Source organism: Malania oleifera, chromosome 1 (assembly GCF_029873635.1).
Source record: "Malania oleifera isolate guangnan ecotype guangnan chromosome 1, ASM2987363v1, whole genome shotgun sequence".
NCBI lineage: Eukaryota > Viridiplantae > Streptophyta > Magnoliopsida > Santalales > Ximeniaceae > Malania > Malania oleifera.
The window spans coordinates 40,929,873-41,001,961 of NC_080417.1; the positions used below are offsets into that span (position 1 = coordinate 40,929,873).

Sequence of the window (72,089 nt, forward strand, 5' to 3'; positions counted from 1 at the left end):
CATGTCAGTGCGTGGCCCACACAGGCACCTACGTACTTCTTATCTACACGTGGCCCACACAGGCACCACTACCCACACAGGGTATATAACATGGCCCACACGGGCACCATTATCCACATAGGATATAACGTGGCCTACAAAGGCACCACTACCTACACAGGGTATATAACATGGTCCACACAGGTACCACTATTCACCAGTATCCAATTCCCATGACCTACCCATCGTACATCAGTAGAACAAGCTCCTCAACCTGCCAACGTCATATCATGATTTATATCTAGGCAATATAACAACCTCCTCATGCCAACGTTATATTGAGATGCATACAAATAACCACACCAATTAATTCACACAGACACATCAATGCATTTCCACACAGGAATCCAACAGATCAATTCATTTCCCACACAGTATCCCAACAAATCAATACATTTCCACACAGGAGTCAAACATGACAATTCATTCATCATGTCATAATTATTCCAAACACCCCCACATGCAAACCCAAATACCACAGCAATTCATATTCAATTTATTAGGAAAAATTACTCCCATGTCACACGAATTTAATATCATAAACAATTATCCCAAATATAACCTTAAACCAAAATCATCATTTTCCCAGTAATCAGGCTATTCTGAAAATCATATAGATAAATAATAAATTTCATACGCTCGTAAATAACCGGTTCACCTTAATAAAATACTGATATAATTTTATTCCCCCTTACCTGATTTCCTGAACCACGCCTGCAAGGTTCCCAAAATTATACCCGCAGTGCTCACCCGAACCCTGATTCAATCAAATCAATCCCAATAAAATATTATTTTAACATTTCCTAATCTACAATAATTAAATAACAATTAATTTCTAAATATTTTATTTATCTTAGTTTTGGAGCTATTCCTACAACGACCCCATGAAAAATTCGTTCCGCTAGACTTGTAGAGAATCATCCCTAAATTCTCGTGGTGGTATTTGATTACCCTTTTGACTTAAAATTTAAGAAAAATTGAGACAAAAATGAGAATTTGGCTTACGCCAGGAGATATGCCCACGTTACTCCTACAACAAATCAATTTCGGTAGATATGCCGATGGTGGAGAATGGAGTTCGGTGGTATTCTCAGATTTCCAATTGGACAAGAATCGGCCGCGAAATCATAGAAAGAAGAGGAGTGGAGAGCATGAGAGTATATATATATTTTCCTTTCTCTTTCCTTCCTTACTGACGCGTGAAACTTCTTTCTTTTTTTTTTCTCTCTCTACTTTCTTCCTTATACCGCGTGAAGCTTCCTTTTCTTTCTTTTATTCTTTCCTTTCCTGCTAACTTAACCACTAAGTTTCCTTTTCCCTTTTTTTTTTTTTTTTTCATCCTTTACTTTAAACTTTATTATATACTTATATATATCCAAAATCCTCAAATATCTTAATTTAATTAACTTTCTTAATATTAATTAATTAATTAATAATATATATATATTTTGGGTCGTTACATAAATGATAAATAAAACTTGACTAAATAAATAAACTAAACCCAACAATAGATAAACTCAAAAAATTCCTAAATAAAAATGACTAAATTTAGACTAATAAAAAAAACTCTATCAAGATATTTAACATGACATTGGCTAGAGTAAAATAATTAAACAACAACAAAGGAAGGAGGGATTGAGAGATTTCTAATCAAATACTTAACTTCAATATAATAATAGCAAGGTAAACACAAGAATAAAAATGTCCAACAAGTATTAACTCCTACAATGACTTTGAAATAAAATAGATAAAGTGAACTTAATAATATAAATAATCCAACAGAATTTAAATTCAACAACTACAAAAAAAAATAAACTGAATTTAACCACTTAAATAATCTAAACAAGTATTTAAATTGAAGAGAGAGAGAGAGAGAGAGAGAGAGAGAGAGAGGGAGAGAGAGAGAGAGAGAGAGTGGCTGTAAGGGAGCTCCTGTGCCCACAGAGTGTGCTTTGTAGCATGAGACCCTAGGAGGGAAGACCCCAACCGTTGCCCAAGTCTCCTGCCTTTCTAAAAAGCCTCCTCTCCTTTTATGAAAACCCTAGCTACCTACTACTTTTTTAGTTGCCCTACTTCCCCATTTTCTCCTAGCCGGCCTGCTGCCTTTTATTGCAACCCAGCGCCCTCTCCTTCTCTTGCATAGCCGAGTCACATCATGACCGGCCTTCCTTCTTTCTTTCTTTTTTCACTTCCATTCCAATGCATACACAAGCCATGACAAGGCCCAACTGACCCGCTTAGATACTCCAACATGTATGCGCACATGGGCTTGCTCCTCTCACTCTTGCATGGTCAGGTCACATCATGGCCTGGCCTCTTTTCTTCTTTTTTTTTTTTTTCTTTTCTTCCCAACGCACACACAGGCTCAATATATGTAGCCTAGAACTCACGAACGCATGCCCTACAAAGCCCAACTCTCATGGTGTATGTACACGGCCCACATTCCAATTCTCATGCCCTTCTCCATGTTCACATGCATTCTCATGAGACTCTCTTCAATTCAGTTGCTCCAAGTGCATGGGCTCCAGTTGCATAATCACGTCAAGGCTTTATGAAGCCCAACTCATTTAGCTCTCCACACGGCCAAGCTCCAAGCTTATGACATGGCTTCGTTTGTGGCTCATGTATACGGCCTACGCACGGACCATTTTAATTTCGGATTTGATTTCCAAAAATTTTCCTACAATAATAGGATACAAAAAATCCGTAAATTATCAAATAAAAACCCAAACATTATAAATTGAGCTTGATGTTAAAATATTGAACCTAATCAAACATTTAAATATAATTGTAATCTTTAATGCACGAATTTAAATGCCTAATTATGCAATTTTGACGTGTAATCAGGGATCACTAGGTACTATACAGTTCCACATGGGCCACAGCAAAATGGGGTGGCTGAAAGGATGAACAGAACATTACTAGAGAGGGCAAGGTATATGAGGATTAAGGCTAATCTTCCTAAGTCATTCTGGGCAGAAGCAGTGAGTATGGCATGCTATCTGGTAAATAGGTCTCCTTCTGCAGCTATTGATGCAAAGGTTCCTGAGGAGGTATGGACAGGTAAGCCAGTAGATTACTCTATGTTGAGAATATTTTGTTGTCCATCGTATATGCATGTCCAAGAAGGAGTGAAGGGATACCGATTGTGGGACCCTATAGCATGGAAGGTGGTCATTAGTAGGGATGTGGTCTTCGATGAGGAAGCCATGTTGAAGGAGAATGTTGATAAGAAGGTGGAGTCTGATTCAGTGGGAGTACCTATTTAGGTGGAGCTGGACAGTATTCAAAATTCAGGTATGGACAATACTCAGATTATTGTTGTTGATTCTGTTGCACAGGATACAGTAAGATAGGCTACAGTTCCTCAAGAAATTCCCTAGATAAGTGATAGACATGAGCCTAGAGGGCTAGCCACTGGAAAAGAAAGGAGAAATATTTAACCTCCGGTCAGGTATGGGTTTAAGGACTTAGTTGCATTTGCTCTGATTACTAGTAGTGGAGATCCTTCTGATTTTCAGGATGCAGTTTAGAGTTCTGAATGAGATAGTTGTCTTGGAGCTTTGGTTTAGGAGATGGAGTCTTTTCATAAGAATGGCACTTGGGTGTTGGTTCAGAAACGCAAGGATAGGAAGTTGATTGGTTGTAAGTGGGTTTTCAGAAAGAAAGAACCTACTTCAGGATCAGAAGGAATAAAATATAAGATCATGTTAGTAGCAAAATGATACAAACATGAAGAAGGTATAGATTATAATGAAATCTTTTCTCTTGTTGTTAAGCATGCTTCTATTAGATCCTTATTAGCATTGATTGTCATGCATGATTTAGATATGGAATAGATGGATGTAAAGACAGCTTTCCTTCATGGTGAGTTGGAGGAATATATCTTTATGGAGCAACCGTAGGGGTTTTTGGAACAAGGTAAAGAGCACCTGGTATGTAAGTTGAATGGGCCTCTTTATGGTTTAAAGCAATCCCTTAGGCAATGGTAGGTTTGATTCTTATATGTTGAGGTTTGGGTATGTTAGAAGCAATTATGACAGTTGTGTTTACTTCAGATTGCTTAACAATGGTGTATATGTGATCCTTATGCTATATGTGGATGACATGTTGATTGCCTATAACAGTACTGATGAGTTGAATGTGTTGAAATCCAAGTTATAAGATGAGTTTGAGATGAAGGATCTTAGTGCAGTTAAAAAGATCCTTGGTGTGAAAATCAGGAGGGATAGACAACAGAAGAAGTTGTGGTTGTCACAGGGTAAGTATATTGAGAAGCTGTTGGAAAGGTTTAGCATGGATAAGGCTAAATCGATAAGTACACCTCTAGCTGCTCATTTTCACTTGTCTACTCAACTATGTCCTTCTACCGATGAGGATAAGTTGGATATGGTTAGTGTGTCTTATACCAGTACAATACGAAGTCTGATGTATGTTATGGTATGTAGTAGACCAGACTTGTCATATGCAGTTATTTTGGTAAGCAAATATATGGCTAATCCAGGTAGAATGCATTAGAATGTGGTGAAATGGATTTTCAGATATTTGTGTGGCACTTCTGATTATGGTATCCTGTTTGGAAGTCTTGATGATTCTAATGTTCAGGGTTATGTGAACTCTAATTATGCAGGTGATTTGGATAAGAGGAGGTCTACTTCTGGCTTCATTTTTACCATGGCTGGTGGTTCCATTAGTTGGAAGGTCATGTTACAACCTACTACAACTTTGTCTACTACAGAAACTGAATACATAGCTTTGGTAGAGGCAGGTAAGGGGGTTTTGTGGTTAACTTAACTAATTCAAGAACTTGGTGTTATGTAGGATAGGTTACACGTATTTTGTGATAGTCAGAGTGCAATCCACTTGGCAAGGAATCAGGTCTACCACTCTCGCACGAAGCATATTAATGTACGACCATGCAGTTAGAGGTTGGGTTGAACGTGGTAAGTTCCAGTTATTGAAGATCCACGCAGATGGAAATGCTACAAATATGCTCACGAAGCCTATTACATTAGCTAAGTTCAAGTGCTGTCTGGACTTAGTTAATGTAGTCTCTTGTTGATTGTTGATAGAGCATCCTAGAGTGTGGGGATGGAATGTTGTGATTGGTTGTGATTAAAAACCAAGGTGGAGATTGTTAAAAACATATGTTTATTTTTATTTATTTATTGTGGCTTTTATCACAGCCATTGGATCGTCTCTAAATCCAATGGTTGTGTGGTATCATATATATGTTTGTAAGCCATGGGAAAATATAGTGATTGCTTGTCATTTTGTGCAAGGAGAGCTAGAGGGGGGGGTTCTCTCTAGGAAGAACTTTTCTTCAACGAGTTGAAGGTGAAGGGGTGTACATGGGATCTGGGATCAGGGAGAGACTGATTAGATCTTGTACTGCCATCGTTTCATAGTGGATTTTTCTCTAGGTGCAGGCTCCGTGGACGTAGGCAACCTTACCAAACCATTTAAAATCTCTCATCTCCATTTTTCTATGAATGTTCTTTGTGTGATTTATTTTTTTGATCAAAAGATTAAAATCATTGCGCGTCAACATATTCCATTGAAAGAAAGTTGTAGGGAACTTAAAATCAATCTTCTGAAATTATAAATTGATATTATCATTGTTCATTATTGAAAATAAATTCTGAGTCTGAAATTTGTTTATCCATTGAAGTATTGAAATAGGGATTGGTTTGTTATCTTCATACATAGGATTGTTGGTTGATTTAAGTAAGGTGGTTGATAAGAAATCTTGTGATTGTGTAATTGTATCAAATTAAATTGAAAGGGATTATAAAAAAATAGAAAGTTTTTGCAAAGAAAATTTTAAAACCCAATTCATCCCCTCCCCCTCTTAGGAGTACACCTTTATGCTCAAGTATAAACATTACTTGAAGTGGTATAAGACTTTGATTCCTTTACGAAGTAGCCCATGTAAAGATTTTTCTTTTTACTATTTTCTTTATCATTATAACTAATACCTTCTTTATCTAAGGTCGTTTTGTGAGAACCCACTCACTTTTCAAAATTTTCTTTTCCACTCATAAATTTATAAATTATTTTAGAGTAGTCTTCAACTTCTCTCTAAACTAGTAATTTTCAAATCCTTTTCATTTTCAAGGATAGCATGAGATTTTAAATTTTCTAATTCTTTTGTCAATCTTTCAATCTCATTTTCCAAGCTAGCAATGTTTAAATCCTTTTCCTTTTCAACAATATCTTGAGATTCTAATTCTTTTGCCAAAATTTCATTCTCATTTTTCAACGTGATGTTTCTTTTAGACATCTTAACAAGACTCTTATGTACCATAAACAATTCATTTTGCAATTCATTATAGGATGGCATGCTATCACAAAGATTAATCACATGAGTCATCACAAGATTCCATAAATGAGTTTGGAGAAGAAATTTGTACCTCATCATTGTTTGGTAACATAAAGCAAAAGTTAGCAACCTCTTGATCGCTTGAGTCACTTTCCGAACTACTTGAGCTTGAGTCATCCCGAGTGGTACAGCCTTCATAAACTTCTTCTTCTTCTCTTCTTCTTCTTCTTGGAGTCCTTTTTGAGTAGAGGACATTCTAGTTTGATATGGCCAACCTCCTTGCAATTGTAGCAAGTAGGAAGTTCTATTTTTGGTTCTTTCTTACTTGAATCTCCTTTATCCATCCCAGAGCCCTAGAACATTCTAGTGAATTTCTTGTTCTTCTAGAAGAACTTTCCAAGCCTTTTGGCAATGAAGGCTATATCATCTTCATCAATCTCTTCGTTATCCTCATCACTAGAGCTTTCCTTGGAAACCTTGAGAGCAATGGATTTCTTGGCTTTATTGTGTTCATTTGCTCGTTTGTTGATTGTCATCTCATATGTGAGGAGTGACCCGATGAGCTCATATAGGGACATCACCTTCAAGCTCCTTCCTTTAGCAATGGTTGTTGCCTTTGGTTCCCAAATGGATGGGAGTCCTCTAAGTACCTTCCTAATCATATCATAAGTAGGATAAGTCTTTCCAAGAGTGTTAAGAGAATTAATAATGTGTGTGAATCTAGTGTACATGTTAGAAATAGATTCATCAAAAGTCATTATAAAAGCTTCATACTCACTAGTAAGCATGTCAATGCGACTATCCTTAACGTCTTTGGTTCTTTCATATGTAATTTCTAATTTTTCCAAATCTCCTTAACACTTTTACATGTCATGATCCTATTGAATTCATTGGATCTAGTGCACAGCATAAAACATTCATAGCACTAGAATTACTTTGCATTAACTTCATATCATTTTCATTCATCTCATTTTCAACTTTAGGAACTTCCTTTTTATCAATAATTTTCATAGGCACATCGTGTCCATGAACAATCACTCTCCAAGCCCTCCAATACATTGTTTGAATGAAGATCCTCATTCTTTGCTAACAAAAGGTGTAATTTACACCACAAAAAATTGGAGGCCTTGTAGAGGATTGACCCTCACTAAAAACGAATACACCTAGGTTTGCCATATGATCTTTATGCAGATACTGTTAGGTTTATTGCAACTGTACTCTGATACCAATTGTGAGTTGAGGTGTAATCCCAAGAGGGGGGGATGAATTGGATATTTAAAAAATTTATGCAAGTACAACAATTTTTACTACGATTTTAAGCAAGTGATCTAACTACCCAAATGATAACAATATTCAGAACAAATATATATATATATATATATATATATATATATATATATGAATGTAGATATGCTCAAATCTAAAAGAGTTAAAGGAAAAGAGAATGAAACCATATTTTATAAGGTTCAGCGATTCGTGCCTACGTCCTTGCCTCAAGAAACCCACTTGAGGATTCCACTATATGCTCCTTCAGTAGGTGGAGAAATCTCTCTCCTTCAGTAGGCAGAGATGCCTCTCTCCTTCAATAGACGGAGATACCTTTACAAATCCTTAAGCGAAAATCCCCTTTCGCTTGACAACGATTCACTCCAGAATCATCGAAATACAATGAAAGATCGAAGTAGAGTTTGTACAAAGAACACTATTTGAATAGAGAAGATGAGTGCACCTATAAATCACTCACTAATACACTCCCAATTGAATATGAACGAAGCTCAATGGAGTAACTAGGGTTTTCTGGGTTTTTGAAAGAAATATGCTTTGACTAATAAACTTAAAAATGCTATCATCAATAATCTGCATTAATCTCGTTTAATCTCTATTCTAAACACGTTTAGAGGCTAGGTATTTATATGAAAATTTGGATTCTAGTCATTGGGCATATTTAATAGCTTAATTAATGAAAATCTTATCTATTTTATGGTCGTTGTGATAATTATCGCGCAGGCTTCGGTCGTCTAAACCAACTAGATCTAGAATTTCAAAAGTTAGTAGCCACTTGGTCAACTGATTTCTGAGGTTCGATCGCATAAACTAACTGGGTCTAGAAATTTCGAAAGTTAGTAGCCACTCACTCGACAAAATTCTGAGGTTCGGTCACCCAAACTAACTAGAGCTGGAATTTTCAAAAGTTAGTAGCCACTCGATCGACTGAACTCATAGGTTCGGTCACCTGAACTACCTGGAGCTAGACCAGTATTTAGACAGTATCAATTCAGTCAATTGAGCTCTTTGCCTCAGGTGCCTGAACATCCTGAAGCTACAAAATCTTTTTTTTTTTTTTCATTTCAAAAATGATTTTAGCATTTTGAAATACGTTTTGCACTTGTATAAAATATTTTCCATGAATTTTAAAATACCTAGAGTCCAACTAAGTCACCTATGAGCTTCATCACAATGTTCAAATTTAGTGTACTTACATAAGTCCTAATTGCAAATATACATTAAAAAAATTCTTCATATCTTCAAGCTTGGTCTTTTACAAGCTCCATGATCTTAGCCAAATAGCATCGTCTTGTATGCTCCATGGCTTCCATTTTGTATCTGTTATTGTACTTTAATACCTTAATACCAATGTATAAACTAAATAGGACAATTGGATGCCTTGGTTTGTTATTATTAAAATGGGATGAAGCCTAGATAAGCAAACAACTTTAACAAAAACCTAAAATTTGTACTCTATATTCGGAGAGGTAGGGTTAAAATATTTTTTAAACCTGAGGAACGAGATTCCGATAAAAATTATCCACATGAGAGTATAGAAAACCCTTATGTTTGTCCTCCATTCACATGAAATTTGATATTACTGATGCATATTATCTTCTCATTTCAAAAACAAACTCGAAAGAGATGCTAAGGTTATGGACATTCAAAAATTTTGAAATAGGAATAGAAACAGAAGACAGCAACATATTGAAATAAAATTTACCCATCCATCAATAACACACCGAAATAAACATGAAATCAAATAAAAGCCCTAACAGCAAATTTGCTTCATTATCAGCAAATTTAAAGTGCAATGCAACAATTTTAAGTTCCAGCTATCAAAAATTTCAACTCAAATTTGTAACGTAGGAGGAATTTAGAGTTTCAAACAATACAATGTAGAGAGAAAATACCTCATCTTTGTTACTTAATAGAAAATTTCTCAACGTTCCTCAACATTCATTGACCATTTGTAGATGGTAGGCTTATGGCCATGGTCATCTGCTCTGAAAAGCCTCTTGCCTCGACTGTTGTACCTTTATACTATTGCTACTCCTTTGCTCCTTCTGCTGCTCATTCATGCATCTATAGGGAGGGAAGGAGACCACTTTTTAATCCGACCAAAATCCGTTGGATGAACCAACGTGTTTTATTAAGAACATCACGTGACCAAAAATTGCTAGATCATCCAATGTCTTTTAAACGACCACATACTGTAAAAGGCGCTGGATGAACCAAGGAGCTTTAACTAAATTAAATTGCCACCTAACTGCCTCATCAAAATGCATGAGAGGGCATTAAAAAACGCTATTTAATCCAACAAATTTTCCTGAAAACACGCTATCTGGTTCACGCGCAACAATTTGGGAAAAAAATATCAACCCATTTTTAATAAAGTAATATTAGAATTGAAAAATAAAAAATAAAGAATAAAAACTCCTCTCTAGCCTTACTTAGGTATACAACCTTTTATGGAAAATCTTGGAAGTCTGAGAGCATCCCAAACTTAAAATTCAATCAAACTGGACAAAATTCAACACAAGCCATCTCATCAGTCTTCTCAATGAACACGCCTCCTCCATCCGATTGACCGCGTCCCTGTGCCTGTCAATTAATTTATCCTTAATAAAGCCAAAATGTCCCATTGGATTATAAACCAGCACCAAATTGTCAAACACTGAACAAGTCCAATTTGTCCCCCCCCCCCTACTCCCGAGGCCAAGGGAACACCAGCCCTACTTTTCACATGGGACAGGCACCTCAAGTTCAGCCCCCGCACATGGGGTCTCATATTCAAACCACTGGAATAGAGGAAACTGGAGCATGAGGGGGGAAGAGAGATTGATTAACCCCGCTCGTGATGCCTTAAGCCAATGAGCCTCCTTAATTAACCGGAACCAGAAAAAGGGACAACTAAGTTTTGACCCCCTGCATGCAATTAAACGTACCTGCGGGCCTAACCAGCAAATTGAATTCTACATTCAACTTGACCAAATATAAAAGTTCACAATTTTGAAATGGGGAGCCGTTCTCTAATAAATGATAACACAAGTTACATTACATAACTCGGCTGAATTCGTCCAATAAAGCACTGTTTTATTCAGAGAAAGCACCACCCACTCAAATGGCAACAAGACAAATGTTGGAGTTCCAACTTTTAACCACCAATAAATGCAGTTTGGCAGGAATTTATGAAATCTCAAAAATAAAAATTTTATTAGGATTACTCCATTGCTTTTCACAGGATATCGGAGAAAGCACATGGTTCTCGACATAAGAATAAGAAATTATCCTTCATGTGACAGTCATAATAAGGAATGGACAAGATTAAATACAGAAGCTTACAATAATACAATTATGGTAACTGCCAGGCTATCCAAGAAGAATTTGTATTATGTTGCTAAACTGATAGATTTTGGGCCTAGCAACTTAAAATCTTCCTAACGTGAAATTCTATGGAAAACTAATTTCACTCAGTTGCAGAGTAAACCTATGTGATCATGGGTGCAGATAGTCACAACGTGCACCTTTCTTGCATCGCCCGCTCTCATTAAATTTACAGACTCGCTGCCCTTTGGGAAGAGGTCTGGATGAACCTCCGCCTCCACCAAATGAGGATTGCCTGTTCCATGATGGCCTACCCTTATCAAAACTCGAATCCCCACCATGAAAACCCCTGTCCCTAGTAACAGAAAATCTCTCCTCGCCATATTTTGGTTCGCTTGGCCATATGCCTATATTTCCAGCAGATATGCTCCAATTCATGTTTTCATTTTCCCGTGCTGCCTCCGCAACAGCTCCCCAACCCATGTTGCTATTTCCTTGAGTTGATCCACCACAAACCAAGTTTGCATTTCCATTTACTGGTCCCCGGCCAGTGTCTGTAGTTTCAGGACCTGCTCTCCAGGCAGCACCTGGAGCAGATATGTCCCAACTAGTGGTGGACGACACGGGAGGCTCAACAACTGGATGTGTTTCCCATTGATTTACTGAAACATCACTAGGCTTTGTTTCTCCTTCCACTTCGGCACTTGTAGAGGACTGCCCACCTGACCTCTTTTGGGAATCAAGAACATCATGAGATACCCCCCGGGGTTCATCCCTAATAGTAGATTGAAAAGGTATTTGTAAATCTCCAGTGGAGCTCAAGGCATCACTTTTTCCTGGATCGAGTGGGCTCAACTCCTCGATGGAACTAAAACAATCATTTTTAGAACCCTGTGCAAATTCTCCACCACAGTTCATTATTGAAGTAGGAGAAGATAAACCATTTAGAGACTCCATTGCATCGACTTCAGCTAAGAGATCTGAAACTGATTCTTCGGCTAAAGAGCTGAATTCTTCAGGTCCAGTAACAATTGCCTGCCAGCTCGATGTGTTCGGTGGAGGATTGGTCGTGGAAGAATGAGTCAGTATGCCAGTATTTGAAGTCGGAGTAGCAGCATGATCACCAGCTGCCTCAGATGGTTTAAGCAAAGATACTGACACAAGACTGGAGTCCCATTCCTCGACCGAAGGTTTTGCCGGAGTAGGGGAATATCCACTCCATTCGCCAGCTACTTCAGGTAGTTGCACCCCACCACCCACTAAGCTAGAAGCACTACTCCAGCTGGGGCCCGAATCTTGAACAAATACATTTGAAGCCACAGAGAGCTTGTTTTCTGTAACCTGACCATTTGAATCCACATTGCTTGGCTTTGGTGTGGGACTAGGAAAATTTGGAAAATCAGTGTCATGATTCTGCTCTGATTTATCAGATGATTTGGCCACAGTGGATTTTGAGTCCCAGCCATTTGAAGAATCACTTACTAGTGGAGGTTTCCAATTCTGTCCAGAAGACTGACCAGAATAACCACCACTGCTAGATTGTTTTTCATTATCATGTCCATTACTAGTTTGAATCACCGTACTGCTGTGTGAATTTTGATTTCCATGGTAGTGATCAGAGCTCTGCCCTTTGGCCTCATGACCTTCCCTCTCCTGCTCTAACAGAGTTTCAGATGCCTTCCCTGCCAATGTCAGTGAAGGAAGTGAACCTACCTGGGCCTGTGCCTGTGCCTGGGCCTGGGCCTGGGCCTGGTCAGACCAAGAGTTGTTACCATCCGATGAATCCCAGACATGAGATAAACTTCCTGCCTGTTCCTCCTTGGAATTGACATCGGCATGCGTACTCCAACTAGAAGAACAGGAGCGATGCTCATCACACCTCACAAGCTCACTGTTATCATTAGAAGGGGCACTACCAGTATTAAAGTTTGCTACATCATCTTGTTTACCATCTATCGAAGTCGCATTCATCCCCCGATTCCCCTCCCAATTATTTTCTCGATCATCAGAGCGAGCCCTAAGTTGCTGTGATTGTAAATAGCTGTTGTATAGAAAAGGCTGTCCTCTATTGTACTGCCCATCCAATAGAACCAATACATCAGTCAAGAGTACAGAGTCATCTTGTGTTTCCGTAATCCTCCATATTTTCAGATCAGGTGGGAAATATCCAGTTGTACTCCACTTACGCAACTGCACCATCGAAAATGGTCCTTGTATATTTCCATTTGGATCTTCATAGTGCCATATTTTGTCAATCTCAATATTGTATGCTGATGACTCTGTTCCTGTAGAGAGAGATGATGCTAATGCTGCCAAAGAGAGCACAGAAATATCAACCTGGTTATTTAGTTTCTCCCAGTTATTTGATTTATATGCATCTCTATTTTGATTCAGTGAGGATTCATTCAATCTCCCATCAGCTCCAGAAGCAACTTCTTTATGCAGGTTAAAAGGTGTACGCATGTTTTCACTTGGCTCAGTAATGTCTAAATTTTTATGCATCCCACTCCCAGTATCATTTGATATATCATTGCCTCCCAATAGAGAGAGCTCCCTTCCATTGCTGATGATGCCAGAATATATTGGCCTTGTGAAGTCATCTGCATGTGTCAACAGTGAAGTTACAGCAGAGTAGAATGTCAAGATGGAACATAAAGAGAAAGGAAAATAACTCCATTACACGGCCGACAGTGGTTTTTTATGTGTGTTGGTGCAGGGGGTGGAAGGAGGGACAAGTTACCCTGTTTCTTTTTGTCTGATTCTCTAGCATCTTCTTCAGAATCATAACTAGGATTCATTTTTGGATCAGCATGCACCACTGGAATTTCATGCAGCCTGCGGTGACGTTCATCAGGAGTGTTCAAGAGCTGTAGTTTCTCTATGCACCCTCTAAGCTTGAAAGATGGTCAAGGAATAGCCACTGAAGCCCATACCAGTTTTCCCTTCTTATGCAACGAAAATGGGAACATATACAACAATGTAAACTACCCAGATCATTCCATTGGAGTGATCGAAGTGTTTCATCTAATGCTCTATTTTATTGCAAAGAAGAATGAAGACAACGAAAACAAGGAAATAGGGGTTGGATCGGTTGCTATAGAATGGGTTGTCTTAATCAAGCTAAAGACAATATAATATTCATACACTGTATAATGAAATGAGCAATAACAGATTAATTCCTTCTATACGCGGCAATTGATTCCATAACTATCAATAAGCAATAATGGTCTTCCTCACATTCCTTGTGAACCGTGTGCCCTAATCATTTATGATCCTTCATTTATTAGCAAACATGATCCTCCTTTATTAGCAACTTTATTGCTGATGAATACATTTACTGTTGCTGTGTTCAACTGAACAAAGTGCTTATTCATATATCAATAAGAAATCATCTAGAACACTTACAGACATTTAGATATGTGCAGCGAGTGGGTAGATCTTTTCTCCAAGTAATAAGCCCCAATTTTGAGATTTGTTTTTTCCATTTTTCATATGAAAGGTATTTTTACCAATTTAATTTTATAAAGAAAAGGATCATATTATTAATATTTTTAGCTGAAATTAATACTTTTTCTACACATTGTGGTCCGCCCCTTCACCGGACCCCGCATACATGGGAGCTTTGTGCACCAGGCTGCCTTTTTTATTAATACTTTTTCTAAATCATTTATCCTTCACGTAGCTATAGCACCAAGCACGAAGAAAGGAGAATCAAATTAGGCCACAGACAGAGCAAAAAGACTTTAACAGACAACTTAAGTTGACATTTTAATATTGATGTTAAGTATCTATGCCTATGCATAGATATCATATATATATCAATATAAATCAATACAAACAAGGCACCAATATCTAAAAACCGTTCAAGGCATTTAGCCCAACTCTAAACTTATCTTAAATCACCATAAGTGCCACATCTGAATTGTGAAAAATGTTCAACATTCAATCCGCCCACCCATGACATTCTCACCCCAACCATGTCCATTTTGTGAGGGAGGAAAAAAATTTTAATATATTTTTCAGTGCATAAGTCAGACGTTTCATTTTTGGCCAGGAATGCATATCCAGAAAAGTTCATGGTATTGCATACATAATTCGATAAAAGACTACCAACGCTAACACCTTCTGGGTCTCTAAGATCATATAAACTCCAACATTTACAAACTGCAAAACCTTCCACTCACTTTAAAAAAAACACGTACTCCACAACTCCAAGTGAAGTTGGAAGGGGAAAGCAAAGTCTCTCAAACCCAGTCCATGCATTTTCAGCCATCAAAAATTAGGCATTGTCAGATCAGATAACATAATGTCTTATGCAAGCAATCAGGAAGTTGAAATGTATGTCATGGCAAGCAAGCAATCAGAAAACACTAAAACAGCAAAGGATATTCCTTTCTATGCCCCTTTTCACTTGCTCGGTCACGAAGATGACTAAGCCTCAATACTTCAGATTCAAGCCACTACAAGGAAAAAAGCAAGCATCATGCACAGCCAAAAAGCAAGTTCAGAAAGTTTGGAATTTAAGACAGTAACAATCATAAAACCATGCACCGTGTAAAGTGGACAGGACTGACCAAGATCTATTTTATACATATATATATATATATATATATATATATAACTTTTCAGCTCCAAATAAAAATGCATATTAGCATAACGTATGCATCATTTTTATACATCACAATTATCATTTTTATGCATTGCAATTAATAGTAAAGAAACTCACATCATTCAATTTCACTGCCCGGAGTGCCATTGCTTTATCCTGAATCTCTCCCTGCAGTCAAGTACCCTTTCTTAAGACGAATGCACAAATACCTAATAAGCCAAAAAATATGCACACTCACCACGGTCAACCGCTTAACTCGCCCACATTTAATACTCTGATGTAAACGTTTGCATTCATCCTAGAAAGAAAACAAATATATCAAGCCAAAGAAAAACAGGAGGAAAAAAAAAATGCTTGACGCAAATATATTTTCAAATTTAATGGATCAAATTTTATGTGTAGCTATACAAGGCTCCATATTACAGAACCCAATAGTGTTCATATCCATCAAGAAAATTTTTGAAACTGGTTTGCTCCAATTGAGGCATGTTTCATCTAACACTAGAATCATATCATAATTAGAATTATAGAAAATACGCATGCAATTGTCAAGTCAACAATTCATGTAGAAGACTAGAAGTAATGAATGCACAACCATCCTTCGTATCTGTAACCCACAAGGCATTACATGCTTTGCAACCATAATCCACAAGGTAATGCTAGGAGGATAAGCATAAACTGCAGCAAGAGTTCAAAGCATACTCAAATTTCATTTCCATTAATAGTTTTAAATAGGATATTCTGAAGTATCTTTAAAGCTACAAGTTTTCCAAAACATGCACTAAAAGCGACCAACTCTGCAAGCATACATGAATATAGCTAATATTAATCAGACCCAACATAACTGATTTTCAATGCAGGCAATAAAAGGATACAAAAACAAGTGCAAAGGTTTTTCACTTTCTTTTTTCTGCTTTTTTTTAAAATTTCTTTTATTTATTATTTTTTATTTTTTGTTTCTGGAGCAACAGATCTTAGGGCATAATCATAATCTTATACATGTCAGGGTAGAGTTGTAATATTTTAAATTTATTTTGCAGGTTACTTGCAGGGTAATAGGCTAATAGCTTGGAAGTTGAGTCGAGGGATGGTTTTAGAAGTTTATTGCCTGAAGCAAGTTAAAACCATAGGATTGGTTACAGAATCTATATAATAGACTGTACTATTTTGATTTTTAATAGATGAATGGATGATTTCCAACAGTGTGCTTTTTCATAGCCATGTCAACTCCAGGTGGGGCTGTGATTGGATTTCTCAGAAACTAAGGTAGTGTTTGGAAGTACGGATTTTGGACCTTGGATTTGGATTTGGGTCGCATTGGACAAATTTCAATGTAATTTTATATTACATCTTATTCAAATCCAATACAACTCCAAATCCAAGGCCTCTCCAAACATAGGGTAAGTGAATTCCTGAGTTCTATCCTTTTCTTCTCATTCTTTTCTGATTCAAGACTATTTCCACAGTTTCCTAAATAACAAAATCACAGTTTAAAGTTCATAATTTCCCAAATCCATATCCACATCCCTAGAACCTAAAACTTGCTAAAACCAAACTCAGAAGCCTAATCAAAACCAGTAAATTCACGATCAAAACCAACACTTTTTCTGAGAACCTTAAATCTATTTTCACCCTTACAAGACCACTAAGACCCTTTCGAAAACTCTGATTTCCAGATCTGCTTCATTCTGCTGATTGTTCTACTTCAATTTTACAGTAAATGATTTGCATCCACTTACTAGATTTTAAAATAATGATTATCTTAATAATTAAAAAAAAATTTATAAATGAAATGACAGTGACAAAGATCCAGACCCTCTGTCAAAAAGTTGGAAATGGGCCACTAAGAAAATAATAATGCACCCTAAAAGTTCAGGCACCATACAAGCACCAAACATGATATTTTAAAACCACAGTAAATGAAAGACTAGCCAACCAAGAATGAGTGTGTGTGTGTGTGTGTGTGTGTGTGTGTGTGTGTGTGAGAGAGAGAGAGAGAGAGAGAGAGAGAACAACAGTAAAGAGAAATAAGGTATTTTTTTCCACTAATTATGCATTCACATTTTCACTGGAAAATAATTGGAAATGCTTTCTTGATATCAATGCATATATATATATATATATATATATAAAATGTTCATCAATCAAATTCAAGCATGCAATTCAACATGATGTTCATCACTGAAACACATGAACACAAATTCAGAGAAAGAATAAAAAGAAAAGAGGGGTGGGGGTATAGTCTAGAAGAATGCAAAGCAACGGGTACAATCTTTCTTTCTCTTTCTTCTGTGTTATTCCTCAGCTTTACAATCATAGTAAATTTATAGAATAGAAAACAGAGATAACGAGATGATTTATCAGTACACCTGTTGTTCAAGGGCTAACCATATGCATGAACATATATATACATGCAAATATTTGAATCTTAAAATACACATGCACACACACACACAAATACATATATAATCTTTGGAATATATGCATGCGTGTGTGTGTGTGTGTGTGCGTCTATAATATATACAAACATACTTCTACAGCTATAGTTAACAAAAATTTAGGGGAAAAAATTACAAATGGAGGCTCAAACACCATTAACGACAATTCAAACCCTATAATTTATTATAATTTTGCGGAGTATATAGGTGGCCTCCCAACAATCTTCAAATTCTTGAATAACCAATTTGAATTAGAAGACACTCATCTTAAAATGTTGTCAACACTGAGACTTCATTTGTCACTTGCTTGAAACTTAAATTAAGTGTTTGAGGCATTTTGATGATAGTCACATTATGTCTGTGACAGCATATATACTCATTCACATGTTATCCACAAAAACCTCAAAACATTTTATAAAAAAAAAAAAAAAAAGTCCCTTAAAGTAACAGTAGAGTTCTGAAAAAACAAAAACAACATAAAATGAAAAATAAAACCATGTTGAATTAGGAAAAGAAAATGCGCCTACAGCCATATGTATAATCACCTCAGAGAACTCCTGATTTGAGATCGCATCAATTGATATAGCCTCTTTCTTGTCTAAATTTAAAATTTCAAGCATGACATCCACTGTCCTCTGGCCAACTTTATATGGAACTGCCACCTTACTTGTACCTGTATGCTTTTCATCATCATTGTCACAATTTTTAAAAAGTATGATTCACAGTAAGTGGTTGAGAAAGAAATAAAATATATTTGGTAATGCTTATAACAATAAGTACCTACAACTTGGACAAGCCTATACATATCTTGCTTTTGGTCGCCACAGGAAATTCTTATTCGCACAACTGCACCAACAACCTTCTCACCAAACTTCTCAGCATCTTCAAGGAGATTCTCCATCAAATTACGTCTTAAGTAAATCAAGTTAATATTGTGAACATCAATTGCTGCATACTCATCTAAATTAGTTTGCAGTCCTCTGTTATTGCCTTTTTTACGCGTTCTGTGTCTCTTATCTTCACCTGTTATAAGTTGGTTATCCTTGTTCCCGTCAGCCTCCATTGGGCTAGCAATAGCATCAACAACTCCCCCCTTCCTACCATCTAAAAGAGGATCATCCCTTATCTGAAAATGAAATTCTAAAAGTTTCAACATTTCAAAGTGACCCACCCTTGCTTTTCCAAACAGCTTACCAAGCCTCAGATCACAAATAATTTGACTTTTACGACAAGGATCGCGAAGATTGTTTTTCTTTATATACTCCAACAAAAGGGCCTGGACATCAAACTGGGATAGAATAGACGTATCACCACTTTTCATGTGGGCAACAAACTCCAGGAGCTCTTTCGATGCCCATTCAGGGCCTTCAGGAAATGACATCTCCTTGTCACCGCCTGATTTTAACCCATCTTGAGCATCCTCCTTAATGATCTTCAGTTGTTTCTGCATCTTTTTTCTTTTAGAACTGTTTCCTACCTGGTTTCCAGAAGAACCATCTGATGCAGAACTCTTGTCATCATTAGCATGGTATGGTTCACCCAAAGATTCCCTCTTGCAGGAAATAACATTAGCTTCTTTCCAAGGATTTTTAGCTTTAGTGAGTTCGTCTAAAGTTAAAGATAATTTCCCCTTCAAGTAAATCCAGTACACCTTGAAGAGATACTCCCAGCTACTTTTGTCATCAAAATCTACTTGAACCTACACAACTCAGACACAAAAGGAAAAATATAATTATTGAATAAAGTACAAATTAAACAGGGTAATTGTCTCTCCTAACATGATCCAAGTGTCATGAACTAACACCGCTTTGACAACTTCCAAACATCCATAGATGAACTCTACTTTAATGGCATTATCAAACGTATTTGAGCACATATACGCTTGTGCCAAACACCTGGATACAAATTTCGACAAGAAAAACATAGAACTCAAAGTAGACTAAAATAAAATGCAAGATATGAAAGAGTTCAAGCAATTAGAATATTAGATTATTTACATATGCTCCTTCTAGACAAAATTAAGGAAGCAATATTTAATAATGATGTAAATCAATGTTTTAGAGGGCTCAATTGAGTCTTGCCTCAAGGCAAGGCATGCCTAAAATGCCTTGAGGTTCAGTCTAAAATACCAAATTCCAAAAAAGTTAACACATTACATGCTGAGGCTTACGCATTTGTACAAAAGGCGTGCCTTTTGCACCTTTTTCGTTGAGGCTTATGCATTTTGAGTGTGTGATTGTCAAGTTAGATTAGGTTAGAAAATTGTAACTACCTGTTTATATAAAAGGAATGTCATAATATAAGTTGATTTCTTAACTCTTGAAGCTCAACTTTTCCAAAATAAGAGTTGTATCTTAGATCATGAAAATAATTTGAACTTTGTAATAGTATAGCTATTTCTTGTTATGATTCACGTCATGAATTCAAGTTAGCAGTTTTTGAATGCGCAATAGGTACTTTGCAAAGTATATTTATTTTTTTAAATGATATTTGTGATTTTCTTAATTTTTTATTTATTTTAAAAATATTTGTAATCTATTTACATATTTTTATCTAAAAATAAAATTCTCAAAAGCGTTGCGCCCCAACACCTTAAGGCTTACGCCTCGACTCTTAAGGGCTAAAAGGCCTCACCTTACACCTTCGCCTTTTAGAACATTGATGCACAGCCATTCATGGAAAAAGAATAACTCTGTACTCGAAAAGGAAACATCAAAAAAGTTGAAAAAATCATTGGCATGCATAAATCATTTAGCATTATCTAATCCAAATAGTTACTCCCCTCTAAACTAAGACTGATTTAATAGTCACAACATGGTTTTAAATAACGGTCGTGACGCGGTTTTTTGGGTTCCCGATACCGTTACACCGCAAAATCAGTGGGGAGAAAAATCACAGCTGTAATAGCTGTTACGAACCGTGACCGTTACGTAAAGGCCGCTACGACCATTACATAATGGTGCTATAGGATTGTTACGCCCAAAAAAATTATTTTATTTTTTACTTTTTCTTCTCACTTTTGTTCCCCCCCCTTTTCATAAATCAATTTCTATATACTATGTGGCGAGAGGGGGAAAAGATTATATTGAGGATGATAATGATGCAAAATTTACTATTCTTTTAAATACTCACAAAAGATGCATTAATTAATAATTTGAAAAATACTAACTTGTTAGGAAAATATTATTTTGATAATATTAGAAATTTTACATTTATGTTATTTTTCAACTTCAACCTTCTTTCTTTTCCAGTTATTGTATATTTGTATTATTCAGATGCCTTATGTTTCTAATAGATTAATGGAGTGCATAATGTACTTTCGTTTTATTAATTTAGCATACATAAGATTTATCACGTATAAGAACAATGAGAATAAATACACACACACACACATAATTTTTGTCAATGGTCATTTAAAGCAAATGTAAACTTCTTGCCCTTACCAAACAACTTAGTCAGGTTGAACTAAAGGATCCAAAATATACTAAAGCTCTTTCTAAGAAGTATTAAAATCTTTAAACATGCAAATGCACAAATATGCACAAAGTTGTGCATGCTTGAAAAAAATTCACGGTCGTTGCACCTGCTTCCTGTTATGTAACATCCGCTATCCCACTTCCTGTTACCATTACGCTACGCTACCCGCAACCATGATTTAAAACCATGAGTCAAAATGCACAATTACAAGAATTATTTTGACTCGAAAGTGTTAAATAATTCCAAGAAATTGCTTGTTTTGAAGTGTTTTTGAACCCAAAAAAAAAAAAAAAAAACAAAACAAAGAACTCAGAAATTAATGCAAAGCCAAATCATGCAATTTTAAGTAGCACCAACAAATTGAAATTGAAATTGAAATTGCTGCAAGTTAAAACACTCATGAGAAACATCCACAGGCCTCCCCCCTAAGGACGTCACCAGGATCTTCAAGTTCCCATGATTTCTCAGTGCACGTTCTGCAGAAAGCCCAGGTACCTATGGATTTAGGAAATTAAGTCCAACAACCACTATCAGTAGCCAGTTCTAAAATATACTAGTGTCAATTGCTTTGATCAAGTCCCACCTAGGCTTGAACAACTTACAGTCTTGAATCCTACAACCCATACAAGTTGACAGTTCCATGGTTTGACCATCTAACGCACTACAAATCTTAGAAAATGAGAACACCAGTGACAAATGATCCATGCAAGTCAAATCTGGAATAATCAAAACTAAAAGCAAACTCAAAAAATTAAAGGACCTAAATCAATTTTGTTTCATGCTTTCAACAGATTTTTCCTGAGATCATCCCAACTATATAAATCCGGGTAAAACTGCATGAACAATTGTCTTTTCTTTTTTTTTTGGATAGGTATTGAGTGGCCTGGGGGTTTCAATGCACCTAACAGAAAATGCAGCATACCATTTCCTTATCTTGTTGCTCATTATTTTCAATCAGCATAACAGTTCTCATGCATGTTGTGCAAAAGCCTTTGTTCCCCCTTACGCACAAAATTTCAGCTTCTTTAATGCATACTTTGCACAATGAAAATGTACAAGTATAGCACATATAATGGGCTGCCTTCTCACAACTGCTACATATGTGCCAACCTGAAATGCATGACAAACACAAGACTGAAAAATTACTAAATGTCTAAAACCTAAAGATCAGAGCTGGCATAAATAGTAAGGATTACAGTGTAAATTAACTGATATACATACATATGTTATATATATATATATATATATAATGTATTGCAGCTTATTAACGATCTCAAACACTAAGCAGTATTGATGCGACCAAAAGCAAAGTAAATACTAAGGGCATCCTTAGCTGTGGAAAACAGTTCTCATTTTCCATTTCCAGATTTCCAAATAATTACAAAAATGTCACCTTGTTCTACAAATTTTCAAGATTTATGTAGGAACTCTAAAAAACAATAAAAACATGTTTTCCAAATTCCCCATACAAGGTTGGAAAACTGGATAACAAGGCAACATTTTAGTAACTATTTGGAAAATCAGAAACGAAAAATAGAATTAATTTCTACAAGCGAATGGGGCCAAATTTCTCTTTAATTCCCATCAAGAAATATTTCAAAAGCTAAACAAAATATCTCAGAAAACAACACAACTGGCCCCACACATTAAACAATTAGAAGTGGAAATATCAGTAGTGAAAGCACCCAGGGGAACTGGAAGCCTAACTTGTTAAAATGATGAGAAGGGTAATGACAAGAATGTCCCTATTAATGGAAACTAACTCATACACTGCTTACAAACTAGCCATGAATGCAAACTTAATTGCCAAACAAGAATCTAACAGTGGCTCAGACTACCAAGCTCTTCACTCCAACATTTAGTATGATGTCAACAAGAAGAATTCAGTGGAAGTCAAGCAAGATTATAGTACAGAACTGATTAAGTATGGTGAGATATCAATTTAAATCCAAAGGATGAAAATAATTCTGCCAGTTGAGTTCTATGTGCCCAAAAAAGAGCAGCAGGACATCACCACTTCTGATCTTGCCAAGTAAATCCCAGGATGGATGAGTTGGACACAGTTCGACACTAAAGCATTTTTGCTTGAAGCGGCCACTCTCAAAACTTGACCTGCATTCATACTTGACAGGCACCAAACAAGGTGCCCCTACCCAAGTTTGAAGGTAATTATGAATAAGGGGTAAAATGTCCAGTTCAAATTTGAGATAAATTGATATATGAATTGAGTTTAATTATAGGCTGAAAGCGCATAAAGTGATATTTGATTAAGAATTGATATTGCCCTCATAAGTATATGCATAGGTGCGCGCTATCATATGAAATACAAGCTAATGTATTTGACCATCAATTAGATACAAACTACCTAATTCAAAATTTAACTCAATGATAAATAATCCTCACAAGTAAAGTAATTTAATCTTGACCCATTTCAATAGAGATAGCAACTCATGTCAACGCAAATGGCTGTACCGGTTTGAAAAATTATTGATTGAAGTAAAGATTTGGAAAGTTCCCATGCATTGCATTGATCACTAAAGTTGTTGCTTTAAAGATTCTTATGTAAAAATGAACAAAAACTAGTGAATTAACACTTTACCTAAATTCGCAATAAGAAGTTCTGTTTGTAAAAAATTAACGACCAGTTTACTCGTGGTAAACATTTTTTCATTTCCATTTTTAGTTTTCCAATGAATTACCAAAAAAGTTAGCTAATTTTTTTAGTTTTACAATTTTTGAATTAAAAAAAAAATTCGGCAAAATTCACTTGTGAAAACAACTTCGTTCTTCACCATAATTTTTCATATAATTACAAAAAATGTCTCCTTATTTTCCAATTCTCAAACTTTATATGAAAAATTTAGAGAACATCTTTTTATTGTTTTCTAGAAATTTGATTTCTTACCCTGCATTTTGGGAGAGTGGAATTAAAATCTTTGATTTGGATTTGTGTGCATTTAGAGAAAATATAGAATAAAATTAAATTTTCTTCCAAATCCACCCTAGAATCCGTGCTCCCAAGCACCACCTTATATAATAATTAAAATATGAAAATATTTTTGTAATTATTTTGAATTCTAAAAATAAATAAAGCACTTTTTTGCACAACTAAACCATTTATTTTCTATCTTTCTAATACAAATCTTGAAAAACTAAAACATAACCTGGAATTTTAAAATGGGAACTAGCTTCCACAACTAAACGGACCCTAGAAGATAATAATTTAAAAAGAAAAATGGACTGTCACTGCAGAATTAATGGTTAAGCTAGACGGGTATATTTGCATCAAGGTGTTGTAAATTAAAAGAAAAAAAAAAAGTAGCATAACCTAGAAATTCAACGCTCCGTGTCCATGCCTTAACTGCGCATGGCTTTAATTTACTATTAACTTCATAACTGTATTAATGGTTCACTATATACTTCATGTTTATTCTGCAGTAGTGTTCAATCACTCCACGTGGCAATTTGCTTTTTTTTTTTTTTTAAATATTGCCTTCACAGAACAGCATTTAAAAAATTACTCTTCTCCACTATCATGGAGAACAGCAACGGACAAGTGAAATGCAGATGCATTAACCTACTAAATGAACACTCTACAACTGGCATTACAGGTCCCTATTATTGAACATAACAAGACAATTAACAAGATAATATTACTTCCAAATATGTACACTTTTGTATTAGTAACGAGTTAAAAACAAAAAAAAAAAAACAAACCATATATATATATATGTGTGTGTGTGTGTGTGTATCAGTATCAGTGACTCAGTGTTCAAATCACATCAACAAGTCTACCTGTTTAAATCTATGAAAGGAGAGGGAAGGGACAAAAGCAGCATGACCTGAGCAGTTGTGACTCTGCTCGATACTTTATTGTGTTATTTTAATACTAAAATTTAATTGAATAATGGGTGAACAGGCATTTAAAAGCCAACCATCTTTTGCGTTGTGCGTATAAAAACCAGAGATTAAGCTTATCTTCATGTATGATCCTATGCTGTTAAAAAGAAAAGATGAGCAGAAAATCACAATCCAGTAGGATAATCCATGATGCCATATTAAATATATATATATATATATATATATTTTATAAATAATAATATAAAAACAAAAAGGCCAATGAGCGCAAGAAATAAGGAACTACTTGCAAGTAAAAATATGAAAGCATACCACAATTCCATCGAGCCTTCGATCGGAAGAATGCCTCATCCCGCTTAATGCAAGCTGGATGGTATGCCTTAGGGCAGCCCCTGCCGTGCAAAGTGAATAACGCTTAAGAAACACAAGGCGATAAGCAGGCAAACTAAAACGCGGCTTAAACCCTTGCAAGCGCACATATTTTAATTTATCCAAAAAAAAAAAAAAAAAGAGGAGAAAAATAAACAAAGCATACGCTCACCGGCGGTCGCACATGACGAGCGTCCCACCATCGAAGCAGATGAAGCAGACGTCCTCCTCGTCCCTCTTCCTCTTCGTCGGGTTCGATTTCGCCTGGCCGCTCGGCGGCCGCCCTCGCTTCCGCTTCCCCACACTCTTCTCCTCGACTTTGACCTCCGCCACCAGCGGCACCGCAGCCACGGGCGCCAGCGGAGCAGCCTCGTTTCCCTCATCCACCGCGGGGACCGCCTCCGGAGCCCCGACTAGCATCGAATCGTCCACATCACGAATCGCATCGCATTGGCTGAGGTCCCGCGGCTCGAAATTCTCAACGCTAGGGTTCTGAACCTCCATAGAAGGCCTGTAAGGAGCCAAAGCGACTGCCGATTCGCCCTCCTCCATGGCCGCAAACTCAATCGAAGCACCCGAGCAGAAGAAAAAACCCTAGATTCTGTGGCCGGGTCCTGGGTCGTGGACTGGCCGGTCGGTACATGGATAGAAATGGAGGGTGCGAGTATTTTTAACTTTTCGGACACCTTTTCCAGGTGTAGAAAGAGAACTCCAGAGCGGGACGACACCGAAAGACGGTCACGTCATCCTCAACGAGTGGGAATTCGAAGCTCTCACTCTCTCTCTCTCTCTCTCTCTCTCTCTCTCCCTACCTTACCGAGACGACTTTGAACCAACGCCTTCTTGCGTTGTTGTGGCACAACAATAATTAATTAATTAGTTTTTTTTTTTAAATAATAATAACAACAAATTATTTTCAAATTGGGAAGTAGAAATGACAATGGGCGTGGAAAAAAAAAAAACAGTGAACCCCAGCGTCAAACCCGGGGCGATTGGATTCGCAAAATCCAGGCACCGGTGCGCCCGCCCCGCGTGGCTGTCCTGAAAAGGTGGGTAGATACATTAATGGTGGGGCCCGCCCCGAGAATTCGTTGCTCGCTGGAAAATTATTTTGCTCTTCGTTTTTGCGCTTTGAACGAGTTAGGCTTTCCGCCCCATTTTATTTTTCTATGAAACCACTACAGTCCACATCCTTTTTGAAACCCCTCAACGTGAGACCATGCGTCGGCATTTTATTCACTGCGCAGTACATTATTCTATCATCTTCTGTTCACTTACATATTAATAAATTAAATCATTAATAAATTAATCGCACAGACTGATTGACCATTCATGAATTTACTCATTAGTGAATTGACTAATTTACCGTCCATGGGCTAATCTTTGCTTTGCCATTACATTAAATCTAGTTGATTCAATTTAAATGAGTTAGCCTTTTGAGTTGGAAAAGAAAACTATGAGGCCCTCTGCAACTTTTTATGAAAATGGTAAACTTGAAATCGTGCGTTGACGTTATGGTTGGTATTCTGTCAATTGTTCACGGTAATATTTTATTTAAAATATTCTTAAAATAATAGCTATTAATAAAGTATCGTATAAGTGAATTGCTAGTAAATTAATTGATTTTTCACTCATGAGTATACTGTGTTTGGTGGTCAGATTAATTCTACTCAAATTAATTTAGATACACATGTCCTAGTCATGTCATATATATGCTACGAGTAATTCAATTATGTCACTCTGCATATATGTGATTTTAATGGATAAAAAATATATATAAGAGTAGACATATATTTTCTGATTTTGTGTTTAATGTCACTTTCAAAATAAAACCATTTGGTGAGTATATTGACCTACGTAATGCATTGGCCCGATTCACTGGCCAAGCCTTAACTAATTAAAAAAATTAGTTGAAAACATTTATGGGTTTGTTGGTATTAATTCTCAAGTAATTACACTGCATGTATATCTAAAAAAATATTCAATATGTTTTTAATGGGTACAAATACACTGAAATATATCTCTTTTATCATTTTATGTGCTGATTTATGTTAATAGTATTTTAAAATAAAATTGATCGGCAAAATGGCAGTAAGTTAATTGATTGATTTGTTGTGCATAAGTTTAAAAAAAAAAATGTTGAATTTGTTGAATACTTGTTCTTGGATGCATCAAATATGATTAAATCAGTTTATTTTCTAACCCAATTGATCGTGATAGATGAATATATATATATATATATATATATATATATATATTACAAATAATTGTCTTACATGTACGTAAAACATAGAATATACAAGTATTAAATATAATTTTGTCAACTCCAAAATTTCATGACCTAATTTTGATGAAAACAAACTTTTCAAGAACTAATTATTTTTTGCTTAAGTGTGATATATAGGAGGCCGTTGATGAATTCATGAAATGAACAAAATTTGAAGGAAATTTTTAAGACTTAAAAATGGGTATAGCTTCAAAAAAATTCAAGACTTGATTATAGATTCCAAGTAGAAATGAATATATTAGATTGTATATTTTATATAAAAAAATGTGTAAAATCTCTGAGAAAATGAATGTTCATGGCATAAAAGTAACAAAACCAAGAAAAAGAAGAGAAATGCAGTATATTCTAGGCTAGTGTCAGGTCAACCGAACTAATCAGAAATTAGACCCCCAACGAGCAAAAATGACTAGTTTGACCAAATTTAGACATATATATATATGACCTTTAAACCCCAATGAACAACACCTAAAAAGCTATTCACATTGATATTTGAGAGACTCTAAAGCTTTCTTCTCTTAAAAATTCATTTATGCTAAAGTTTGCTTACTTTTTAAAAACGTTTTAAGAACTCTTGTGTCATAATCTCATTCATTCTTTGAGAGTTTGTTTTTGTACTTACATTTGTATATTCTTCCTAAGTGAGAAATTCTCATCTATCAAAATCAAATTTGGTGCAATTGGTGTCCTTACCACCTTGAAAAAAGATGATTATAAGAAGTTTGGAATTAGTGGAACCTCAAGGTGAATTGTTCCTTAAGAGAGTGGATATAGGTTTGAGGAAGTCGAACCACTTTAAAGAGTTTTCACATTTCTTCTCCCCTATCTCATTTATTTTTGTGTACTTGTTGTCGTCATTGGGTTTTGGTGGTCCATTTTGGTTCCAACATATTTGGTAATAGTGAAAAAATCAAACAAGTATAGGCAGCTAAATAATTATTTTTCTAACTTGCCTATTTATTTTAGAAATTGGAGTTGCCACTTTATTTTAGTTTTAAAAATGAAAAATAAAGAACAATCTTTTTGAAAAGAGATCTAGGTTTACGAGTATCATTGTGAATAGGGAAGACAATTCCTTCAAAATTTTTTGATGAAATTCAAAGAAGTCGGCCACTTTATTCTTGTGTATTTCAGTGTTTGTTGCCGTTTCTATTTAGTGGTCGCATTGCATTTCAAATTCAAATTCAATCCCTATTTTTCAAATCTAGCTGGATTTTGATTAGAGTTGGTCATCACTGTGCTACAATTGGTGACTCGCATGGCAATTTACTCAATAAAAGTTGTTGTTTTGTTGGTTTGTTGTTGGAGAGTTTCGGTGGTCCATTGTTCAAGTTCAAAAGTTGGTGTTGTTTTCAAATTGCTAACTTAAAGGGGAAGAAAAATGGAAAGAAAGTGGGCAAAAAATTTGGGCAAAATTGGTTGACTTACTAATAGAAATTGGTGTCGCTGATGTAGCGCAGGAAATTGGCACCACTGATGCCACTCCTCCAACGCTCCTCAAGCCTATAAAGGAGAAGAAAAAAATTGAGAAGAGGAAGAGAGTTGAGCATTATCAAGACTGGATTGCACTTCTTCTTTTTTTCTTAATATCCGTGTGACGACCTGATTTTTATACCATTATTATTTTATTTTATAAAATCAATACTCAATTATCTAACAAACAACTCTGATACCATATATCTTCCATAACCCGACCCAAAATGGAATACCGGGTAATCAGTCCATCCAGAATCACAATAATCATGCAACATAATACATATCATAATTGAGCCCAATATACAATATGTTGACTTTTTGAGTCTAATACCTGTTTTGATGCTGACAAAGTACAAGTTTCTTATGTGTGTATTTAGTGATTGAACATGTTATAATTCAACACATACATAAGGATACTGACAATGGAAGCCTTGAAGGACGTAAAGACTATACACTCAAGCGCATTCTAGGATGTCAGAAAAGCAAAGAAGAAGACATATTTGTTTTAATTTGTATATGCATTTAATTTTTATATTTTGGTATGTAATAACTGCATACATCTTGCATGATATGACTTAAAGCTCAACATGTAAATTGACCATAGGGAAACAAATGACCATAGACGGTCGACCGACGCTAGGTTTTTTAGGCTTAATTGAAAAGCCTAGACCGTAAACTGACCCTAGGTCCTTGAACAAGCCCTTAGGAAAGTTCCCACTATCAACTATGCAATCAAGGGTAACTCATGATTTGAAAAATATGACTTAGGCTTTAAAATTGGAAGGGCTTTGGGCGACCGAGCTTGTACATTCAAAATGCCTCGATCGACCGAATGTATGAAAAGTCAAAATTGTTGACCGAGCTCGGGCGACTGAACCAAAATGAACTAAACGTTCTCGGTCGACCGAATGTTTAATGCTAACTTTTTCACCTTCCTAAGCGCCCGAATTTCACGTTCATTTTTACCTTAAGCGACTGAAATGGCAAGTTCGGCAGACCAAACTTAGAACCGAGCGACCGAACCTCAAACACTTTGAAAATCGCCTTGGTTCAGCCACCCAAACTATTCACCGCACACCCGAATGCATAAAATGCACTTTTCCATCTGTGTCTGTTTGGGCGACCGACCCTATGGATTGGGGGACCGAAACTCTCAGGTTGCTAATTTTTTATCGGAGCAATTAGGGTTAAAACTCAATTAAAACATTTCCAAAATTCCTAATTGTAGAATAACAACACCAAAATCTTTTTTGAAGAAACGATTGAAAAGATAACACAAAGTTTTATTACAACAATTTGTCCAACCATGCACTCACTAAATGAGTTTCAATAGCTAAAGGAAAAAAAAATAGAAAAATAGAAGAGGACACAATCTTGCAGTCGAGATGTGTGTGGTGCTCCAGTGGGGGGGGGATCTTATTTATAGCCTCTGGTCCATGGAAGAAGCACATGGGTGGCTCACCTACCATTGCCGAATTTGATAGTAGTGGTCGACTTTGACATTAGTGGTCGTCTTTGACATATCGTGCCCACCGTTCACACTAGATAGACCATACCGTCTCGGGGGGCGTTGTGCCCCATACCTCCCACTAGGGGCGCTTGCCCCGGACCCTCATGTCTTGGAGGGGAACGACTTCTGTTTTCGTAGTACCATTGCGGTATACCGCTTCGACCTCATCTGAACCATACGTCAGGTAAGTGTGCCAATTAACTCGTGGGAGATGGGCATTGCACACATATACACCAACACCCCTCTCAATGTCCACCTATGCTCTTAGACCAATACCAATAGCATCTCGATGCTTATTGAAGTCGAAACTACCCAATGCTTTGGTGAAGATATCTACATGATTATCTTTTGTTGGGCAATACTCCATCTCAACAATCTCATCCTCAATGAGTTCTCGTATGTAGTAATACTGAATCTCAATGTGTTTGGTTCTTGCATGGAACATCCGATTCTTACTGATAGCTATGCAACTTTGATTGTCACGGTGAATCAGAGTTACGACATTTATCGTTATCCTAATATCACTAAGAAATCTTCTTATCTAGACAGCTTCACATGAGGTGAGACAAGTTGACTTGTACTCGGCTTATATGGATGATAGCGGCATTGTTGGCTACTTTTTGCTTGTCCATGAGATGATTCTATTCCCAAGGAGAAAACAATATCCAGAAATTGACTTTCTGGAATCAATATCTCTTGCCCAATCGGAGTCACAATATCCAATTAAGGAGTTCCCTGATGTATAAGAGATGTCAAAATGAGGAGTCCCTTTTATTTGCTCGAGGACCCTCATTCTAGCATTCCAATGAATTTTTTGTGGCTTATTTGCAAATCTACTCAGAATACCAACTGCAAAACTGATTTCGGGCCTTGTGTTGCACAGGTGCACTAAACTCCCAATTAGGCTTATGTACCTTTTAGTATCAACAAGTGGAGAGGGATCTTCAATGGAGAGCTTAATGTTTACTTCCATTAGAGTAACCACTGTAGTGTATTCTGCCATCCCAAATGCCTTCAATAACTCTTGAGCATATCGTTGCTGAGAAATAAAGGTTTCGCTTGGATGCTACCACACTCCAATGCCTAAGAAGAAGTGGAGTAGCCCCAAGTCTGTCATCTCAAGTTATGAGCATAGGCCTTCACGGATGTTGTTGATCTTCTCCTCGTGGTCACCTGTAAGCACAAGATCATCTACATATAGTACAATTATTACATACATCTCATTCTCCTTCAGTACATATAAATTTGCATCAGAAGTACTTCTACAAAATCCATAATTGATGAAGAAAGAATCAATCCTCTGGTACCAAGCTCAGGGGGCTTGTTTCAGCCCATACAACGCTTTCTTAAACCTGCACACTTTGTTGTCTAAATTTGGAAATTCAAATCCAGGAGGTTGCCTCACATAAACCTCCCCTTTAAGATGACCATTGAAGAATGCAGACCTCACGTCCATTTGAAATAGAACCCTACTTTTGCGTGCAATAGTAACCAAAACCAGACAGATTGTTTCCATGTGAGCTGTTGGTGCAAAGGTTTCAGTAACATCAAAACCTTCCACCTAAGAAAATCCTTATGCGACAAAGCGTGCTTTATACTTCTCTAAAGTACCATCAGCTTTATATTTTACCTTCCATATCCACTTCGTGCTGATTACCTTCCTATGAGGGGGACGATCCACAATCTCCCAAGTATCATTTTTCATGATACTTTCATATTCAGCTTCCATAGTTGTTCTCCACTTCGGATCAGCTAGCGCTTCATCTAGGCTACTTGGTTCCTTAACTATACTAATTATATCAGCCATTAAGGCCATATTTACCGAGTGTTCTGCTGATCGTTATTGTTCCTTTATTCTCTTCGACCTTCGAGGTCCATCAGGTTGTGAACTTTGATTCATAGGTTCTGGATTGCCTTCATCAAAGAACTGTTGTACCCACCTAGGGTGTGGCTTCTGAACAGGTGCTACTGGTACAACAGGCTAGTTTTGAATTTTTTCTTCATTCACCTCAATCTACTGCTTTGAGTAAGGCACATGGTGGGTTACTTTATCGGTTGATGATAAAGTGGGTCGATCTCTATCTCTCACTAAGTGTGGTCCTTTATCAAATACCACATCTCGGCTTGTGATGATCTTCTTTGCCTCTACATCATACAGACGATATGCCTTTGATTCTGTACTGTATCTTAAAAAGTTGCACTTTCAACTCTTGTCATCTAACTTCCTTCGATTGTCATCTAATATGTGCACAAAACATCTGCAACCAAATGTTCTAAGATAAATAACAGAGGGTTTCTTACCATAGTAAGCCTCGTGACGTGTTTTGTTCCCCAAAGCTTTAATGAAGCATCAATTGAGGATATACACAGCTGTATTAACAGCTTCTCCCCAAAATGATTTTGGAAGGTCTTGTGCCCTCATCATTGCTCTGGCCATCTCCATCACAGTGCGATTTAGCCGTTCCACAACGCCATTTTGTTGTGAAGTTTTTGGTGCCAACAATTGGCGCTTAATGCCAAATGCACTGTAATAATTGTTGAACTCCCCTAATGTGACGCCTCCTCGATCTGTTCGAAGTTTCTTTAAATGCAAACCTATCTCATTTTCAACAAGTTTATGCCACAGTTTAAATTTTACAAAAGCCTTAGCCTTATCACGAAGAAAGTACACCCACATCTTTCTATTATAATCATCGACTAACAGCATAAAATAGAAAGATCCTCTTAGTGCAGGAATAGTCATTTTACCACAGAGATTTGCATGTACCAACTTTAGAGGAAGCTTTGATTTGTTGTTGCTATCTTGTGGAAATGACATATGATGTTGCTTGCCCAGCATGCAAGCTTCACAAGGCTCTGAAGTATCAACTACTACAAGCAGATCAACCACCATAAAAGAAAAACAGAAAAAAAAAATTTGAGTTTTGAAAAATGGCTGCATCTGCACCACACACGATAATGGATTTTTTGCAGTTTGAATATGCCACTACATCCTCTTCCATTGTTTTGCCTTATGACGAGCTTAATTTCAAGATGCAGCGCGGGAGGACATCATTGCTACCCGAGTTTTACGGGACGGAATCTAAGTGCCCTTATCAGCACCTAGCAGAGTTTGAGTTAACCTGCAACATGTTTTTCTCTCATGCTAGAGCTAACGAATCTACTAGACTGAATTTATTTCTTGCTACTTTGCAGGATAGGGCACTGATTTGGTTTCATTCTATGAGACCTTATTCTATCACTAATTGGTCTGATATGGAGCGTGAATTCCTGCATATTTTTTGTCCCTCACAGAGAACTCAATTTTTGCAGGAACAGATTCTTAATTTTGTGCAGCAGGATGACGAGACATTTGGGGCTTGCTGGAAACGATTCAAGGATCTGCTAAGTACTTGCCCACATCACGGGTTTGACTTATGGAGGTTAGCTGATTATTTTTATACTGCTCTTACCCCTGATTGCAAGTGTTCGGTCCAGACTATGTTTAATGGAGAGCCCGTCAGCGAGGATCCACATCAGGTATTATCATTCTTTGATTACTTAGCTGACAATGTCCCACAGTGGAACACATGATGCACTCAGGCACCCATAACTGCACACCCTATCAGCACAATTAGTGGTGGTGATGCATATGAACCACCAAAATACCTAGATATTCCTCCGCCTCATTACCAGCCACAACAGATCCCTCAGAGCTGTACGCCGTCGGAATTTCTGGAGGATAGCATAACTCAGATGGCGAACATGCTCCAGCAGTTCATGCAAACTCAAGTCGATCATAATAATGAATTGCGGGACACCATTAATGCAATAAGCACATAGTTGGATATCTTAGAAAATGAAGAATTGCTCGCAGAACCTCAGCCTAGTCCTCAAGAGTACCAGCAACCACAACAACAAATGCATGATGATCTCTTTGAGGTAGCAGAGGCCACCACTACTTCGAGAAGCGAGAAAGAATTTCCCTAACCTGAGATGCTCATCGTCAGACAACCAGTTGTCCCAGCACTAGAAGTAATGGCTGAACCAGAAGAGGTCAAAGAAAAATCAGAGGAAACGGGGCCACAAGCGAAGCAGTTAGTTGATGAGGAGACTGATACTCATACGGAGTACCAACCTGTGGTACCTCATACTCCGAGCTCAAAAATTGTGAAATCGTCACTCCTGCCTGAATCAGATGTTAAGGAGCCTAATGTGGAGGCAGACTCTTATAGTGGTATGATGATAGGTACACCCGATAAAGAGGGTGATCAGTCTGGTAAGCATATAATTTTCAAAGAACCAGGTAAAACTTTTAATGTTAATGCTTTTGAAGAACTACAGGTAATTGCTCCAATAATTTCTCATCACACGTTAGTTCGTAAAGAAGCACATTTCCTGGACACAATGTTGAATAAAGACCCTTTCTTATCCACACACGAGGGTCGACCTGGACACAAATTGTTTGGTATTTTGACACGCATTTATTCATTTGAGGCTAATTTTCGTGCAGGTATGAAAACTGATCCACTGTGGCGGCTGAAATTTGGAGAACCTCCGGTGCAATTTATAGACTTGCGCCCACCAGACGAAATTCCTCCTAAGCCTTCGCCAGACAATTGTGATGTTTTTCTTTCCCTTATTTTCCTTTTATTTTATCTTATTTTATTTTTAGTTAGTTTTCAGGACCATTTTCTCGTAGTTCGATTTTTGTTATTTCGCCACTCAAGTACGCTTTACTTTTCCCGTGTACAGTCCTTTCTATTTCCCCTATGCTTTCACATTGAGGACAATGTTCCATTTTAGTTGGGGGGGGATGAGCATTTACGTATGTGACACTGTGCACGTACACGTACTGAGTTTCATATTATTAAAAAAAAAATCAAAAATCACAAAAAAAAAAATCAAAAAAAAGAAGAAGAGAGAAATAAAGAAGGAGCACTAAAGGATTACATTGCATTATGCCATGCTTAACACTGATTCATACCCTTTTACATACGCATGTATAACTTCAGAATGACACACTTGAGTCAATCATGCGTAGTTTCTCTTTATATGACTTTATGACTCTATGAAGAACTGATTGGTAGTACACTCATGTTAATTTGGCTGTATAATTTCCTGTATCTACATGCATCTCACGAGGCTAAATAAACACATTCACGTGATTCATTGCACTTAGGGTTTCCTTGTGAGCATTGAGAGAACACCCGTGGCGACTATGACACCTTTGTGATATCCTTGAGCTATTTATTGTCCTTTTGAGCGTTAATATCAAATCAGAATTCACAGAACTCAATTCTCTTTTTCTGGATGATTCCTTGTACACTAGTCTTTATTTTTGATTTGCTAGCCTAGAGGTGACACCTAGTGGGGAGATAGAAACCTAGGTCTTGTAGCCTACTCAAAATGTGAAGGCTGAGCCACCCCTAGAGATAGACTTAATTCATGAACTCCTATTCGAGCTCAATTCCCATTGATTGTTTGAAGATTACAAAAGAAGTGTTATGATTGTCCTAATTGATCAAGAAAAGACAGAAAATGAAGAATGAGCAAAAGAAGGAATAATAAGCAATACACATGCGCATGAAATGAAATGTCAGTGCCGATCCACGTACATATCACAAAGAATCAAGGACATGACACATATTTTCCACGTATGAAGATGCTTCAACCGGTTAATGCCTCAGATGTATTCACGACAAGTTTGTGAGTGAGTTGATCTAGGGTGGTCTCGGTTAGATATGGCGAGTAGGTGAGAAGATGCTAGGGTGAAGGACCCGACACCTCATAGATAGGCTAGATCCTTTCCAGACTAGTCCACTCCATATACTTAGCGTTGTTCCTTTTAATACGTGGGATGTTTGATTGCGACACTCCTCCTTATATATGATGAGTGAACTCATTTTCTTTGAGTGTTCTTGAGGGTGTACCAGTTAGGCCGAGTCAAAGCGACCGTTCTATAGGTGTCCACTGGCGTCCTAGGTGTACTAAGTCACACACATCACACACACCTCGAGAGTTTACCTGTTTATACTCGAACTTATATGATTGCATTAACCCTGAATGTGCCACTAATTAACTTCATGTGAGTATACAGCTCTTAAATGACATATAAACAATGAAACTTGCATGAGTGACGTGCTTTGGAGTCGTGTGCATTGAATATGAACAAACTTGTGTGAAATTTAGTTATGTTCTTGTATGTGAAGTGGTATAATTATATCGCATGTGCATTGATTTCATGATTACTGGAGTATGTAGTTGTAGACACCACCCTGAAATTCATTCACGTCATTTGCTAGAGGCTAGCAAAACGTTAGTTGGGAGGTGTGATTACGCATCAAAACTGCGTAATTTGGCATCTTAACCCAGGCTTTACGGTTTATATTTTTAATTAAATGTCTAAAATTATCCAATATTTTAATAAAGTGACAAAATCATCATTCTTGAACTTTATTGCACTATTTATGAAGTTTTGGTAATTTTTTGTCGCAGGAAAATTCCCGGGAACCAAAACCGACACCTGTTTGTATTTTATGTATAACTTTTCCGTCCGAGCTCCAATCGAGACGATTCAAATTTATAAAGAAAGAGGAAAGGATTATCTACAACTTTTGTGTTTTGATTTTTATGAGACAAGGGCTTCAGAAGAGTCATATTTGTGATGAACTGAGAATGAAGAAAATGAAAAAAAATATAACAATACGGGTCAACCCTTTCCAAACGGGTCGGGTTGTTCCACGCCGGATCCTAGGGCACCCAATTTCCCCTTTTATTCCTCTGCTTCCTCCCCCTGCGCAGGCAGCCCCCGGGGCTCCCCATTCTCCTCTTCTCCTTCTTCTTCTTCTTCTTCTTCTTCTTCTTCTTTAGTTTGTTTTTTGTTCTTTTCAATTCTGCCTTGCTCCTTCTCTCATCCTTCTTCCCTCTCCATCTCTTCTGTCTACTATTTTTTTTTTCTGCCTCACTCTCTAACTCTCTGCCTCACCCTTCTCGTGTCTCCTTTTCTCTTTTCTTATCCTCGTTCACTCTCCCCCTCTTTCTCTTTTCTTTTCCCCTCTCTGCTGCTCCCTCTCCGTCCTCCACTGCTGCTGCCCGTGAACATCCCAACAAAGACCCGAACCAGCATTGCTGCTGGCCCTTTTTCCCTTTGCTATTCTGCCATTAACTGAGGCCCTGCTGATTGTTAGCTGCTGCTGAAGTGCTGCCCAAACCCGAAGCTGTGCTGTTAATGCCCAGACCCGAACCACCACTGCTGCTAATGCTTCAATACTCACAGCCTCCATGGCTGGACTTTTCTTTCTCTCTCTCTCTCTCTCTCTCTCTTCTTTCCTCTGCTCTTTTCTTTCTTTTATTTTAAATTACAGCAGGATATTGTTTTTTTTTCCTTCTTTATTTGGTTATTATTTAGAGTTTTGAAAAGATTATATGAATGAGTGTTAAGTGATGTTAATTTATTTTAGTGAAGTTTAATTTTTACTTATCTATTTGGCTTTTAATTGATGTTATTGTTAAATTTGAAGAATTTAGATTAGTTTTGGTTAGAGCTCTTATTCAGTTAAAGATTCGATTTTTATTACGCGTGTGTGTGTTGGGTTTAGTTTCCATTGGGTGTTTTTAATTCCATGTTTTAGGTGACCATCTTTAAACTAACGCGTGTTAAGTTTCCTTGAGTAAATTAGGATTTCCATTAGTGTTCTTTAGTTCAATGCATGTTAGTTTTAGGAATTTAATTTACATGTCATTTAATTCATAAAAAGTGAAATGAACGATCTTGAAATCTTGAATCTGAACTGAGTTCAGTAACTTTTATTTTTCGATTGGGCGAACGTAAAATCTGATATTAAAACGCATTCCCTGAGGAGACGATCTAACCCTTGGGCTTAATATTACACGACGTAACTCCTATACTTGGGATAGCTTCCAAGCTGCTCATTTTTCGAGTGAGTCAAAGCACAATTGCTTTCATTTTCTCTGGTTCTCAGCCTCATCTCCTCCTCTAACAATAAAGCACATAATTCCACAAAGGTTAGTGCAAGAGTTCTAATCTGCGTGTTAAGAGCAGTTACCAGACTATCATATTTTGATGGCAGCACTTGAATACATCTTCAAGCTAACTCCTCACTAGTCTGATCACATAGATTTTTTATTCTGGTGATGAATACTTCTGCCAATTCTCCGTCATGTAGCTTTTCTGTAGCAAGTTGATTCTCCAAGTTTTGAATGCGTGTCTGGTTCCTTGTTTCATATTGATTCTTCAGACCATTCCAAGCATCTGCAGCCTTAGATGTATTGTAGTGACCCGAAGAATAATATTATTTTAATAATAAAGAGGGAGGAAAATGGAAACAGGAACAGAAGGAATTTTCAAGACTCATCGATGAGTGCATAAGGAAATTCATCGACGAATACAAGGTTTCGTTGATGAAGGTCTTCAGGACCTCATCAATGAAGGCAAGATTTCGTCGATGAGAAAATACCGGGCGCAGGATTTAGGCTACTCTAAATTTCGTCGAAGAAGGGTAAGGTTCGTCGAAGAATTTACTAAAGGACTCGTCGACGAAGTGACATGGCTCATTGACAAATCCTGTAGTATAAATAGTGCTAAAACCCATTTTTCACATAATTTCAGCGCCATTTTTCTTCTCTCTCTCTCTCTCTCTCTCTCTCTCTCTCTCTCTCTCTCTCTCTCTCTCTCTCTCTCTCTCTTACGGCCCCTCCCTCTTCTCTCTTCGATTTCAGCCCCACCAGTCGCCGGATCGACGATCTGAAGTCACCACGACGCTCCTAGCAAAGTTCTCTGCAAGTCTGCCGAAGTGGATCGTTGGTGAAACAAAGTTGGATTTCATCCAAATTTCAGGGTAAGACCTTTTAGTCCATTTTTTGCCTTATGACAGTTATAGGAAATGATGTAGGCGAAGAAATACTGATATTTTGTTCTAAAAAATGTTTTTTTCAGGGTGTTATATAGGAGGCCCTTCGGGTGTTAGGCTAGTATACCATAGGGGCTTTTCAATAAACAGGTAAGGGAAATATGTTATGCTAAGAAATTTTGAAATATTATACAGTTTATTAAATTATGAAAATTCTATATTAAAGTATGGTGTGGCTTGAGAATATGAATATAGTACGGAGATATGTTTTACGAACTTCAGTATCATGATTTAATGAATTTCAGTACCATGATTATACGAATTATAGTACCATGATTATACAAATCTTGGTACCATGATTATACGAATTTCAGTATTATGATTATGCAATTCTCAGTGTTATAAATATACAGTTCTCAGTACTATGACATATGGATTACAGTTACTATTTATTCACTATTATGGTAATTACGGTTATTTCAGAATCATGGTAAATTAGATAGCTGTATATAGAAATATATTATATAGTATCAGACTCTGTTGGACTATGTAGTTACAGAGCACGGTGCCGTTGCTACAGATATTATGTTATGTTATAAGTGCAACCACCTATTTAGATAATACGTGGTAGTAGATCGATCACCTAAGCCCTTGATGTGGACAGGCTCTCCATCGGATATGGGTTGAGGTGGGCAGATCAGACCGATGGAGTATAGTGATTTACCCTAGTCGGCCAGGCAGTGTAGATCTCGCCTATGGGCCGCACAATCCTGTCATGAGGGGTTAAATAATAACATACAATTATCCACAGGGAAAGTTTTCAGTTACTATTACGTATGTACAATTTTACAGAAATTGGAAACATATTTATGTATACTAAAAGTATTTTGAATAGTAACCTACAATACTGTTATGTTAAGCAACATGTAAAGGGTGGTGTATTTTATTACTTGTCATGTACTTACGTATCCAGTTATACATAATCGAAAACAGATTTTCATAATACTGTAGCTCATTTGTCACACACTAGTGATAGCATATTTCGTCTTACTGAGCGTTGGCTCATCCCAGTGTTGAATCATTTTTCAAGTGATTCAGGTAGGCGAGCAAACCAGGCTCGCAGATAAAGGGGCTTTAGTAGTGCCTTGTCAGTGAAGTGAGTATTGTTGAGGATTTTTGTATATCCCAGTATAGTTGAGGGTATTTTGGGAAACAAATATATGTGTATATTTTGGGGAAACATGTTAGTACTCTAGAATTGGTATTGTATATATATTTTCATATGGTTATGTATATGTGATTTCTATTTCTCGGTGCTTAGGCTAATGATTGGGTTTACTCCCAGAATAGTATCAGAGCATGTTATATGTCATAGTATAAAAATAAAAAAAATAATATGGAAATTAAGTAGGTCGTTACATGTATGCTGGATCAACATAAGTACATAATTGGATACACTTGTGACAATAGCACAAAGTGCCTCTGCATTTCACCTCTTCCATGCTTTGACGAGGGCAACATATGGAGGGATGATAACCTTAGGATTGGTGGGATCAGCAGTTCCAATTGGTTATGGATCCATACCTTGAGTTTTATAAAGTAGTTCATATGAATCCAAAATAGCACTCATCTTGAACTTCCACAAAGAGTAGTTCGTGTCGTCTAGATTTCCTTCTGTGAATGCTGGTGGACGTATCCGAAGTGCTGATGGAGATGCAGTAGCCAAAGATGAAGTTCCTGCCATTGCAAAGTCTTAACAATTATAGTTGTAACGACCTCTTTATTTATTTATTTATTTTATTTTATATATATATATATATTAACTATTTAGATACCCCCTGCTATGGAACTCGAGCCTCGGAAGGCACCGGGGTGAATCTGAATATAAAATCATACCTATGCAACGAAAACGTAATCCATATATCCATACACATCATACAATACCAGAAATCCGTATTTCAATACCATAACTATATAATACATCTCTCTCCAAAATACCTGTCCCAAAATACAAAACCCTACACAAACTTACCCTATAAACTAGGGTAATCAATATACTCTCTATCCATGAGCCTGATCTGCTCGCCTAGCTGACTCACCTGAAAAATGTTAAAGTCATAGGGTGAGTCGACGCTCAGTAAGCGGAAATATACTATTACTTGTGTGTGGCAACTAAGTTAAAAATACTATTTAAATAACAACTGAACTGTAGTATAATAATAAATCTGTAAAAAATATCTTTCTTTTCACAATTTAAAATATAACTGTATCATCAGTGTTTTCTACTTTTCATACTGCTAATATTATAATATACTCATCATATACTATAAAGTTGTATACATATACATAATTGTGTTTTATCCCTAAAACTCTGTATGTTATGATTTGACCCCTCATGATAGGGTTGTGCGGCCCGTAGGCGGGACTTAATCTGGTCGGCCCTCCAGATAAGTCAATATACTCTACACTACTCGAGCCCAGCCAAACTGCATCCACTCCTAGGCTCGAGACTGGCTGCTACCTCGTCAAACCGACCCTCTCCACCTAGTGAACTGGGGAGCAGCATACTCTTCGAGCATGGACGACGGTACCCACATACTATCTAAGATATGTGGTTGCACTCTATCTGTATATAGCAAGGGTACCGTGCTCTGTATTCTTTATCTGTATCTGTCTGTATTCTTTTCTCAGGGATATGATACTATATATATACTCTTTTACAGTTTTCATCATGTTTCCAAAATTACCATAACGCTATCTTTTTGTACTGTAAATACTGTAATCTCTGTATACTATATCTGTAGCATCTTGATGTTATCTCTGTATATCTGTCTGTGTACTCTGTCTATATATTCTGTCTGTATTCTCTGTATATTATGGTAATAGGAAACATGGCATACTATAAACACTGTATATACTGTTCTGTATAAAGCTGTAATATATACCGATTTGAGTAAAGCTGTAGTATACTAATTTGGATAAATATCTATGATATACTAATCTGTATAAAACTATAACATACTGATCTGAGTAAAACTATAATATACTGTTCTGGATAAAATATATGTAATATACTATCTATATCTGTGTAATCGGTATAGTATGATATAATGTAAAAACTATATAAGTTCTTCATCACATAAATATCTTCTCAAACCACACAAGTATTTAAAACTCATATTCTATAAAATTAGGTAATAAACTAGTATGCACATATGTGTAAAATCTTTGATAACATTATAAAAATTTCTAGCATAGCATATTTCCCTTACCTTAGTTCTAAAAAGCCCCTACTAAATTCTGGCCCAATACCGGCAGAGTTCTCCACTCAACACCCTGAAAATCAAATCCCCCAGAACAAAACATCAGTATTTCTTCGTGTATTGTATTTCTTATAACTGAGGGAAATACAAATACTGAATAAAATGCCTTACCCTGAGATTGGGATGAAATCCAAACCAACTCCATCAACGATCAGCTCCAGTAGACTTGCATAGAACTTCACCGGGAGCGTCGTGGTGGCTTCAGATCTTTGATCTAGTGTAAAATGGACTTAGAATCGAAGAGAGAAGGAGAGAGGGACGTAGAGAGAGAGATAGAGAGGAGAGGGTTTCTTGCGCTAATTTTCATCAAAAATTCGGGTTCTCACTATTTATAGAGTTAGATTTGTCGATGAGACATGTCACCTCGTTGATGAGTTCTTCAATAATTTCATCGATGAACTTCCTCCCTCATCGACGAATTTTAGTCTATCCTAAAAACCCTTCTCAGTATCTTCTTGTCGACGAGTCGTAGCTTCATCGACGAGGTCCCCTTGTGCACTCGTCAACGAATTCCCTATGTTCGTCAACGAGGCCCTATGTAAGAATTTCGGGTTATTATCTCCAAAGTGCAATGTCGTCAACGAACGCTTCGCGTTCATTGACGAAGCCTACTGCCTCCTTCTGTTCGTGTTTCCATTTCTCTCTCTCTTATTATTTAAATACCATTATTTTTCGGGTCGTTACATTCTCCCCTCCTTATAAAATTTCGTCCTCGAAATTTATTATCTGTATCTCCATCTATCATCCCATAAAGGCAAATGGTCTTATTTTATTACCTGCCCTCACTTGTGGCGAAGGAATACCGTGGTTACATTTATGTTCTGGGAAATTACACATATAAAACTAAAAACTATCTATTAGCTAAAATCAATACATGTACCTGCAAAAGAAACTTATCTAACTATTATACTTTACCTGAGTACTTCTATACCTCTTGGAACAACTGCGGGCATCTCTGTCTGATCTGCTCCTCGAGTTCCCAAGAAGCTTCCTCTATAGCATGATTCTTCCACAAAACTTTTACTAATTGAATTTCTTTGGTGCGCAATACTTGTGTCTTTCTATCTAAAATCTGTACTAGTGTTTCTTCATAAACTAATGAATCCTTCAACTCTATCTCTGCATAACTGATTATGTGGGACGGGTTTGGGACGTATTTCCTTAACATGGCAACATGAAACATGTCATGAATTCGAGCCAAAGCTGGCAGCAAAACTAGCCTATAGGCAACTGACCCCATTTTCTTAAGTATCTCAAAAGGGCCAATATACCTAGGGCTCAACTTGCCCTTCTTTCCAAACCTCATAACTCCTTTTAGAGGAGCTATCTTCAAAAGTACTCGATCTCCCACATCAAATTCTAGCTTCCGGCGGCGAGTGTCTGCGTAGGTTTTCTGCCGACTTTGTGCTGGACTAATTCTTTCTTTAATTAGTCGGATCTTGTCACAAGCCTGCTATACTATCTCTGGACCCAAAATTCATCTTTCACCTACTTCGTCTTGGAAGAGAGGAGAATGACATCTCCTACCATACAATGCCTTGTATGGAGCCATGCCGATACTAGCCTGATAGCTATTATTGTAAGCAAACTCAACTAACGGCATAAACTGAATCCAACTGCCTCCGAAATCAAACACACAAGCACGAAGCATATCCTCTGGTTTATGAATCGTCCTCTCGATCTAACCATTTGTTTGGGGATGAAAAGTAGTGCTAAAAGCTAACTACGTACCCATAGCCTCTTGAAAACTTTTCCAGAATCGTGAAGTAAATCGAGGATCTCAGTCGGAGACTATGGATACCGGCAAACCATGGATGCGAACTATCTCCTGAACATATATCTCTGCCAATCTGTCCATGGAATAGCCGATTCTAATAGGGACGAAATGAGCGATTTTCATCAAACGATCTACAATCACCCAAATCGCATTCAATCCCTATCGTATTGGTGGTAACCCCGTGATGAAGTCCATCGTAACGTGGTCCCATTTCCATTCTAGAATGAACAGTGGTTGCAACTGTCCTTCCGGTCTCTGGTGCTCAGCTTTAACTTGCTAACATGTCAAGCATTGCTGAACAAATTCGGCTATCTCCCTCTTCATTCCACTCCACCTTAAATACTCTCGCAAGTCCCTATACATTTTAGTACTGCCGGGATGGACCATGTATAGGGATCTGTGAGCCTCCTCCAGTATAGTTCTCCTGATCTTAGTATCTGCAAGGAACACATAGCCTAGTACGGAATCGCAGAGTTCTGTCATCTGATATGCTTAACTCCTCTCCCTGACCATCCCGTACTCTAGCCATCACTTCTGAAACTCTGCATCGTCGCCCTGAGCTGCTTTAATCCTTTCGTACAGTGTAGGCTGAACACTAGACTGGCAATAACTGCCTGAGGACTCTTCTCTTCCAACTCTATACTGAGCCTCTCCAAATCCATCAGAATTGCATGCTGAATCTCCATAGCTGCCAGTGCTGATCCCCCTGACTTCTTACTCAGAGCATCTGCCACCACATTTTCTTTTCCTTGATGATAACTAATTGTGTAATCAGTCTTTAATGAGTTCTAGCCATCTTCTTTGTCTCATATTTAGCTCTTTCTGGGTAAAGAAATATTTCAAACTCTTATGATCCATGAAAACCTCGTACTTTCCACCATATAAATAATGCCTCAAGATCTTGAGAGCATACACCACTGCAGTAAGCTCTAAATCATGGATAGGATAATTCTTCTCATATTCTTTAAGCTGTCTGGACGCATATGCAATGACCCCGCCGTAGCGCATCAACATGCATCCAAGATCCTTCAAAGAGGCATCACTGTATATTACGAACCCATCCTCCCCTGAAGGAATAGCTAGTATTGGAGCTGAAACTAACCGCTGCTTTAACTCTTGAAAACTCTGCTCACAGTCATTAGTCCATTCAAATTTTACATTTTAGCTCGTAAGTTGTGTTAGTGGGCCTGATAGCCTAGAGAAACCATCCACAAAGCGTCGGTAATAACTTGCTAATCCCAAAAAGCTCCTGACTTCTTGAACACTTCCCGGCCTTTCCCAACTCACCATAGCCCCTATCTTACTCCTGCTTCTGAGATCACATGGCCGAGAAAAGTAATCTGCCTTAACCAAAACTCATATTTCTTGAATTTTGCATATAATTTCCTTTCCCTTAATACCTGCAACACCAGTCTCAAATGATGCTCGTGGTCCTCAAAACTTCTTAAATAGACCAGTATATCATCGATGAACACAACCACAAACTGATCTAAGTATTGATGGAATACCCGATTCATCAAATCCATGAACACCGCTGGTGCACTAGTCAACCCAAATGGCATCACTAAAAACTCATAATGCCCATACCTGGTACGAAATGCGGTCTTCGAAATATCTTCTGCTTTAACTTTCACCTGATGGTAGCCTTACCGTAGATCAATTTTAGAGTAAACCTGGGTCCCCTGGAGCGGATCAACTAAATCATCGATCCTAGGGAGAGAATATTTATTCTTGACTGTCAGTTTGTTTATCTCCCTATAATCGATGCATAATCTCATGGTTCCATCTTTTTTTTTTTTCACGAACAGAACTGGCGCACCCCAAGGCGACACACAGGGCCCGATGAAACCTTTATCCAGCAATTCTTGTAAATGTTCTTTCCATTCTTTTAACTCTACTGGGGCCATACGGTATGGTGCTTTCGATATTTGTGTAGATCCTAGCAACAAGTCTATAGTGAACTCAATCACATGATCTGGTGGCAAACCAGGCAATTCTTCTGGAATTACATTTGGGAATTCCCTCACTACTGGTATGTCAGCTTGTCCCAATTCTTCTTTTGGCAATTCTTTTATGTATGCGACATACCCCTGGCAACCATCCTGTAGCAATCTCCTCACCTGAATAGCCGACACTAGTTGTGGCGAGGCACGCACGCGTGAACCCGTAAATCTAAATTTTGGCTCACCCGGGGGTTTGAAAATTACTTCTTTCTAATGGCAATCAATACTAGCGTGATAAATAGCTAACCAATCCATACCTAGTATCACATCAAATCCCTGCATATCCAAGACCACAAGATCAACTAAAAGCACTCTCTCCTGAATACTTACTGGAAAATTCCAAAGTACCCTCCTGCATCTAACCACAAATCCCATCGGCGTACCCACAGACAGTTCTATATCTAATGGTTGTGTCTCTATTCCATCTATCTTCACGTATCCCATCGATATAAAAGAGTGGGTGGCACCTGTATCAAACAAAACAATCATTTTATATGGTAAAGCAGTAAGAGTACCTGTGACCACGTCTCCAGCCGTCTCAGCATCTCCCGGTGTCAACGCATGGACCCTTATCGGCAGTGTTCCTCTATTGACCACCGCGAGGCGCCTGATATCCACCATGAAATGGTCTAGGAGCCTGAGCATAATTCAACGGCGTCTAACACAATCGAGCCATATGATCGGGTCTCTCGCATCGATAACAAACATTTTCCCCCAGTCGGCACTCACCAAGATGTCTCCATCCGCATCTAGGACAAATGCAGGAAGTTGTCTGCCCTGAAATCTCCTATGCTCTACCATCTACCTCTAGCCTCTGCCAAATCTACCTCCTCTGCAAGGGCCTCGGTTGGGACCCACCTAAAAACTCGAGGGCACAGTCCTCTTCCTCTAACTCTGTGTCTCTGTCACTCTAGATAGACTTTCCTCCGCTAAAATGGCCCTATCAACCAATTCTGCAAAATCCTAGATCCTTAGTACCGCCACCTATCTGTAAATGTCTCGCCTCAGGTTCCTCTCGAACATTCTGGCCTTCTTTACTTCATCAGGGACAATATATGGACAGAAACGCAAGAGCTCGATAAATCTCGTCGCATAATGCTGGACAATCAATGATCCCTGGGACAGGCTCAGAAACTCCTGTACTCGAGCCTCTCTGACTGAGGCAGGGTAATATATATCAAAGAAAAGGTCCCTGAAATGAGCCCAGGTCATCGACACTGGTATAGCCCTATCCTCCACCAACAACCTGGTGGCTGCCCACCATCTCACGGCCTCCCCTGCCAGCCTATATGTAGCATACATAACTCTCTGCTCATCGGTGCAGTGAAGTACTGTCAGGATCTTCTCTACTTCCTACACCCAATTCTCAACAACTGCAGGGTTAGTCGCTCGGGAAAAAGCTGTCGGATTCATCTTCATGAATTTCTCTATGGTGCATCCCTGAACGGGAGATGGGCCTCCCTGCTCTCTATAACTCCGCATTATCTCAGTCATAACTTGTTGAGCCACACTACTTAGCACAGCATCTGAATCCCCACCTGCTGCGCCAGAAGGACCAGCACCATCATCCCCACTAGCGTGAGCGCTATTGCCTCCTGGGTCCATTTTGCAAACACATAGAACACCGTTTCAAAATTCTATAACCCTACAGACCCAACTTATTCAACTAAACTCCAAATTCTCTATTAACCATCCCTCCTGATCCTAATCCCAAAATCCACTCCTACAACCCAAACACATGACTCGTTGACAGTTTATTATGATTTTCCTGAAATCGTCACCCCAAGAAAAACACATAAACTACCATGAAATTCTGTATCCAGATCATAAAATAAAACCTCAAATCTTTTTCCTATATTCTGGTATTGTTTTCCGCTATACTCTAGAGTCTACAGAACCTAGCAACCTAGGCTCTGATACCAAATTGTAACGACCTCTTTATTTATTTATTTATTTTATTACTATTATTTATATATATATATTAACTATTCTAATACCCCTTGCTATGGAACTCGAGCCTCATAAGGCACCGAGGTGAATCTGAATATAAAATCATACCTATGCAACGAAAACGTAATCCATACATCCATACACATCATACAATACTAGAAATCCATATTTCTATACCATAACTATATAATACATCTCTCTCCAAAATACATGTCCCAAAATACAAAACCCTACACAAACTTACCCTCTAAACTAGGGTAATCAATATACTTTCTATCCGCGAGCCTGATCTGCTCGCCCAGCTAGCTTATTTGAAAAATGTTAAAGTCATAGGGTGAGTCGACGCTCAGTAAGTGGAAATATGTTATTACTAGTGTGTGGCAATTAAGTTAAATATACTATTTAAATAACAACTGAACTGTAGTACAATAATAAATCTGTAAAGCATATCTTCCTTTTCACAATTTAAAATATAACTGTATCATCTGTGTTTTCTACTTTTCATACTGCTAATATTATACTATACTCATCATATACTGTAAAGCTGTATACATATACATAACTGTGTTTTATCCTTGGAACTCTGTATGTCATGATTTAACCCCTCATGATAGGGTTGTGTGGCCCGTAGGCGGGACTTAATCTGGTCGGCCCTCCAGATAAGTCAATATACTCTACACTACCCCAGCTCGGCCAAACTGCATCCACTCCTAGGGTCGGGACTGGCTGCTACCTCGTCAAACCGACCCTCTCCACCCAGTGAACTGGGGAGCAGCATACTCTTCGAGCACGGACGACGATACCCACATACTATCTAAGATATGTGGTTGCACTCTATCTGTATATAGCAAGGGTACCGTGCTCTGTATTCTTTATCTGTATCTGTCTGTATTCTTTTCTCAGGGATATGATACTATATATATATACTCTTTTACAGTTTTCATCATGTTTCCAAAATTACCATAACGCTATCTTTCTGTACTGTAAATACTGTAATCTCTGTATACTGTATCTGTAGCATCTTGATGTTATCTCTGTATATCTGTCTGTATACTCTGTCTATATATTCTGTCTGTATTCTCTGTATGTTATGGTAATAGGAAACATGGCATACTATAAACACTGTATATACTGTTCTGTATAAAGCTGTAATATATACTGATTTGAGTAAAGCTGTAGTATACTAATTTGGATAAATATCTATGATATACTAATCTATATAAAACTATAACATACTGATCTGAGTAAAACTATAATATACTGTTCTGGATAAAATATATGTAATATACTGTCTATATCTGTGTAATCGGTATAGTATGATATAATGTAAAAACTATATAAGTTCTTCATCACATAAATATCTTCTCAAGCCACACAAGTATTTAAATCTCATATTCTATAAAACTAGGTAATAAACTAGTATGCACATATGTGTAAAATCTTTGATAATATTATAAAAATTCCTAGCATAACATATTTCCCTTACCTTAGTTTTAAAAAGCCCCTACTAAATTCTGGCCCTGTACCCGCAGAATTCTCCACTCAACACCTTGAAAATCAAATCCCTCAGAACAAAACATCAGTATTTCTTCGTGTATTGTATTTCTTATAACTAAGGGAAAGGCAAATACTAAATAAAATAGCTTACCCTGAGATTGGGACGAAATCCAAACCAACTCCACCAACGATCAACTCCAACAGACTTGTAGAGAACTTCACTGGGAGCATCGTGGCGGCTTCAGATCTTTGATTCAGCATAAAACGGACCCAGAATCGAAAAGAGAAGGAGAGAGAGACGTAAAGAGAAAGAGGAGAGGGTTTCTTGCGCCAATTTTCATAAAAAATCTGGGTTCTCACTATTTATAGAACCAGATTCGTCGACGAGACACATCACCTCGTTGATGGGTTCTTCAACTATTTCGTCGACGAACTTCCTCCCTCGTTGATGAATTTCAGTCTGTTCCAAAAACCCTTCTCGGTATCTTCACGTCGACGAGTGGTAGCTTCGTCGATGAGGTCCCCTTGTGCACTCAACGACGAATTCCCTATGTTCGTTGACGAGGCCCTATGTAAGAATTTCAAGTTATTATCTCCAAAGTGTAATGTCGTCGACGAATGCTTCACGTTTGTTGACGAAGCCTATTGCCTCCTTCTTTTTGTGTTTCCATTTCCCTCCCTTTTATTATTTAAATATCATTATTTTTCGGGTCGTTACAATAGTTGTTTCCTATTAGTAGCCTTCAGCTCTGATACCATGTAAAATAACAACTCCATGATCTATTTTGAAGAAACGATTAAAGAGATAACACAAAGTTTTATTACAACAATTGGATTACAACAATCTATCCAACCATGCACTCACTAAATGAGCTTCAATGGCGAAAGGACAACAAATAGAAAAACAGAAGAGGACACAGCCTTACAGTCGAGATGTGTGTCGTGCTCTAGTAGAGGGATCTTATTTATAGCCTCTGGTCTGTGGAAGAAGCAGATGGGTGGCTCACCTACCATGGTAGGTCGTGGTAGCTCACCTACCATGGCCGAATTTGACATTAGTGGTCGTCTTTGACATTAGTGGCCGACTTTGACATTAGTGACCGACTTTGACATTAGTCGTCGTCTTTGACATTAATGGCCATTTTGACATATCGTGTCCACCATTCACACTGGATAGGCCTTACCGTCTCGAGGGGGGCAATTACCCCCCATACACTCCGCTGGGGGCCCATGTCTCAGAGGGAAATGTCTTTTGTCTTCGTAGTACCATTGTGGTCTACCGCTTCGACCTTATTTGAATCATACGTCAGGTAAGTGTGTCAATTAACTCGTGGGAGGTGGGCATTGCACACATATACACCAACACTAATTTGTCCCCAACGGTGATATTTTGTTGAAAAACTCTAAATACCCCCTCATTTGCTTTAATTAGCAACTTTAATTAACTCTAAATTCTCTCTAAACCCTTTGTTAATCAAAGTTCCCCTAAACCATTTTTATTGTAAAAATAATTTCTTTGGGGCAAATCTTTTCATACTTTCCAAACTCTCTTTGATTCTTTTGTTGAAAATATTTTTTTCAAGAGAGTATTTTTATTGGGCATTTATTTTTAGAGTGTGTTTATTGCAAATGAGTATAAATCTGTTAGTTTTACCGTGATCCCAAGAGGGGGGGTGAATTGGTATTTTAAAATCTATCCTCTAGGTATTCCTCCTAACAGCAGTATATTCACAATCTTATGGTCAATCTAGTGCAAGTAATATCAGAAATTAAATAAAGCAGTTTAATCATTTACGCAAGCACTAGAAAGCAGTAAAGATAAGAATGACACACAGATATGTTATCGAGGTTCGGCCAACTGCCTACGTCCCCACCTTGGCTAACCAGTACAAGGATTATCACAATAACTTGCTCACTTAAACGGGTAGAGCGGCACCTATACAAACCAGGTCAAATTAACACAGAGCTGACCTCAACCTTAACCAGGTCAATTAGCACAGGGCTGACCTCAACCTTTACACCAATCGTTACTGGGCTGGATTACCGCCCCCTCAGGCCACGCCTAGAATCTCTCAGATATACAAACAAAAGGTACAGTATAAGAGTGCTTTCATGTAAAGCAAATTTGTACCACAGATGCGCACAATCACATACACCACAAATGATTTAAAATGTAAGCTCAGTGTGGTCTAGATAGTTCAACTCTCAAATATATTTTCTATCAGTGTTATACGTACGTGAGAGTGTCAACAAGCAATCTTTGTATTTCTAGATGTTCTCAATCAAGAAGCTCAAACAAAGATATCATGCAATATTCAAATATCCCACATAGTAGAATATGTCAATCACGTGAATAGTGTATATGCTTGGTTTGCAAGATATATGTAATCTTTGTATTTTAGCAAATGATGTAGGCTTGAATGGATATTGCTACAAAGATTAATATAACACACACAAATATCTTTTCACAAATATATCAATATGAATACCACAAGATATTTGAGTAAGTTAGAAAATTTTTTTGCAAGCCAAAAACAAATACAAACTTCCTAAGATATTGCAATGAGAATGCAACACTTAGAAGTTCAACAAAGTCTTCTTAGGATAGGCTTATGAGAAAATCCCCCTAAGAATACTTAGGTAATGCTCTCGAGAAAATCGATTCAAACAATCAAAGAATAAGAGAGCAAAACCTCAAACCAATAACACTCAAATACACTTACAAATGATACTGAGATGAAATAGGTAAGTTTGAGTGGATTTGGAGATAGTATGAGCAATAAGAAGTATTTAGCTTAAGAGAGAAATTTGATTTTTGGTTTTTGCTAATCCCTCCTTAATTCTCCCAAATGAAGGAGTATATATAGATATACTGAAAATTTTGACCGTTGGGGACCTATTAGAGACTGTTGAAAAAGTTTAATAACATTTTAAACAATTTAACCCTATTTAAAAATATTAACTGCGGTAAAAAATCAGGGCAACCTGAGAGGTCTGGTCGACCAGAAATGTTTCGGTCGACCAAGTTTCATATGGTTCGGTCGACCAGGGGAGTCTTGAACTAAAGGCTTGCTCGACCAGGAGAGGGCGATTTCTTAATTTTCTGAGGTTCAGTCGACCAGACCATTTTGAACTGGCTGGTTCGGTCGACCAAACCACTGGGAATTCCCCCGAGCACCCTCCGGTCAACCAGGTAGTTGGAGAACAAAAGTGCTCGGTCGACTAGGGCAGAATGAACTGACTTGGCTGGTCGACTGAAAGTGCACCATGTGTGCATTTCGACCCATTTCGAAGATTTCAAAGATTGAACTGGGGGGTAGAAACCATTTACATCCTCTCCTTACAGGGCGAGGAAAACCCCAGTTTAATTATAAGGCTGAGCCTAATTTGTCTCACTTACTGGGCTGCAAATCTCCAGTTCAATTTTCGGGCTGAACCGAACTGGTCTCACTTACGGGGCTGAGACCCCCCAGTTCTTCGGGCTTAAACGTGTACATCTTTGTTTGTATTTTCAGAAGTATTTTCATATACAAAAATTATTTTTACTATACCGGTTGGGTTCATCCCATTAATTGAATTGGGGGGTCTCAGCCCCGTAAGTGAGACCAGTTCGGTTCAGCCCGAAAATTGAACTGGAGATTCGCAGCCCAGTAAGTGAGACAAATTAGGCTTAGCCTTATAATTGAACTGGGGTTTTCCTCGCCCTATAAGGAGAGGATGTAAACGGTTTCTACTCCACCCATTTAAGTGGGCAGGTTTAATGTAATCCTGGGTGGTATGCCCAAGGTGAGAACGTAGGTTGGTTAACTCACTTTTAAAAATGAGTAGCACTAAGGCTATCCTAAGTATAGGAGTTACGTCGTGTAATAATTATCTCAAATAGGCCAGATCATCTCCACAGGGAATGTAAATTAGTTCTAAATTAGCGCGAAACAGAAAAAAAGAAAATAAAAAAAGAAAAGAAAAAAAGAAAACAAATTTTACTGAACATGGTTCAGATTCGAAATTTTGGATTTTTGGAGAATTTGTGATGAAATTAAAATGACACGAAACCTAAACTATAAATTTAACATGCATAAAACCAACCAAACAATTCACTAATTAAACAAAGATAAACTAAAATTAAACCCTCAACAATGACTTAAGATTCACCCAACTCTACAAAATGATAACTTAACCAAAAGAATAAAGCAAATAAGACTCATTCAATAACAAACTAAACTCACAATAAAAATAACTCAAATAAAAATATTTAGCTTCAACAATGGCTAAAGAGAATTAAACTTAAACAAAGTGTCAAACTAACATTAAAGTAAATAACCAAAATGGCAAGGAAGAGAGAAGAGAAAGAAGAAAGAGATGAGAACAAAAATAAAAGTAGCTTAAACACATCAATAAAACAAACTCAACATTAATTTAATCTGTAAATAAACTTAATCCACTAATATTTTTAAACATAAATATGCCCAACATTAACTCTAAGCAAAAATAATCAATGTAGTACTCAACTGAAACAAAATATTAAAACATGTATTAAAATGACAAAAGAAAATAAATAACAATAAACAACTAACAAAAAAGATTAGAGAAAGAAAGATTAGAGAGAGAGAGAGAGAGAGAGAGAGAGAGAGAGAGAGAGAGAGGTGAGAGATGGTGGCCGTAGAGTATGGAGCTCCTGCGCACATAGCTGCCTGCTCTACTGCAGTGAGAGACCCTCTGAGAAGACCCCAACTGCCCCCTTTCAAAACCTAAAAAAACCCTTTTTTTTTTCTAAAACCCTAAGGAAGAAAATAAACTAATAAAGCCTACCCAAAAAGCAACCTAAGCCCACACTTTTTGACTTTTCAAACTTTATTTCCCAATCCAAATTTGGCTCCAATTTGGCACACAAGCCCAATTCATGCATTTCTTCCTTAGATTGCATGGGTAGGTCACACCAGCCCCAAAAGCCACTCAAGCCCACAATTGTTGATTTTCCCATTCATTAAAGCCTCATGCCAGCTTGCAATTCGGCCTTGAGCTCCAGTAGCCCCTTTCACGCACACACCAAGCACATAGGCTTCTCCATTTCAGGCCTAGGTGCACGTGCATGGCCAGTCACTCATCAAATCCACAGCCTTCTTGTTTGTGATTTTTTTTAAGCCCAACTACTCCCTTTTGAGATCCAACTCAGATGGCTTCTTGCAATTGCATGCCCATCTACGGTTCACGCAATATTATTTTTTTTCTTTTTGATTCTTCTTTAATTGTCCATGAAAGTCCTGCAATAATTAAATATAAAAATTCATAAATTCTCGGCAAGAATAGGATAGTTATCTTAAAATTATCTAATGGGCTCACTGATTAAAATATGAGACATAATCAGACATTTAAGTGAAATTGTAATATTAAATTAATAATTTTAAACGCCTAATTATGCACTTTTGATGCATAATCACACCCCCCAACTAACGTTTTGCTAGTCCCTAGAAAATAACGTGAATGCAATCAAATCAGGGGAAAAGCAACTAAAATTCCAATACTTATGAAAATTACATGCCATGAAATATGCTTAATGAGTTTAGGAACATAGAACATAGATTAATCCAAGTTACGTCTCAACTGGATGATTTATACACCATTTAGTAAAACATCCAAGGTAATGGAGTGTAACAAAGCTTACGTGTACAAGAGAGGATCAGAGTTCCAAGATTGACCACCAGCAAATATTAACGGTTTTAAACACAATCAATTAGTCTGAGACAACCGCACAGTCTTACTCTAATTCAAAACCATTGTATTGACGGCTTTCACACTATTACACTTGAAAAGGCACCAACTTTTTTGATTAGTTAGGACCCCAGTAGTAAGTAGCCGTTTCCAATGCATGAATGTACAAAAGTGGATTTCACATTATTACACTTTAAAAGGTACCTACTTTTTTGTTTAGTTGGGGCCCCGGTAATAGGTAGCCCTTTCCAATACACAATTGTTTTCCTCTTTTTTTTTTCTTCTTTTTGCAACTGATCCCTGACTTGTTTCTTGTTTTAATTTGCTTCAAACTTTTTTTTTTCTTTCTAAGCCATTAGGATATGGTTCATTAGAGTCCCAAACAACCGAATTGTATATCAACCAGAAATGATGTAAGGTAGTCTTTCTAAGTCTTCTAACCTGTGTAGTGTGTGTAACAAGACTTTCAACATCCTTCTCTTGGTTACAACTAAATGAAATGGATAAAACTCTCTTTTGATTCAGACTTTGATTGCACTACATCCTACTTGTTCCATATCCTCAAAAAGAAAAAAAAAATTTGGCCATGTAACATTTACAAATAAGGAATTCAGCATGCTCTGAGCTCAAAACCAGTATTTCCCAAAAGGTGGGCTTAACCAACATGCAAACATCTATAATATGCAAATATCACATTAAAATTATATCACATGGAAGCACACCATTGCACATGCAAATTCTCTCCTCCCAACTAAAATGTAGCATTGTCCTCAATGGTTGAAAAGAGAAGCAAAAAAATGATACTAAGGGAAGTAGAAGCGTACGTGGGTAGAGCAGTAAGGGAAAAGGAAACTGAAACTAAAGGAAAATGTACCTACTAATAAACTAAAATAAGACAAAAAAAAAAAAACAAAATGAAAAACAAAGGAAAGAAAAACATCACAATATGTTTGGTGGAGGCTCATGAGGAATCTCATCTGATGGGTGCAGGTCTATAAATTGAATTGGTGAGTCTCCAAATTTGAGTTGCCACAATGAATCAATCTTGTTACCTTCACAAAAGTTAGCCTCGATTAAATCAATGCTCTCTAAGGTACCAGACAAAACATGTGCAAGTTGGCTTCCTTGTTTTAACAAGAAAGGATCTTTATTCAATATATTGTCCAGGAAATTCAATTCTTTAAGAACCAGTCTATGAGGAAAAAGGGTCGAAACAGTTACCTTCGGTTCTTCAGAAACATCAACATTAGAATTTTTACCTAGTTTCTTGAAATTTAAGCTCTCACCATTCTGCTCATTCTCTTTATCAGGTGTACCGATCACCTTACCACTGCAAAGATTTGTTTTAGCATTGCACTCCTTGACATTTACTTCAATCGGGAGAGACAGTTTCACGGCTTCCAATCTCTGGGAATAAGGTACCACAGGTTGGTACTCCTTATTAACTGACTTCTTCACTTCCGAGCTTGCTTCCTTTGATTTTTCTTTGACTTCATCTGTCTCAGTTGGAACTTTGGGTGTCTCATACCATTCTCCACAATGTACTGCTCTCAATGGTTAAGCTACAATTGGTCTTCTGTCAATCCTAGTGTTCCACTGCTGAGCATAGTCAGCTAAATGATCCAGAAAAGTCAATGTCTCATTAGGCTCCTTGTCGAAGAAATCTCCTAAACACACAGTATGGATGAACTATTTCAAGTTAGGAGTTAAATGCAGTGTAGAAGTAGTTAACCAAGCGCCATGATTCAAATCCATGGTAGGGACACATATTGACCAGATCTTTAAATTGCTCCCTGCTTTTATGAAAATTTTCGCCAGCTCTTTGCTTGAAGTGACTAATTTGTTCCTACAAAAATTGAGTTCTTTGTGAGGGAGAAAATTTATGCAGAAATTCACATTCCATAACATTCCAACTAGAGACAGAATGAGGCATCAAAGAATTAAACCACATCTTCGCTCTATCCTTTAGAAAGGCAGTAAATAAACGAAGTCTAGTTAATTCATCAGTTCTAGTACTAGGGAAAAAATATTGTAAGTCAACTTAAACTCCGTCAAGTGTCGATAAGGACACTCGGATTCCATCCCATAGAACTGAGGTACACCCTCCCACACTGAGTCATGAAATTAAGTGCACTATCAGATAAAACAGTGTAAGATGGTGCAGTGGTGCATGTAGCTTGCAAAAAATCCATAAGATTGTGTTGTGCAGGTGCATCCATATATTCTTCAAAACTCTTTTCTTCTTCTTCTTCTTTTTTTAATTTCTTTTTCATGAGAAAAATTAAAATAACGGGAAAAACACTAGTTTAAAACTAGAACTAACATTCCCCGGCAACGATGTCAAAAACTTGACTCACTTCTAAAAATGAGTAGCACTAAGGCTATCCCAAGTATAGGAGTTACGTTGTGTAATAATTAGCTCAAATAAGCCAGATCATCTCCACGGGGAAAACATTTTAGTTCTAAACTAGTGCGAAACAAAAAAAATAAATAAGAAAAAAAATTTTATTGAACATGGTTCAAATTCGAAATTTTGGATTTTTAGAGAATTTGTGATGAAATTAAAATGACACGAAACCTAAACTGTGAATTCAACATACATAAAACCAACCAAACAACTCACTAATTAAACAAAGATAAACTAAAATTAAACCCTCAACAATGACTTAAGATTAAACACACAACTCAACACAATGATAACTTAACCAAAAAAATAAAGCAAATATGACTCATTCAATAACAAACTAAACTCACAATAAAAATAACTCAAATAAAAATATTCAGCTTCAACAATGGCTAAAGAGAATTAAACTTAAACAAAGCGTTAAACTAACATTAAAGTAAATAACCAAAATGGCAAGGAAGAGAGAAGAGAAAGAAGAAAGAGATGAGAACAAAAATAAAACTAGCTTAAACACATCAATAAAACAAACTCAACATTAATTTAATCTACAAATAAACTTAATCCACTAGTATTTTTAAACATAAATAGGCCCAACATTAACTCTAAGCAAAAATACTCAATGTAATACTCAACTGAAACTAAATATTAAAACATGTATTAAAATGACAAATGAAAATAAATAACAATAAACAACTAACAAAAAAGATTAGAGAAAGAAAGATTAGAGAGAGAGAGAGAGAGAGAGAGAGAGAGAGAGAGAGAGAGAGAGAGAGAGAGAGAGAGAGGTGAGAGATGGTGGCCGTAGAGTATGGAGCTCCTGCACACACAGCTGCCTGTTCTGCTGCGGCGCGAGGCCCTCTGAGAAGACCCCAGCTGGCCCCTTTCAAAACCTAAAAAAAACCCCTTTCTTTTTTAAAATCCTAAGGAAAAAAATAAACTAATAAAGTCTGCCCAAAAAGCAACCTAAGCCCACACTTTTTGACTTTTCAAACTTTACTTCCCAATCCAAATTTGGCTCCAATTTGGCACACAAGCCCAATTCATACATTTCTTCCTTAGATTGCATGGATTGGTCACATTAGCCCCAAAAGCCACTCAAGCCCACAATTATTGATTTTCCCATTCATTAAAGCCTCATCCTAGCTTGCAATTCAGCTTTGAGCTCCAGCAGCCCCTTTCACGCACACACCAAGCACATAGGCTTCTCCATTTTGGGCTTACGTGCACGTGCATGGCCGGTCACCTCATCAAATCCATAGCCTTCTTGTTTGTGATTTTTTTAAGCCCAACTACTCCCTTTTGAGATCCAACTCAGATGGCTTCTTGCAATTGCATGCCCATCTACGGTTCATGCAATATTTATTTTTTTCTTTTTGATTCTTCTTTAATTGTCAACAAAAGTCCTACAATAATTAAATATAAAAATTCATAAATTCTCGGCAAGAATAGGATAGTTATCTTAAAATTATCTAATGGGCTCACTGATTAAAATATGAGACATAATCAGACATTTAAGTGAAATTGTAATATTAAATTAATAATTTTAAACGCCTAATTACGCACTTTTGACGCATAATCACTGGTTTGGCCGAACCTCGATAACAAAGATCTTGTGTCAGTTTCTCCTTATCTTATTTACTTTCCGCTCTTTAATTTCAGTATATGTATGTTTGTTCATGTTTTTTTATAACCATCTTGCATGCACACAGAATTAATTTAAATGAGATATGCAACACAGATGTATGTATGCACACATTGCTCACCTACGTTACATACATGTTTTATTTCAAATAGGATATGAGATGTGGTGAATCGGTGTAATGATTTAAATTAGCGAAAAAGTTTTAAATGTCAAATTCACCCACCTCTTGGGATCACACCAATTCCAACACAATACCAACCAAATACAATACAATACAATACCAAAGTACTACCCATCTATACATACACATATACAACTCTGAGAATCCACCTGAATATACCAGGGAATTTCAAAAATCACATTTCCTAACTCAAAACACTTACCCTATCTATTAGGGTACCCGCTCCCCTCTATCTCAGAGCTCTCTTTACTAGTCTGTCATGGTTGCCTGAAATGGTTAAATATTTGGGTGAGACACTTCTCAGTAAGTCGAAATAAATTATTTACACTGTGTGGCACATGAGTTTAATTATATCATATCACATTCCATTTTAATAAATATATCAGCTGAGAAAAATATATACAAATGTAGAGACCCGAAGATTATAGTAATTAAATAATAAAAGAAAGGAGAGAAAATGATTTTTTTTTTACAAAAAGGGTTTCAGCAGGGTCTCATCTACAAATGTAGAAGTGCTTGTCGACAAGCAGGGCTCTTGGGCTTGTCGACAGGGACGCGTGTCTCGTCAATGAGAAATTACCGAGGGACAGTTTTCAGAACCTGAAACTTGTCGACAAGGAGAAGGTGTTCGTCGACGAGCTCCCTTCATTGACTCGTCGACGAGAAGATGTGGCTCATCGACGAGGCCACGTGGACAAGCATTCTATAAAAGGCCCAGAGTTCATTCCTGCGAGAGAATCACATGCAAAATTTTTCTTTCTCTCTCTAACCCATCCTTCTCTGCCTTCTCTCTAGGTTTTTGGCTCGGTTCTTTGCCGGTTCAATGATCCGAAGCTTCCACACTACTCCTGGGAAGTTTCTCTTCATATCTACAGGAGTAGATCGTTGGTTAGGTCAACTTGGGCACCATCCCAAAATTTGGGTAAGTTAGTTATTTTAATATTTATTAAAGTATTTTGTATTTTTGGGTTGAGGAAAAGTATTAGATGGGTTTATACTTAAGTTTTGTTAGGGGAAATGTAATTTCAAGGTGTTGAGCGGGGAACACCACGGGTGCAGGATAGGTTAATTTGTGGGCTTTTCAGTAAGTCAGGTAGGGGGATAAATTAAGTTAGTATTTTTCATGAAATTATTTGTCATATTACAACCATTATTTTTAAAAATTATGTATGCATTAGCACAGCGTTGGGAATACTGCAGTTGAATAGGAAAATGGATTTAATGTTATTTATTAGGAAATGTGATTCCAGATCAGGTTTTGTGCATAAAAATATTACTCATAATTGTGTGGCATGAGTATAAAATTCTATGATTTTATGTGATATCAGAATATTATGTTCTTAGAATAAGCATATTATCACTGTTTTTAGGAAGATATTAAAAACGGTAGAGGAACTATGTTTAAAGTATGGTATTGAAATATTAAAGGGATTTCAAAATTATGTATGTTAAAATATGCCGGCGTAAGGACCGTGGTTTTACATGATATACTATGTCGGCGTAAGGGTCTTGGTTTTATATGATATATTATGCTGGCGTAAGGGTGGTGGTTTTACATGTTATACTATGTAGGCATAAGGGCCGTGATTTACAAGATATATTATGCTAGCGCAAGGGTCGTGGTTTACATGATATGTTATGCAAAAACTTGTGAAAATATTATCATGATAGATATTTGTTAGACCAAATAGTTAAAGGTCTTTCATTTCTACTATGTCTTGATGTTATCAACCAATTAGCTGCTCTCAAGGTCACTAACGTTTCTCTAAGATATGTTTCAGGTATACAGAATGACATCTGAACCAACAAGCAGTCAAAACAACTTATGTCATGATCAGAAGCACAAGTCTCTCAAAGCATTCATGAACTATACGACAAATGTACAAAAGTCATCTGAAAAATAAGTGTGTAAAATAAGAGAGATATTTTCTTGTAAATATCTGGTACATAAAGTGAAACTCAATACAAAGAGCAAGAAAGGGGCATATCACACACGCACAACAAAATACTAGTAAAGTCATTTTTTAAGTATATAAAGAAACCCCCAAAATGGACAAGAACCATCTTAGAAACTTAAAAGGTCAAAAATTTAAGAAGGAGGATCTCGTCGACGAACACAGTGCTTCGTCGACGAGTTTAGTGCAAACTTCATTGACGAACACAGGGTTCTCGTCGACGAAAAGATATCGAGAGGCATCTGAATTCAGAACCACAACTCGTCGATGAACACAGGGCATTATCGACGAATTACATGAAGGACTCGTTGATGAACACAGGCTCTTATCGATGAAAATATACCGAGGGGCATCTAAATTCAGAACCAGCAACTCGTCGACGAACACAGGGCTTCATCGACGAAATTGCTGAAGAGCTCGTCGACGAACACAGGGCTTCGTCGATGAACGTTGGGCAGCAGCGAACATTAAATGCTGCGAACGGCTATTTTTAAATCTTGTCTTATATTCATAAATGCCCAACGGCTCTCCAGCGTTGCCCTCGTCCATTCAATGTATGAATAGGAGTAAATGGCATTTTACTAAATATCTAGAGAAATCATTTTGAAACAAGAACATTCTTTAGTGTTGTCATCTCTAGGGTTTACTCACAAACTCACTTCCCCTCTTCTTGCTACTCTTAGTATTGCATTCACTCTATTGACAGAGGATATTGAGTAAGGAGTTTATTGGTTTAACTACCTCAAGGGAGTATTCAAGCTTACACTTAATCTTCATCTACCTTTTTGTAAACAAAGGCTCTTTATGGGCTGGTTTTTTGGTGTCTCTAAGTGTGTACCTTGTTGAAGCTCTTTGTGAGCTGGTGTGTATTGGCTTCTTCGCCCAAAGGAGGATTTTAGTGGATTTTGGGAATCCTTGAGTTGGTCTCAAGGCGTGGACATAGGCGGGGTTCCGAACCACGTAAATATCAATGTGTTAAGCTTTTCTTCTCTCTTATCTCATTTATATTGTTATTGTGATTTGCTACATTTTCTTTTACACAACAATTTTATGCACTTGCTCTTGGTAAGATTTTTGTGTTTGTAGAAAGTAATCTTATCACCCAAGAAAGTCTATTCACCCCCCCTCTAGACATACTACCAGGTCAACAATATTATTATGTAATAGTCATGTATCATTATCAGAACCCGAATGACTTGGTTTAGGCTTTCACGAAGCACGGTGTCGTAACTATATGTTCACGATCATATATATATTAGTGCTACCACATGTCGTAAGGGACTGTCGGAGAACGACAGTCAATGTGGTTTCATGGTAATGTAGGCGTCCCTCTGGCAGTCTGGACCAGGAGGGACGGATCCATCGTACTTACAAACTTATGTTGATCAAGCATGGTCGGCTAGCCATTGCTAGGTCCCGCCTTCTGGCCGCATAACCTAGTCATGTGGGGGTAAGACATGACACTAGCCAACTATCTATCCAGGGTTTTATTTCATGTACAGTTTTATAATATGATTTTCATGTATAGATACTCAGTATCTCATAGCATGTTATAATAAATTATATTTTATTTAGATATGATACAGACATTTTTACCATATATGATTTATGAACTAATACATGTATAACACAAAAATACTCATGTTGCCACACACTGATGTTAGTTTATTTTTCTTACTAAGAGGTGTCTCACCCTAACTATATAAACATTTCAAGAAACCCAAATAGAAGAGCAGATAGAGCTCCGCGTCGTTAGAGGTCAACTGTTCTACCGTGTCATAAGGGTAAGTCATTATGCTAAGGTCTGATGGATTTTTGGGTTTTGACCCTTGGGCACTTTTTGGGCTTTTTGAGATGGGTATATGTATATGACAGGTATGATAGAACTCTGGTATTGTGTTGGTTGGATGACTTGAAATGTATGTGGTGGATGTTTTCTGCTGCTTAGGTATTAGAGGTGTATGACATGTTTATTCCTTGTACCCACGGGTGTAGGTGAATTATGTTTATGGTTATTATGAATGTTTTATGTGGGAAAAAAATTATTATTTGGTAAAATAGGTAGGTTGTTACAGTTTGGTATCAGGGCCTAGGTAGTTAGGTTCTATAGACTCTAGAATGCAGTGAAAATAATACCAAAGTATAGGTGATTTGAGGTTTTGTTATGTAGTTTGGAGGCAAGACTTCCGTGGTGGTTTCTGTGTCTTTCCTGGAGTGATGATTTCAGGAAAGCCATAGTAAACTATTGTTGAGTTATGTTTCTAAAGTGTAGGACTGAATCTTGAATTAAGATAAGAATGTCAAAATAGGGGGATTTTGGTTAGATGCGTAAATTATAGGAATAGGGTCTTTAAGCCATGTTTATTGTCTTTTCAGGATGGACCCTGGAGAAGGTAGTGCTCATGCGAGCGGTAATGATGGTGTAGGGCCCTCGAGTGCGGGCGAGGCTGATTTAGATGCCGTACTACACAACGTAGCTCAGTAGGTTATGGCTAAGATTGCTAGATGCTCTAGAGAGCCGGGAGGCCCATCGGTAGGTCATGGGTATACGATATAGAAATTCACCAAGATGAATCCTCCAGCATTTTCAAGAGGTGCTAATCCTGTAGTCACCAAAAATTGGATGCAGGAGATTGAAAAGGTGTGGGCAAGATTGCAGTGTACAGAGGAGCAGAGGGTCCTCTTTGCCACCTATAAACTAACAGGGGAGGCCGAGAGGTGGTGGACTGCTGTAAAACTTCTGGAGTAGCAAAGGATGACGCCGATAGCTATGACATGGGACCGATTTAAAGAATTATTCTTTGATAGATACTTTCCAACCATTAGAGAGGCCAGAGTGGAAAAGTTCCTGAATCTGAAGCAGGGACAACAGTCAGTCTAACAGTATGCGACGAGGTTTATAGAGTTGTCCCACTTCACCCTGTATGTTGTTCCCGATGAATTAAAAAAGGCGAGACAGTTTGAAAAAGGATTGAGGCATGAAATATACAAATAGGTAGCAGTGTTGAAGATACAGGATTTTGCTGAGTTGGTCGACAGAGCAGCTGTAACGCCCCGAACCCTTAAACCTGGGTCCGGTGCATTATACCTAATAAAATCCTAATAATCCATAATTCATAACTTACATATGTAGCGGAAAACTTAACCATAATCTCCATAAACATAGTTTTACAATACCAACATTCCATAATACTAGAGTTTGCTATATCCTAACTAGAAATCCATAAAATTTATCCATCACTTGCATTTCCATATATACATATCCCCTAAAACATTTCAGTATGTTCACAAACATTCTTTTCTCCACAAACTTAAAACATAAAGACTTATAACATAACATATGCATCTCCAAAATATTCCACTATATTCACAATCATTCCATTCTCTACTCAATAACCTTTAAACATAAAAACGTAAAACATAAAATATTTACATCCCCAAAGTTTATCATAATATACCCTTTCTCTTTTACAATCCTCAAAAATGCTAAAACCCTCGAGCTCTCTAGGCCCGACCTCGAGGATGTCCTAAAAAAGAAACATTCATATTCGGGTGAGACACATCTCAGTAAGGGAAGAAACATACATATTAAAACAGCGTGTGGCCAATATGAGGTAAATAGGTATCATTTTAACTACATGTGCAAATCATTAACATAACTCTGAAATCATTTTCTGGACCTAATCAAACACATGCAGAAATTTAACCCACGAGATTACCTAAGGATAGGGGTGATTAGCTGCCCAAACAAGTAGCACCCCTCTGCTCTGATAAATAGGTAACCCTAAGGTCACAACTAAAGCGTACCGGGGCACTTACCTTACTTAGTAAGCCCTCAAGTGTTAGATTAATCTCGTACTCACACATTCAACAATAGTTTACCAGCAAAGGCCCTAAGGATAGGGAAATCTACCCGCCCATACAAATAGGTTCCCTCTGCTCTAGTACGTTATGCAGCGACTGCCACATCTGAAGCTACTAGTGCACTCGCCTTTCTCAGCAAGCCCTCAGGCGAAGAGTTCGCCTTACCCCAATCGTAACATGTTCTACATACATACATTCTTCTAATATCATAATACATCATTCCTTTCTGTCATTATACATTCATACACATTCATTCATATTCATAAGTTAACTTTGCATTTCGTTTCACTTTAAGTGACTCTTTCCCATTTGTATCATTCATGTTTCACATTTCATTTCATTGCATTGTCATTTCATTGTCATTTCATTGCATAACATTTCATTTCATTACTTCGTAGTACATCTGGTCTTTAGCCATCATTTGTTAGTTTCCACATAGAAATACACTAGAATATGCTACAGTTAGTTTCCACATAAAAATGCGTCAGAATCTACTAACATGGTAGTCTTTCAGTTGTCTTACGTTTACATGGTTGCATTTAATATGCACAAGAAACATTGTCCAAATCATTTTTATTCATAAAGCTTTACTTAACCTGCATCTTGTATATCTAACATATATTCGCACAGAATCTCATGCCACACAGTTTTAGCAATAAAGTTCATATACATTCCTTACAAAATAAGCCAACCCATAATTAATATTTATATGTTGAAAATGCATTTCATTGCTTACTTAATTCCTCAGAAAATACTTTTCACTTTCATTCATTTACTTTCACATATACATAACTATATAAACAATCCTTGCTCAAAAAACATAAATTTCATGGCTGGCATTTTAAACTCACATATAAACATATATACAAAAGTAACACATAATTCAATTTAATTCATGAAAAACCTGATTTAATATATAAATTTCCCCCTTACTTGACTTTCAAACTATGTTGGCAGGATCCCCGAACCGATACCTGCAGCGTTCACTTGGACCCTGAATCAAAAATCCTAACTTAATTAAAATAAATTCCAATTAACTTAAATCTTAAAGAAAATACTTATTTACTATTTCTTAGGCTCCAAATAACAATATTTCTTAAGACAATCCCAAAATAACTAACTTACCCTGATTTTGGGATGTTTCCCAAACCTCACAACCCAACGATTAGCTCCTACAGCCTTGAAGAGAATGATCACACGAACCTCATGGTGGCTCCGGATCGTCAAACCAAGTCAAAATCGGCCTGAAATCGAAGAGAGAAGGCTGGGGGATCATTTTTAGAGAGAGAGAGAGAGAGAGGAGAGAGAGTTTGGAAAATTCACGCTGAAAGTGAAGAACAGCCTATTTATAGGCAGGGCTTCATTGATGAGACACGTCGATTCGTCGACGAGGCGCTATAGAGACTTCGTTGACGAGAAGATACCTTCGTCGACGAAATTCAGAGTTCCACAAATATACTCTCTCGGGATTCCTTCGTCGACGAGAAACTGAGTTCGCCGACAAGCTTAGAAGGACACTCGTTGACGAATACAGGACATTCGCCGATGAAGCCTGTTATTCCCTTAAAAATTCTTCCTTTCTTCCCCTTAGTTTCCTTTAATCCTTTTTATTGTTTATATTTTCTAATTATCTTAATTCTAGGTCATTACAGGAGCATTGGCTGAGGCTAGTGAGCGGATGGATGTAGAGGAGCAGGGACTGAAGAAGAGATCTACCCCTTCAGGCTTTCAGTGGGGATCTGGGCAGGGTCAGTGGAGGAGAGGAAACTATGGTAGAGGATAGAGCTAAGAGACTAGAGGTTGTGAATTTTAGGCATTGCAGAATTTCCCTGTATGTCAAACTTGTGGGAAGAAACACTTGGGAGAGTGTCGAGTGGGGCGAGCCGTCTGCTAATGCTATGGTAGGTAGGGACATTTGGTGCAAGATTGCCCTACACCACTTGGTACCGCTCTAGCTCCCAGACCTTACCAAGGAGGCTATCAGGAGCCCCATGGAGGCCAGTAAAGGAATGTAGCTCTGACGAGGGTTTATTCTTTGACGCCTGGAGATGCCGAGACCATAGGCGATGTCGTGATAGGTACCTTTAATGTTTTATCATATCAAGTAATTGTTTTATTCGATTCAGGTGCCACTCACTCCTTCGTGTCTGTGGCCTATATTAAATTATCTGGAAATGAGACCCAGTTATTAGATGTAGAGTTGTCAGTTGCTACTCCGACTGGGTCAGTGGTGCAATGTCGTAGGGTGCTCATGGGTTATCTAATAGAAATTCAGGGGAGAGTACTACCAGCTAACCTTATTGAGCTTAATATGCATGGATTTGATGTAATACTAGGTATGGATTGGCTGGCAACTAACTACGCTAATATTGACTGTCATTTGAAAGAGGTGATTTTCAAACCACCAAGGAAGCAAGAATTCAGATTTGTGGGATCATAGGTGAGTTCCTCGCCACAGTTAGTGTCAGCCATGCAGGCGAGAAGATTACTTATAAACAATTGTTAGGGGTTTATGACCTTTGTAAAGGAAATGTCAGGAAGTGAATTAAATCTTGCTAATACTCTAGTAGTGAAGGAGTTTTCAGATGTCTTCCCATATGAGCTACCCTGTTTGCCTCCTGATCACGAGGTGGATTTCTCTATTGATTTGAATGGCTCCAGCAGAGTTGGGAGAGCTAAAAGATCAATTGCAAGACTTGCTGGATAAGGGTTTTATTCGGCCTAGTGTATCGCCCTGAGGAACAGAAGTGTTATTTGTAAAGAAGAAAGACGGGTCATGAGGATGTGTATTGATTATAGGGAGATAAACAAGGTAACCATTTAAGAACAGGTATCCTCTACCCCGCATAGATGACTTATTTGATCAGTTTCAAGGCATATGAGTCTAGTCCAAGATCGATCTCAGGTCAAGCTATCATCAGGTGAAAGTAAAAGCAGAAGATGTCTCAATGATAGCTTTCAGGACTAGGTACGGACATTATGAATTTCTAGTTATGCCATTTGGTCTGACAAATGTTTCTACTGTATTTATGGATTTGATGAATACAATATTTCATCAGTATTTAGATCAGTTCGTTGTAGTTTTCATTGATGACATACTGGTCTACTTGAGGAGCTTTGAGGAGCATGAGACGCACTTACGGTTAGTACTTCAGATGCTCAGGGAAAAGAAATTGTATGCCAAGTTTATCAAATGTGAATTTTGGCTAGAGAAAGTGTCATTTTTGGGGCTTGTTATTTCCAGGGATGGTATTTCAGTGGATCCCAGCGAGATTAAGGCAGCGTTGAATTGGGTTAGGCGGAAGAACGCTTAGGAAATTAGGAGTTTCTTGGGACAGGCAGGTTATTACCGTCGGTTTGTAAAGGGGTTTTTAGCTTTATCAGGGCCTCTCACGGGTCTGACCAGGAAGAAAGTCAGGTTTAAATGGGATAATGATTGCGAGCAAAGCTTCCAAGAACTCAAACAAAGGCTTGTCACTGCACAAGTATTGATCATTCTGTCAGGGGGTGATGGTTATGTTATTTACAATGACGCGTCTTTGAAAGTGCTCGGATATGTATTAACGCAACATGGTAGGGTTGTAGTTTATGCCTCTCGACAGTTAAAAGAGTATGAAAAGAACTACCCAACCCATGATCTAGAATTGGCTGCAGTGGTACACACGTTAAAGATTTGGAGGCATTACTTATACAATGAGAGATGTGAGATATTCTCTGATCACAAAAGTTTCAAGTGCTTCTTTACGCAGAAGGAATTGAATACAAAGCAAAGAAGATGGTTAGAGCTCATCAAGGACTACGACTGCACCATCAGCTACCACCTAGGTAAGGCTAATGTGGTGGTCAATGCATTAAGCTGGAAATCGGGGGATGCAGCTCAGTTAGAAATAGTAATTCAACATCTGACCATGATGGACTTGGAGAGGCTCGACGTAGAATTAGTGGAGAGTGATCACCGGAAATTTATTGCCAACTTGGTAGTGCGGCCTACTCTACAGGAAAGGATTAAGATCGCTTAGAGAGATGACGCAGAATTAGCAAAGCTGATAGCTAAGGTACAGGACGGACAGGGAGAGGAATTCAGTATTTCTAATGATGGGGCCTTGAGGTTTCGTTCCAGGTTATGCGTGCCTGTAGATATGGACATCAAGAGGATGATCTTAAAGGAGGCTCACAGGTCCTTGTACACAGTTCATCCAGGTAGTACTAAAATGTATAGGGATTTGTGAGAGTCTTATTAGTGGAGCGGCATAAAGAGAGAAATTGCCGAGTTCGTGCAGCAGTGTCTAACGTGCTAGCAAGTAAAGGCTAAGCACCAGAGGCCAACGGGTGAGTTGCAGTCACTTTACATCCCATAGTGGAAATGGGATCATGTAGCTATGGACTTAGTGACGGTTTTACCGCCGGCACCGCATGGTCAAAATGCTATTTCGGTGGTTGTTGATAGATTGACGAAGACTGCTCACTTTATTCCTATTAAAGTCAACTACTCCATGGACAGATTGGTGGAATTATATATTTAGGAAATAGTATGATCTTATGGTGTGCCAGGGTCTATAGTATCATACCGAGACCCATGTTTCACGTCACGATTTTGGAGGAGTTTGCAGGAGGCTCTAGAGTCTCAGTTATCTTTCAGCATGACGTTTCATCCTTAGATGAATGGCCAGACTAAGAGGGTTATTCAGATATTTGAAGATATGCTGCGGGCGTGCGTGCTGAATTTTGGGGGTAGTTGAACCCAGTATATGTCGCTGGTAGAGTTTGCATACAATAACTGTTATCAGGCCAGCATCAGCATGGCACCTTATGAAGCGCTTTATGGTAGGACGTGTTGTTCTCCTATATACTGGGATGAGATAGGTGAGAGGCAACTCTTGGGACCAAAAATAGTGTAGCAAGCCTACGACAAAGTCCGGCTCATTAAAGAAAGAATCTATGCAGCTTAAAGTCGACAGAAGAGCTACGCTGATACTTGTCACCGGAAGTTAGAATTTTAAGTTGGGGACCATGTGTTTTTGAAGATAGCACCATTGAAGGGAGTTATGAGGTTTGGGAGGAAGGTTAAGTTGAGCCCTAGGTTCATTGGCCCTTTCGAGATACTTGAAAGAGTGGGGTTAGTTGCCTACTGGCTAGCTTGACCACCTGCCTTGTTCAGAATGTATGACGTATTTCATGTTTCCATGTTGAGAAAATACGTCCCTGATTCCTCCCACGTGGTCAGTTATGCAGAGTTAGAGTTCAAAGATTCACTGGCTTATGAGGAGATACCAGTGCAGGTTTTGGACAGAAAAGAACAGGAATTGCGTAGTAAGAAAATTCATTTAGTAAATGTCTTGTGGAGAAATCACATGGTGGAAGAAGCCTCTGGGGAGTTGGAAGAAGAAATACAACAGAAATATCCGCACTTATTCAGTGGAGATCAGCACTAGGTATATGAGTAAAGTAAATGTAATATGGTTTAATTTTATGGAAAGCAAGATGTTATATGTGTGAGTAGTATTATAGGTTTTAGAATGGGTAATATTTTGGTTTTTGGAGAATTTTTCTTTTATGTATATATTTTAATCTCCTAGGACCCTGTATGCAACCACGATATTCCTCCGCCATAAGTGAGGGTAAGTAATAAAATAAGTAGCCCATTTTCGTTAAGGGATGGTGTATAGTTTAGATAATAAATTTCAAGGAAGAAATTTTAATAAGGAGGGGAGAATGTTGAGACCCAAAGATTATAACAATTAAATAATAAAAGAAAGGAGAGAAAAAGAATTTTTAAAAAAAGGGGTTTCAGCAAGGTCTCGTCAACGAGTATAGAAGTGCTCGTCGACGAGCAGGGCTCTTAGGCTCGTCAACGGGGATGCGTGTCTCATCAACAAGAAATTACCGATTGATGTTTTCCAGAGGCTAAAATTCATCGACAAGGAGAAGGTGTTCATCAACGATCTCCCTTCATTGAC

The 72,089-nt window shown here is 37.6% G+C and overlaps 1 protein-coding gene across 2 annotated transcripts; it reads right to left on the reverse strand.

The window, feature by feature from the left end:
- Positions 1 to 10,804: 10,804 nt before the first annotated feature.
- On the reverse strand, positions 10,805 to 26,537 carry LOC131152245 (zinc finger CCCH domain-containing protein 44). Of its 2 annotated transcripts, none has more exons than XM_058104013.1 (10): positions 25,878 to 26,537; positions 25,649 to 25,728; positions 22,401 to 22,588; positions 18,782 to 19,700; positions 18,547 to 18,674; positions 15,802 to 15,861; positions 15,681 to 15,731; positions 15,344 to 15,414; positions 13,695 to 13,849; positions 10,805 to 13,554 (listed from the first exon to the last, which is right to left on the reverse strand). In XM_058104013.1, exons 1-10 carry the CDS (start codon positions 26,255 to 26,257, stop codon positions 11,126 to 11,128), a joined length of 4,461 nt encoding a protein of 1,486 aa, XP_057959996.1. In that variant the 5' UTR covers positions 26,258 to 26,537; the 3' UTR covers positions 10,805 to 11,125. The 2 variants fall into 2 exon arrangements, with proteins under 2 accessions (XP_057959996.1, XP_057959988.1); XM_058104005.1 differs by having other exon boundaries at positions 13,695 to 13,843; positions 15,332 to 15,414.
- Positions 26,538 to 72,089: the final 45,552 nt, after the last annotated feature.

Coding starts and splice junctions, on each gene's coding strand:
- LOC131152245 (XM_058104005.1), bottom strand. CDS start 26,257: ATGGAGGAGGGCGAATCGGCAGTCGCTTTGGCTCCTTACAGGCCTTCT. Junction 18,675..18,781: donor TAGGCTTGTCCAAGTTGTAG/GTACTTATTGTT, acceptor AAAAGCATACAG/GTACAAGTAAGGTGGCAGTT. Junction 13,844..15,331: donor AGAAAGGAATATCCTTTGCT/GTTTTAGTGTTT, acceptor TTTCAAGCTTAG/AGGGTGCATAGAGAAACTAC.